The following is a 72089-nucleotide window of genomic DNA, read 5'->3' as shown; positions in this document are numbered from 1 at the left end:
CTCCAAATATACCCTTTTGGCATATTAATTATTTTGCACTTGAAGTTACCAGAGAAACAGATGCAGGAAGGTCCCTCTGACCTCCCTTGCTACCTAAAAGCAGGTCATAAAATTTCCCATGAGAAAGATGCCTTCCCTGTACCAGGAAGAGAAGAATGTTCTTATCACTGGAGACTGGGGGTTGATGCCTAAAAGGACCTGTACAAACAAATGTACTGAAATAACTCTGAAAATAATGAAATAACTCTGATCTTTCATTTGTTTTCCCTCCTATATCTCCTAGTCCCTGTCTCATAATTTACCACCATCTAGACCAAGCCCCTTTGTCTCATCACATTCCCCAATTTTATAGATCCTTGTGCAAGAGGATACATAAGCTTTTTGGCCTAACATCTTCTTCAGGTCTTTATTTTCCTTCTGATGACACTGATGTACACATAAATATTAAATAAAATTATACGCCTGTTAATCCATCTTACGTTGGTTTAATCCTTTGGCCCCACTATAAAACCCAAGAGGGTAGAGGAAACTTTTCTCCCTCTCACCATTGATTCCCTAAAGTCTGTCACTGGAACTGACTATGTAATATTGAACAAGTTTCTCCCCATGAGCTTCAGTTTCCTTAGCTGTAAAAAGACTTCAGATATCTTCTAGCCCTAACATTCTGTAATCCTGTCAATCTCTTTGTAAAATGAAGACCGCTCACATTAAACAATACCCCCTTACAACTCTCTTTTGTATGTATGTGCCGAAGCCTCCATTTCTTTAAAACCCTATTTGTGGGGATCTGCCTTAATTTATAATGCAGCAAGATATGTGGTATATTTTTCATTGAATTGCCAGAACACATTTCTTTTGAATCTAAGCTGTGGCAAATCTGGACTTTGACTAGTGATGGGAAACGGGGGTTTCAAGAATTACAGCTTGAAGTGACTGCTCTGACTTACGACCCAAACTCAAATTTGTTTCTTTAATGTAAATCTAATAGACCTATATCCTCTCTAGAGATGTGTGAATCTTCCATGGTTAAAAACTGAAAACAGACACTTGACTTGACTACAGCTTCTATGGAAGGGGCTAATCCAGAATATAACTAATTACTGACTACATTTTTCTCTTTCCTCTTCCCAGCAGCTTTACCCTAACTCAAACTTTCCCTCATCTCCTACCCAAACAATATGTTTTGTCCTAACTTCAAGAGAGGCTGCCCAGGGAACTTCTTAGGAAGGTAACCCACAGAATCTGATAACCAGAGAGTACTCATTGGGTATTTGGGGGGGGGAGGGGGGAGGGAAACCAGAAACTAGTGGATTTGCCATTTTGTTTTTGTTTTGAATGATAAAGGAATCGGGGAGTCACAGGTATCTTAAGGAGCTAGCCTGGTGCTCCTGCCTTGGAGGAATTGTCTAGTTTAATTTATGAAAAGCATCAGATGTTAGGAAAGCTTCTTTACCACATAATCACTGCAGAATTGACAATTGGGACAATTTCAAGAACGCTGGGAACACTTCTGATCCACATGATTTCCCCTTTAATCTGCCTTGATCTCTGAATAGCTTCATTAGAGAATCTTTCTTTGGAGTTAAGGTTCTGTCCCTTAACAAAATAAAATTCTCATGGGAGAGATAACACGCTGAATAACTGTCAGCCATTAATTATCAGCCATCATTTTTTAAAGTTTATTTTTATTGCAAAACAAAACTAAACTAAACATTACAAATAATGTTAAGCATCCCTTGACCAGGACCACGGTGTTGCACAAATTCACAATGACTTTGCACATAATGGGTTGGGCAGTGTTGGCCTGGAGACCCTCCCTGTGACCACCTGCTCCTCTGTCCACAATTCTGTCCTCCTACCAGAGGGAAAGATTGCTATCAGTTTGTGAATCTTCCAAGAGTTTTTTTGGTGCATTTACATGCGTACATACATATGTACCCACAGAACATAAGGAACTATTTTGTTATGTTCCTTTTTATATAAACGGTATCATATTGAATATATCACTTTGAGATGTATTTTTTTTTAACTTAACAATATTACTTGGAGTTCTTCCCATATCCCCCATATATATTTTTATATGTGAAAACACTCAACCAATTTTATACATGGCTTAAAAAAATCAACACAGACATAGAAGCAGCTACCCCCCTTAATACTTTTTTCTCCTGGCCCCACATCTCAGAGAGAACCACTTTTAAGAACTTCTGTTTTAAAAATCTTCTGACAGTTACCTTTTTTTTTCTTCTGACAGTTTTATATCTATAATATTCCTTGATCTATCAACTTGAACTATTGTCTGTTAAAGCCTCATCATCACAACAGGAAGTTAACTTCCCCTTGCTGCCCTCGGGTATGTGCTGTCCCTCCTGGCACAGCTCGAGCACCACTGGTCACATCTGTACCTTCTACCCGACAGTCCACCTGTGCCCTTGAAATCAGTTTCGAAAGGCAGTGATGGGTACTTTAGCATGTCCCCTCTTCCACAGCTGACCTCCATCAATTTTTTTCTTGCCAAGACTGATATCCTTACATTTTATGTCACCGTGATCCATTTTCCATGATCTATAGGTTGGTTTTAGAACCTGACAAACTACAAACAGTATTGCGTTATAATACCCCAGGTGGAGAGCGCCCCCTGGGGAGCTCAGTGGTGCTGCATTTGTACTTCAGGGGGCATCTGGGGTACGAGCCCCTGTGCCACTCCAAGAGACAGTCCAGAGCTTCAGGTAGGAATGAATTCTCTCCCCTACCCCATCTTGAACACAGATATTAGTATCTTACTGTAACTAGTTGAACCCCTTTTTTGTTTAAGTGTATTATTTTGAGAGAGAGTATGAGTATGCAAGCAGGGAGGGGGGCAGAGAGAGAGGGAGGGGGAGAGAGAGAGAGAGAGAGAGAGAGAGAGAGAGAGAATCCCAAGCAGGCTCTGCATTGTCAGTTCCACTCAGGGCTCCATCCCACAAACTGTGAGATCATGACCTGAGCTGAAATCAAGAGTCGAATGCTTAACATACTGAGCCACCCAGGTGCTCTGATCCCCTTTTCTAAAAAGCATAATCTGAACAAGGATTTTGGATATGGAAAACAATCACTAAGTACAGATAACATTTTCTGAATTCTCTTCATTTTTCTATAACACTTGACACTATGAACACTTCTTTTTCTGGAACTGTCTCCTCAGTGTTTGAGAACCTGCCCTCCTTGTTCTCTTCTCAACTTAAAAACTTGCTCCCCAGCTCTTTTTTTCCCCCTACTTGTCTCTTTAAAGATTCACTTATTCTTCTCTTTTCCCTCTATTGTTTCTAATACCCAGAGGCCAAAGACTCCTCAGACCTTTATCTCCGATGCCAACATCTTTCCCCATCTCCAGAACTTAGCTCAGGCTGCCTACAGGACATTTTTGCCTGGATGTTCATAGGCATTACACACTCTACATGCTGAAAATGGAGTTCAGTATCTTGTTCACATCTGCTTCTCAGAGTGTACATTTTCTTGCTTAACAGAACCACCATCCAGTTCGTCTTTGAAGCTAGAAACCTAGACTCTATTTCTGTATAGCAGACACTGGTCATAAACTTGTTTCCCACTTTTCTGGAGAACTGCTAATCCACACTTCCCAAGTTCCACTGCAGTTAGCTATGGCAGATGGGATGTGGGAAGAAATGTATATTGCTTCCAGGACTGGCTCATCCAAATGATCTTCCTTGAGATCCTCCACTCTCTCCTTCTGTGACTCTTTGCTGGCTAGACATTGTCTAGCGTTGCTTTGTTTTGTTTTGTTTTCCTCTGCATTCTGGAAACGTCAATGTATCAGTCTTGAGTCAGGAAGGGACTTCACAGTTTCTGAAGGGATTATTACCGAGAATGCTCTTACCCAGTGTAATGGATAATTAGATGTCAACTTGGTAAGGCTATGGTGCCTCGTTGTTTAGTCAAATACTAGTCTAGATGTTACTTGAAGATGGTTATTTTTTTTTTTTAGATGTGACTAACATTTACAGTCAGCCCTTAAGTAAAGCAGATTATCCCCCATAATGTGTGTGGGCCTCATTTAATGAGTTGGAAGCCTTAAGAACAAAGACTGAGGTTTACTGAAGAAAATCTGCCTCAAGTCGGCAACATAGAAAGCCTTCTGAGTTTTTAGACTTGGACTTGCCAGACCCCACAGTTACATGAGTCAGTTGCTTAAAAATCTCTCTCTCTCCCTATCTCTCTATTTAGCCTTCCATCCTAGTGGTTTTATTTCTTTGGAGACTACTGAGTAGTCAAAGAAAAAGCCAATTTCTTTCCATATCTTTTTGATATTCCTATCACCATGTGAGTCTGGAGCTGGATTTAATCTGTGTCTATACTCACTCCAAACACTGCCCAATGAGAGAGATAAGCCATAAGACTTTTTTAAAAAAAAATTTTTTTTTCAACGTTTATTTATTTTTGGGACAGAGAGAGACAGAGCATGAACGGGGGAGGGGCAGAGAGAGAGGGAGACACAGAATCGGAAACAGGCTCCAGGCTCTGAGCCGTCAGCCCAGAGCCCGACGCGGGGCTCGAACTCCCGGACCGCGAGATCGTGACCTGGCTGAAGTCGGACATTTAACCGACTGCGCCACCCAGGCGCCCCACCATAAGACTTTTTAAAGAATTAACGTAATGGCCCTTTCTCTATCTCATATCCTGAGGACAGGACTCCAGAAAATATGCATCCAAAAGGTTGGAATATCCTCTTAGAACTATCCCATCTCTCAACCCCTCTCCCATCCTATACTTGTGCAAAAATGCACAGTGATGATTGAGGCCGAGGAATAGCAGCCTGCAGAAAGTCACTTTGATCTTGACTAGGATCTAGGGTTGCAGGTAAGCTACAGTGACCATTCCTGAGGAGTCAGACACTGAACGACAACAAAATAAGAAATACTGAAAATGTAGCTCCTTTTCCTGATGTGGGAATTCACCGAAATTAACATCTCCTCTAATCCTGCAGTCCAGACACCACGCAGGACCCAGGCATAGCTGGAAAGGCTTCCGGTTTGCCAGGGGAATTTGTTCCCTTTCTCTGTCTGGCTCCTGCCATTGCACTTGTGGAATCATTGTCTAGACAGCATCCCTCCTGGGGCTCCAGTATTAGTCTTTGGTCTGCTCATCTCCCTTTCTTCCCAGTCAGCTCACTCGTTCTTAAGACTTCAGTGATCGCAATCACCTCTTCTGCCAACTTCCAGCCCCACTGCTCACTCCAATTCCAGTTCTCTCTGAGCTTGCCTCACTCACAGTATGCAATATGCCAGCTGTTGGACCAGTTCTCAAAGATTTACACAAACCACTGCCTGCTCCCTGCCTCCAAACCACTCATATCTACTCTCACCTTCACTCTCACTGACCCCTACTTTGCTCCAGTCTGTTCCTGCCTCTTCCTACATTTTGGTTGTGTCCCACATTTTAGATCCCATCCCATAGGTTGAATTATGGTAATTTCTCTCCTGGTCCTGTCACCACAGCCCTCATAAGAGACCTTCTCCTCTTGTTCCCTGGACCACCTCTCTACTTGGGGCTATTTCTTACCAGCCTCTCCACATGCAGGGAAGAGGTTCAAATATGTTCAGGTCTCACACCAATGTCCCAAATCAAGGTCATCAGCTCCCTGGGAACCTCTTCTTTCTGGTTCTCTGTTTTTAACTACCAAGGTTTAAAACTTTAAAGACATTTTGAAATCAGCCGTCTCCTTTTATCTCTAATTTCTTTTAGCACCAAACCCCAACACTTCTGTATTTCTTTTTTTTTTTTCAACGTCTATTTATTTATTTTTGGGACAGAGAGAGACAGAGCATGAACGGGGGAGGGGCAGAGAGAGAGGGAGACACAGAATCGGAAACAGGCTCCAGGCTTTGAGCCATCAGCCCAGAGCCTGACGCGGGGCTTGAACTCACAGACCGCAAGATCGTGACCTGGCTGAAGTCGGACCCTTAACTGACTGCGCCACCCAGGCGCCCCAACACTTCTGTATTTCTAAACCACCTCTAGGCCAGGCCCTCATCACCCTCACACGGTGATTTCCACTCAGCCTCCTGACCTCAGTTCTTCCCCTTCCATGCATTCTGTATACCCCTACCACATTAATCTTTTTAAATTCTCTCTGGCAGCACCAGGGTGGCTCAGTCGGTTATGTGTTCAACTTCAGCTCAGGTCATGATCTCACGGCTTGTGACTTCAAGCCCCACGTCGGGCTCTGTGCTGACAGCTCAGAGCCTGGAGCCTGCTTCGGATTCTGTGTCTCCCTCTTTCTCTGCCCCTCCCCTGCTCCTGCACTGGCTGCCTGTCTGTCTCTCTCCCTCTCTCGCAAATATAAATAAACATTAAAATAAAATATCTCTTCATCCTGCTGCCTATCCCCTCTAAAGACTTAGGGCTCATTGTGTCCTAGAGCATCAAGTCTTGATGGCACCCTGTTGCAGAGGAGCGATAATGTGACATGGGTATGGTGAGAGCACCTCCAGAGATTCATATTAGCCCTCGAAGCTGGGCAAGTTAGTAAGCTTCCCTGAATACGCATTTCTTATCCCTACTACAGTGGTAATAGGAAAGCACTTAAATTTTTTTTACTCTAAGACATCATTAAAATATGAGGTATAATTGGGGTTAACATAGTCTTTTTTTCTATGTCTTAGGATGTCCCATAAACTGGTCCCCAGGCAGTTGGAAGTTTTCCCCTAAATCTGGTCTTGAAAGTTCCAAGGCTCCCAGGACATAGCTGAAGTGCATGAATTATTTCCAGATATTGAATTTCCCAAATTGTTATATTCCCTATTGGTCTTATTTTGGGCTAGTAAAGTGACTATAATCTGGAGAGAGGCATTTTAGGAATCAAGGATAGGATTTTTATAATCCTAACATACAAAGATGATGATTAAAGTCACTGAAAAGGATGAGCTTTCCCAGGGGTGCCTGGGTGGCTCAGCTGGTTAAGTGTCCAACTCTTGATTTCAGCACAGGTCATTATCTCACAGTTCATGGGATGGAGCCCCACGTTGGGCTCTGTGCTGACAGCACAGAGCCTGCTTGGGATTCTCTCTCTCCCTCTCTCTTTGGCCCTCCACTGTTTGCTGTCTCGCAAAATAAATAAAATAAACATTAAAAAATTTTTTTAAAAAGAATGAGGTTTCCCAGAGAATAAGAGGATACGAAGAGAGCTAAGGACAGAGCCTAGCACAACACCAGCCCAGGGCTGGATCATTTGTTAAATTTCCCAGAGCCTAGCTCAATGCCTACCATATAGTAAGTATTCAGTCAACATTTCTTGAGTTGCATTTTATTAAATAGTATATACATGTTTCATTTGCTCATTGACCCATTCACTCAACAGATATTTATTAAATGCTTAGAAAGCATTCGTTTATGTGCTGGATATTGAGAATACATTGATCAAAATAAACACTCTCCTGGGAATTTACAGTTAGGGGATGGGAGATTGGAGACAGATGATGATCAAATAATTTCAACAATACAATCACCAACATGATAAACATATTCACTAGTCTAGAGTGTCAGGAAGCATCTTTTCTTTTTTATTTTTTTTAACGTTTTATTTTATTTTTGAGACAGGGAGAGACAGAGCATGAACAGGGGAGGGTCAGAGAGAGGGAGACACAGAATCTGAAACAGGCTCCAGGCTCTGAGCCATCAGCACAGAGCCCGACGCGGGGCTCAAACTCACGGACCGCGAGATAGTGACCTGAGCCGAAGTCGGCCGCTTAACCGACTGAGCCACCCAGGCACCCCAGGAAGCATGTTTTCTAAGAAAGTGACGTGTAAGGTAAGATCTAAAGGCTGACTGAGTCATAGGATGTTCAATAAATTCTTATAAGTAGTGACTGATGGCCTCCACTGGCTCTCTCGGGGAAGAGACTCTGACATGGAATTTCTGGGTGAGAGGAAGCAAGGGCTGTGCCAGATGCCGGGCAACCAAATTTGTTTCTGCTAGTGAAGCACAGTAAGGTTTCTCAAATCATCCTGTGTAAGCTGTTCCCCACTGGGTACAGAACTGCATTATTTAAGAGGGATAATGTTAAAAACCCGAGTGCAAAAATTACCTGGAAAAATATCGCAAGGCTCGTGCAAATCTTAAGCCTCATTTACACAATTTCAAGTTTGTCCTCCTAAGTCATATACTTGGGCATATCTTTGGAGCAATCTCAGCGGAGACCCCTGTGCTTGGAACCTAACTGAGCCTCTGGCTCCGTCCTGACAGAGGACAAGAGTACATATGTTTGGCACCAGACGAGAGACCAGCCTATAGCTAACCTCCCCCCCGCCCCCCGCCCCCACCCCCATGATATCACTTTTCAATCTCTGGGTTTTTACTCCCTCTGTGTTATTAATTCTCTTTGCCTCTTTAAGGGCACAAGGCTAAATTAAGGATTAAAGGGAAGATGTGAGAAAAGCATTTTTTTAATGTCACTTTAGTAATTTTTTTAAATTTTTAAAAAATGTTTGTTTATTTTTGAGACAGAGGGAGACAGAGCGTGAGTGGTGGAGGGGGCAGAGAGAGAGGGAGACACAGAATCTGAAACAGGGTCCTGGCTTTGAGCTGTCACCACAGAGCCCGATGCGGGGCTCAAACTTGTCAACTTCGAGATCATGACCTGAGCTGAAGTTGGATGCTCAACCGACTGAGCCACCCAGGCGCCCCTCACTTTAGTAATTTTTAAGGAAAATAATGCTTACAAAAATGGGATGGAATTTCCCAGCAACACTATAAGATCAGATTTTACCGAGTGTCATGGAAAACAAAGGTGATGTATTTATTATTGATATATTTTAGTGTTCTAATTCTTTTTTTAAATTTAATTTTAATTCTGGAACACTTGGGTGGCTCAGTCGGCTTAGCATCTGACTCTTGGTTTTGGCTCAGGTCATGATCTCATGGTTTGTGGGGTTAAGCCCCACATCAGGCTCTGTATTGGCAGCTCGGAGCCTGCTCAGGATTCTCTCTCTCTTCCCCCCACCCCTTTGTCCCTTCCCTACTCACTCATTCTGTCTCAAAATAAATAAAATAAACATTAAAAACTAAATTTAATTTTAATTCCAATATAGTTAACATAATAGTTTCAGGTGTACGATATAGCCACTCAACAATTCCACATATTATTCAATGCTTGTTACAATAAGTATACTCCTAACCTCCTTCACCAATTTCACCCACCCCTGTCTCACCTCCCCTCTGGTAACCATCAGTTTATCCTTTATCATTAAGAGTCTGTTTCTTGGTTTGTCTCTTTTCTCCTTTGTTTGATTGTTTTGTTTCTTAAATTCTATACATGGGTGAAATCATATGGTATTTCTCTTTGGCTTATCCAGCTTAGCATTGGCTTATCCAGCTTAGCATTAGACTCTCTAGATCCATCCATGTTGTCGCAAATGGCATGATTTCATTCTATAGATATGTATCTCACCCTTTCTTTATCCATTCATCTATTGATGGACACTTGGTCTGCTTCCACCATTTGGCCAATATAAATACTGCTGTAATAAACATGGGGGTGCACGTGTACTTTCGAATTAGTGTTTTCATATTCTTGGGGTAAATATCCAGTAGTGTGATGACTGGATCATAAGGTAGTTTTATGCGTAATTTTTTGAGGAACCTCTGTACTGTTTCCCACAGTGGCTGCAGTTGGCATTTTCACCAGCAGTGCCTGAGAGTCCCATTTCCTCCACATCCTCACCAATGCTTCCTGTTTCCTGGGTTGATTTTAGCCACTCTAACAGGTATGAGGTGATACCTCATCGTGGTTTTGATTTGCATTGCCCTGATAAGTGATGTTGAGCATCTTTTCACATGTCTATTCACCATCTGGAAAATTTCTTTAGAGAAATGTCTTCATTTCTTCTGCCCATTTTTTACAAACATTTTTTAATGTTTATTTTTGAGAGAGAGAGAGAGAGAGAGAGAAAGAGAGTGTAAGCACAGCAGGGGAGGGGCAAAGAGAGGGAGAGAGAATCTGAAGCAGGCTCCACTCTGTCAGCAAAGAGCCCAATGTGGGGTTCGAACCCATGAACCATGAGATTATGACCTGAGCTGAAATCAAGAGTTGGTCACTTAACTGACTGAGCCACCCAGGCATCCCTCTTCTGCCCGTTTTTAATTGGATTGTTTGTTTGGGGGGTGCTGATTTGTATACATTCTTTATATATTTTGGATATTAACTCTTTATTAGATGTATCATTATAAATCTCTTCTCCCATTCAGTAGGTTGTCTTTCAGTTTCGTTGGTTCATTCTTTTGCTGTGCAGAAACCTTTTATTTTGATGTAGTCCCAGCAGTTTATTTTTGTTTTTGTTTCCCTTGCCTCAGGAGATATATCTACCTATATGTTGCTACAACCAATGTCAGAGAAAATACTGTCTGTGCTCTCTTCTAGGATTTGCATGCTTTCAGGTCTCACATTTAGTTCCTTAAGCCATTTTGAGTTTATTTTTATGTTTGGTGTAAGAACGTTGTCCAGTTTCATTCTTTTGCATAGGGCTGTCCAGTTTTCCCAACCCTATTTGTTGAAAAGGTGATGTACTTTAGTGGGTGCTCACTTGTCCAACCATTGAAAGGCTGCTTCTCATGGACGCTGGAACTTTCCAAGGTTTTCTTCAGACTAAGTGTGAGGCTCTGTCATTCAGGTATTTTTTCCCTCTCTTCCTTTAACACCTTGCATAAATGAATGTTCTAATCCTAAAGCAGAATGCACATGCAGGAATTAAAAAATGAATTATGGAAGCAAATATGATACATGTGAGAAAAACAGACCGCACTGCTTACGTTTATCCTGTATTTTCATCTTGCTTTATTATTTTTTAATGTTCTCTTCTATTGTTGAGCACATCACAAACCTTTTGGGAAGCCGTCTCATCATTCATCTTTCATATTATTTCTCAGAGCAATTTAATACCTGTTTTTTTTTACATTTTATAACATTGAGAGGGACAGTTGCATAAAATAGTAACATAATACAGAGCTGTGATGTCTTCTAAATATCTGAGTCACAGCTGGATTATTAAACTAGTTAAATAGTTTAAAAAGGCACTTTTCTTAACATTTGGAATTATTATTGTATTTATTTGCTTTCATTTCCTGCTCTTTTAGTGACTAGATTCTTTCTTTAATTTAGTAAAGATATTTGTTCTCTTTTGTGCTTGCAAGTCTGTGAAATCTCTATAAAGCTGGAAGGCACACAGCTTCAAAACCAGGGCTGGACTCATGCAGGGTCTGGTTTATCCTTGAGCTCCACAATTTATGAGCCCTTATTCCAGGCCCTGTTTTTCTTCAGTCAATAGTTTTTCATGTAGCCCAAAGTCTCATGCCTAAGGAAACAAAAATACAGCACCCCAGTGTGGAGACACCATCATCCCTAAACCAAATGCTTTTGTTTTGTGACTATCCTTGCTTTGAAAACAGCATGTTTTCGAAAATCAAGAGATTGAACAAAGGGCATAAAAGAAGACAGATGGTAAAGAAGATAAAGGTGGCCAGGGTCAGAGAAGAAAGTAAGAAAAGGAAAAAGGTAACTGAGGCTAAAGTTTAGCAGATCTCATGGTCTCTTATTTTTAGAGATGTCAAGTTGTTATCTCTTCCCATTACTTGCTGGATTTAGTATTTAACATTTTTTTTTAATTTTTTTTAACGTTTATTTATTTTTGAGACAGAGACAGAGCATGAACAGGGAAGGATCAGAGAGAGAGGGAGACACAGAATCTGAAACAGGCTCCAGGCTCTGAGTGGTCAGCACAGAGCCGGACGCGGGGCTCGAACTCACGGACCGTGAGATCATGACCCCAGCCGAAGTCGGACACTTAACCGACTGAGCCACCCAGGCACCCCAGTATTTAACATTTTAACATTTTCAAGGTCAGCGTGGATGGAGGGTGCTTGAATGGGAGAGGAACAGGCCACGTAAGGTTTGCCTCCTTTCAGGAGTTAGATATGAACTCTATGACCTTTGTGGGCAACTAACAAAAATGTATTCCATCTACCATTGCCAAAAATGGGACATTCACTTGAATATATCTTAAGATATCTCACAGAAAGCAAGTCAGGAAGTCTGCTGTGTCTACAGGAATGCAAGCAGAAATCAGGGACCATGCGGTTTACTGTCTTAGCCTCCGTTTCTCTTATCAGGCCCATGTGTGGTTTTTTTTTTTCCCCTTTGTACATCTCTGCTTTATTTCTCTCACTCTCCCGTAGACTAGCTTTCTCTCCTTCTCTGCATTGGGCCTCTGATAAACACCTCATCTCAACACCCCAAACTGCAAATATTCAGCATAGAAAAACTTTTAGGTTCATGTCAACCAATGAATGGCCTCCTTCTGGATCAAGTGGCCCCTCTCATCCAATCAGTTGAAGCCAGTGGGCAGGGCCGGATCTTATGGTATAAAAATCGACTTTAGAGCCACATAACTGCATAGAAAGGAGATGTGGTGAGGCAGAATCCCCACAACCTATTCATTGCATTAATCCCTTAATTTTTTGCTTCAGCTCTGAGGAGAAATGGAGAGGGCAGAAGGGAAGTGAGAAGGTCCTGACTTGTCCACTAAAAAATCTGGCACTATATCTACACACTGACAAATATTTTGTGAACAGAATACAATGATGGCAGTGTAGAAGAGGAAAAGCAGGAGGGTGGTAAATATGGATGATAGTATTTGATTTCATAGTCGTTTTCTTGCAATGGTCTTTTAAAATTCTCATTTGGAAAGGATTCCAAAGTGACTGATGTACCCATACACAAATATATCCGTACTCAACACCCTCAGATTTCAGGGCAATGCTCCTGAAAATCACACTGGATGTCATTTTACATCCAGTAGGATGCCTAAAATTAAAAGCACTGATAATTTGAAGTGAGGGTAAAAATGTGGAGAAATTGAGCTCTCGTGCATTGTGGGTAGCAATGTAGAGTTGGCACAACTTTGAGAAACTGTTTGATTACATACAAACCTACCCTACACTCCAGGAATTTCACTCCTAGGTATATAAACCCAAGAGAAATGAGTGCATGTATCCCCCAAAAGACATATACAAGAATGTTTATAGAAGCTTTATTCTTAACCCCAAACTGTAAACAACCCAGCTGTTTGACCATAGTAGAATAAATGGCAGTGTATTCATATAATGGAATATTACACAGCAGTAAAGAGGAATGAACTGCTACCTTCAACATTGATGCTCAGATATAGTCTTGAGTGAAAGAAGCCAAAAACAAGAGTAAATGTTATAAGTATATACTGCATGCTCATTCTATTTATATGAAGTTCAAGAATTAATTATTAAAAAAAGAACTGATTCTAGATGTCAGATTAATAATTACTTTTGAGGGGTTGTTGACTGACAGGACATGAGAGAGCCTTTTGTCTTTTTGGAAGACAAAAATCTTCCAAATATTGATATGAGTGGTTGTTAAATAGGTGTAGACTTCTATAAAAATTAATTGAACTGCACACTTTAAAAATGTATGCTCTTTCTTTAATGTTTGTTTATTTTTGAGAGAGAGAGTGTGAGCAGGGGAGAGACAGTGAGGGGGACACAGAATCTGAAGCAGGCTCCAGGCTCTGAGCTGTTAGCACAGAGCCTGGTGTGGGGCTCGAACTCACAAACCGCAAGATCATGACCTGAGTTGAAGTCAGATGCTTAACCAATTGAGCCACCCAGGTACCCCAAAAACGTGTGCCTTCTGCTACATGTAAGTTACTTAAAAATTTTTTCTAAATCCATTTTCTTCCTTCACACGGAAAGACTGGTAGGATTTCTCCAGGACCATAGAACATCCTATCAGAACCCTTTCTGTTCCTTGCTGATGCTCAAACATATTCATCTGGTACCATGACTTTCTTGTAAATACTGCTTGTAAATGTCTTGGTTTGATGACACCATATGAACAAATAATAGTAGAACTCTCCCTTCAGTGTTGTCTAGAGGGGTGGGCTAGGCACAGACTAGTATTTTGGTGGGTGGTGACATGGCACGCAGATCGGGGGGCGCGGGGAGATGAGCATACAGCATGCCTGCGGCATATTCCATGCTGTGCCTTGGGGACGACTCGTGGACAGAAAAACAGATTTCTACTAGTGTGTTAGTTAGCTCAGAGCCCGTCCTGACTAGAAATACAGCATCCTCCACATTTCCCTTCCTCTGTTTTTTGACAGGAGGCATTGTGCAAGGAGGTCTTCAAGGGGTCCTGGAGGACAGCGGGGCTTTCCCTCACTGTCAATGCCTTTCCCTAATGACATAGGTTTATAGCATCCTTTGTAGTACAAAAACAAACCAGAGGTACATCATCTCCCCTCACTTTCCCTCTCTGCTGGGCCTCCCTCAGTGTCCTGTCCTGGACAGGCACCCAATATGAGCTTCTGGGCCCTGGCAAGGTTGAGCCTTTCTTTGTGAACCCCAGGGTGGGCCCTTTTAATTAATCTCCAAAGCATCTGGATCCTGTTTCTCAACACAGGTTAAATAACTAAGCTCCTTGAGCCCCTCTATCTAAGCTCCATGAGAATGAAAAAGGGAACTACTTTCTGAGGGATTTGCCTCGGTTCCATAATATCTTCCTTATATGAGTTGACAAGGTGCTAAACTCCATTCCCAGGCGTGGATGTCACCCAGAATGGCAGATCATTTTAATTTCTGAAATGAGAGCAGTACATTGTGAGATTGAGCAACGCTTGTGTGAAATCTCTGAGCAGAACTCGGTTTCCTCCTCTCTGTTCTTGATGGTTTGTCTTTGCCACACCCCGCATCCCTTCTTGCCTTCTCTCTCATTTCCTTTGTGTCCTTTCTCTGAGATGCCCAGACAACTTTCTCACTGTGTTTCACTAATTTTTCTCTCCCATCAGTCATATCTCCTAACATCCTTTCCTGTAACATCACTTTTGTCCTGGGAGTTGGACTGGACCACCCCATGCTATGTACTCGGCTATGATTTCCCTCTTCCTCTAACATGCCTCCATTTTACCATTTGACTTAACAAATAAGTACAATTTTGAGAGCCATTTATGTTGACATTTTCATTTATTAAAACATGTGTTATTAGAAATATCAATCTGTTTTTCATTTTAACCAAATACACAAAAGAGGATTAGATGACCTTCTTTGTGTCTTCCAGCGTAAGGAGAAATTTAACGTCAATTCTTATCACTAGAAAGTTTTCATGCCTGACTGGTTTTATGTTTGCTCGTTTGTTTTGGGGGGTTTTGGGGTTTTTTTTTAGAAATTTCAAACAAATATAAAGGTATGATGAAGTCCCATGCACCTGTCACCCAACTTAAACAATTTGTTAATCTTGTTTCATTTTATCCACTACACATATTTTCCCTTTTTAAAGTTAAAGCAAATCCCAAATGCCCTTTTATCTTATTGTCCCTACTTCAATGTATTCACTGATCTTCAAGATTCACAAAGAAATACAAAGACAGAAGGTGTAAGAAAATCATATAAAAATGTTTATAAAACTGTCCATTTTCACTGGTAAATTTGTTTGGAAATGTAAAGAACCAATTTATTTACAGGATAAGAACATTCAATTGTGTTTCCTATTATTCCAGAACCTCAAGGGTAGGAATTCATAATAAAAAGTCTTTTATTTTTCAAATAGCATTTATTCTTAGTGTTTCCCAGATATATCCACTTACCACACGGTTCCTACCCTTCTTGAGACCTGTGGACTGGAACCAAAACATGACGCTTCAAATAATTAGTGAGAGGGAAGATGGCCATCGCACAATGTGCTCTGTGGTTTACAACCAGTAGGGCAACTTATTTAGAAGTCTAAAATGTCTTCATTTCTAAAACTTCAAGTTCACCCAGTGCCAAATGGTTATTTGATGTTAAAACTTTCAAATAAACCAGAGACCGTGGGAGGTACCATGCATCAGTAGGTCAGAACCAAAGGATAATGATGGTAGCTTTTCTGTCAGGCGTGTTCTTGTTCCTAAGCCCTTCTGTGCTTTTTTTTTCCCCCCAAAGGAGGCGAACCGTTTATTAAGCAGGTCTGTGGTTCCAGAATTGGAAAACCTCATTAAACTTAGATTCTGCTGAGTTTTGCAAAGATAGCTAGAGAGGTCCCAATGGTTCCTACTGTAGAAATATTTTATTCTGTGTAAATTGCTTCTTGTTGGAATGAGTTTGGAAGCTGGGATATTGGCCTTTGGCTTGCCTCATATTAACAGCTTTACCTTTGAGGGTAGGAGTGATTGAGAATGGCTCGTCTTCATTATAAGTCTCAGGCCAGTGGTGGAGGGTTGAGGGTTCAGCCTGAAATTTGTGATAGTGGCAGCTCCCACTATTTCTATTGGGAGTGCTTAAAAGACAGTAATCTGAGGCTCTGTCTCAAAATTGTATTTGTCTAGTACTTTATGTAAAATCAAAGACTGGGTGTCCTGATAGATTACTGGGGAGATAAAGGGAGAGAAGGCGCAAAAGCTCTGGTGTTGCCTCATGTCTACACATGGGTAGATTTCCATAGTCTCTTCCATCCGCATAGGTTTCTATAGCAAACTTTCTCTTGGCTAATTCTCTCACAGAGCTCTTCAATGAACTTTACTTATGGATGAACCCATACAGAGTACATAGCATTGTTATCATTATTATTAATTTACTTACATCCTGCTTATTTCTGATAACCTGAGGCAGCATAGAATGTCCAGTTGTCCTTAGTCGATGGTCTTGACATTGAATTGTAATCTGTGTGCATAGGGATCATTGACAGACCTAATTCAGGATCAGCAGCAGTCACAAGATAGATTTTCTTTGACCAGGGAACTTTAAAGTTGTCAGAAAGGTCTGTCTTATTTGTCATTCTGCCTTCTAGATTATCTACCCTGAAGTTTATCATCTAAAAGCAGATTTTGGGGGTACCTGGATGGCTCAGTCAGTTAAGCATCTGACTTCGGCTCAGGTCATGATCTCGTGGTTTATGAGTTTGAGCCCCATGTTGGGCTCTCTGTGCTGACAGCTCAGAGCCTGGAGCCTGCTTTGAATTCTGTCTCCCTCTCTCTCTGCCCCTACCCTGTTCACACATTCATTCTCTCTCTCTCTCTCTCTCTCTCTCTCTCTCTCTCTCTCTCTCTCTCAAAAATAAATAACCATTAAAATTTTTTTTCTTTAATTAAAGCGGAGGATCTTAACCTCAGGATGGGCAGTAGGAGGATCTGTGAATGCCCTGAAATTATAGGTACAATTCATTGGGTAAGGCCTTTTTCTGGAGAGTCTACTTTTTCCATTAGATTTTCAAATGATTCCATCACCTCAAAAGGTTAAGACTCATTGTTTACTAACAGGGTTTCTAGGTGGAATATAGGAAAAAATTAGAGAAGGCAGAAGTTCTTCTTCCATATGGGTCTTCACTACTCAATCATTTTGTCCTATGACAACATGAGAAGTGAGTCCTCGGAGTTTGAACCCAGCTTCTCCATTTCTTGAAGCTCTCTATTGGTTGTTATAGCAATAAGAATTCTTAAAGGGCCTTCTTGTTAACAATGTCAAAACCACATAACAGCTGTGAAGCTGAGTTGGATTCTCTCCCAAGGGCTTGTCAAAAAACTCCAAAAGTGGTAAGGCCACTTTCAGAGGCATTACACACGCACTTAATGACAGAATGTCTACTTGATGTAGGTGAACTGCAAAAAAGTTGTTCACTTCATCCCTTTTTAGATCCTTAGATGTCTAACATGTTTAGATATTTATAGCAATATGGTCAAGTGGACTCATACCAACTGTCATTTTCTATAAACTTTGAATCCTCTTTTACCAAATACAGACATAGTAAGTATACCAGCAATGTCCCTGACCTACTTGGGCAGATGAAAAGCATTTAAAAAATTATCCACAGTGTTCACCTCCATGGATAAGAATAAGTGAGAAGTGTAAGTATCATTAGGAATAACAGGCTCTTAATTGTAGGAAAAAATCTTTCATCTGAAAAGCTGAAATACAGGCATGCACTCTTACTGCTATTACAAAGCTGCATAGTTTGTCTTCAAACTATAAAGCCTAGGCTTTATAAAGCCTAGGCTTTCAGATTTCTAGTTCTGCCTTGATGTGGCATTTTTTTTTAATTTTCAGTTTCACATTTCTTGAGTTTTTATTGTTGTTAAGCTCTGAATATAAAAAGGACACTTGAGAGGCACCTGGCTGGCTCAGTTGGGAAAGCATGCAACTCTTGATATTGGGGTTGTGAGTTCGAGCCACACATAGGGTGTAGAGATTACTACAAAAAAAAAAAAGACACTTGGTCACCATCCTTGAAAACATCTCTTTTTTTTAATTTATTTATTTATTTTTAATTTTTTTTTTCAATGTTCATTTATTTTTGGGACAGAGAGAGACAGAGCATGAACGGGGGAGGGGCAGAGAGAGAGGGAGACACAGAATCAGAAACAGGCTCCAGGCTCTGAGCCATCAGCCCAGAGCCCGACGCGGGGCTCGAACTCACGGACCGCGAGATCGTGACCTGGCTGAAGTCGGACGCTTAACCGACTGCGCCACCCAGGCGCCCCGAAAACATCTCTTTTAAAAAAAATAACTTCAGCACATGCACTTGGAGCCCTCTAAAGCAGAGTTTCCCAAATTGTAGTTCATGAACTTTGGTGGGTGGTGGTGAAATCAATTTAGAGTGTGGTGATGTGGACTTTTTTTTAAATGAAATACAATATAAAATATCAGAAGGCATCAGATATAGTAAGAATAAGTAATTTTGTGAAATTTTTGTTATTTATGTGTATATGTGTTTTGACAGTGATGTGCTGGTAAATATTTAACAACTGGCTCTCTGGAAAAGAGGTGTATGTGTATATTTTCATAAATTGATTAGAAATTCTGATATAAAGTAGCTCATAATTTACAAATAATAATAAATATACAGTATTCTTCATGGTAAATTTCATATAGCCAATTAATGTTCACAGAATGCTTCCACTGATTTTGCCAAGCTTTTGTATCCTTAACCAACCTATGGTTGCAATTCAACCCCAGTTTGATAAAATCAGACTATGCATAAATGCTTGATTTCTATCTGCTTTAGCAAAGTCCCTCACATGCTGAGGAATAAGTGTATTCCAACATGAACATTAGTTGATATTTTCATTTATGTTGATAAGTAAGATGAAGGCAAAACAATGGAGACCTGTCCAAGCTTCACTAATTCATCAATAATGTGAGTGAATCTTTGTTGAATCAGATCCGATCAGATTTTCAAATGCTGGAAGAATATCTCCTTAATTTTTTAAAAGTAATCTCAGGGGCGCCTGGGTGGCTCAGTCGGTTAAACGTCTGACTTCAGCTCAGGTCATGATCTCACGGTCCTTGAGTTCGAGCCCCACATCGGGCTCTGTGCTGATGGCTCAGAGCCTGGAGCCTGCTTCCGATTCTGTGTCTCCCTCTCTCTCTGCCCCTCCCCCGTTCATGCTCTGTCTCTCTCTGTCTCAAAAATAAATAAACGTTAAAAAAAATTTAAAAAAAAAAAGTAATCTCAACACCCAACAGGGGGCTTGAACCCATGACCTCGAGATCAAGAGTTGCATGCTCTACCAACTGTGCCAGCAGGCACCCCAATATTTCCCTAATTTTTGTGCTATTCACAAGGTAACAGCTATGGACACTTTTAAATTCAACCTGCATTAATATTTTCTCTATCACTTTCATGAGGAGACTATCAACAAAACAATAAATCAAGCCCTGATTTACTGTGTTCGCCAATTTCTGTTGTAAATTTTCCCACCTTGACAATTTCAAGGAACCACAGGGACATCACAGAATCTGGAATTGGGAAGAGGTCCATAGTAGCACATCATTCTATGGTACTCTTAGCACATAAATGCAGAAGACATAACTTCATGAGCAAAGATAATAGTAAAATGGTAGTAAATTAATTAGGAAGTTATGAGTTTTGAGTATAACCTTTGTTTTTTTTAATTGAGGTATTGACATATAATATTAGTTTCAGGTATACAGCATAATGATTCAATATTTGTATGTATCATGAAATGATTGCCACACTATGTCTAGTTAACATCCTTCACTATATTTACAGAAAAAATTGTTTGTAATGAGAGCTTTTAAGATTTACTCTGAGCAACTTTCAAATATGCAATATAGCATGATTAACTATAATCACCATGCTGTATGTTATGTCTCTATTACTTATTTTATAACTGGAAATTTGTACCTTTTGACTCCCTCAGCCACCCCACAACCCTCCACTTCTGCAATCAATAATTTGTTCTCTGTATCTCTAATCTTGGGTTTTTGGGGATTTGTTTTGTTTTGTTTTGTTTTTAGATTTCTCATTTAAGTGACGTTACATAGTATTTTTCTTTGACTTATTTCACTTAGCATAATGCTCTCAAGGTCCAACCATGTTGTAGCAAATGGCAAGATATCATTCTTTCTCCTGGCTGAGTAATGTTCCATTCCATTCCATATAAAATTGTGTGTGTGTGTGTATATATATATATATATATATATATATATACATATACATGTATATGTATATATACATATACATATACATATACATATACATATACATATACATATGCATATACATATACATATACGAGTTTCTTGATCCATTCACCCATCAGTGGACACTTAGGCTGTTTCCATGTCTTGGCTGCTGTAAATAATGCCACAATGAACATGGGGGTGCGTATATCTTTTTGCAGTAGTGTTTTCATTTTCTTTGGGTAAATGCCCATAAGTGGAATTGCTGAGTTATATAATAGTTCTATTTCCAGCTTTTTTTGGAACCTCAAACCTAAGGCCCTGAACTCTTTTGGCTCTCAAGGTCCCACATGATTTTTCTTGTGTTCACTGGCCACACCTTCTCACTTTCGCTGACAAATGTTGTAGCATCCCAGGTCTTGGTCCTAGGCCATCTTCCCTAACTATGTATAGTCTCTCCCTAGGTGACTTTATATACCTTCTATTTGCTGGGGCCTCCCAAAATTCTATCTCCAGATGAGAACATTCTTTCTCATCATCAGATTGGCTACAGCCCGCCATGTCAGCATTTCCACTCGGACACCTCGCAGGCATCTATCTCAAAGTGTTTGGATCCTCACTCACCCTCACTCCTCCAGCTCTTCTTTTCCCAATCTTCCTAATGTCAGTAAGTGGAATCCCCAAATGGCCCCTCACAATCCTTCTGGAAGACAAAAATCGCATCAGCTGTTTGAATAGAGAATTGTTAACTACGTATAAAGTCGTTAGCTTGAAACGAGGTATAAAGTTGCTAACTGAAAGGGTGGAAAGAGGACTTTAAAGTATGGTGGAGACAGCGACTGCAGAAAGCAGCTATTTAGCCCTTATGGCTGAGATCATAATGATTAGCATTTAGAAACGTAAAGGAAGGGTACGCTGCTGAGCTGAAACTCTGAGCTCTGAGGAGGACTCTGTTTGGTGGGTGCTGCTATCTCTGCAGAGGGCATGATGAAGTTAGTCCTGCAGGTGTTGGGAAAACTGCAAGCTGGATTCATCTGCTGCTCCCAGAGGGGTTAGGTGCTGTCGGGGGGAAGAAGCTTGGCCAGGATGAGGTGCTCAGAAACAGGAAGCAGATGCCAGAAGCAAATCCCTTCTTCCCCCTCAGCCTTGTGGTTCCCTATAACACTGGGACTGGCAGGACCTAACAAGGAGCCAGCTGGCAAAGTAGAAGGGTAGTTTACAGAGGTCCAGTCCTGGTGTCACAAAGCACAATGCAGAAAGGAGTGTTTGGAGCTGAGGACAGTAAATCCTAATAACTGTCAAAGCCAATTAACTGGCCAGCTGATCAAACCAGAAGCCTACAAGTGATCATTGTTTACTTTAAAAAAAAATTTTTTTTTCTCAGAGGTGCCTGGGTAGCTCAGTCGGTTAAGCGTTGGACTCTTGACTTTGGCTCTGGTCGTGATCTCATGGTTCATGAGATCCAACCCCCCCCCCCCCACTTAAGGCTCTGCACTGACAATGTGGAGCCTGTTTGGGATTCTCTCTATCCCTCTCTGCCTACCCCTCCCCTGTTCATGCTCTCTCTCTCTCTCTCAAATAAATAAATAAACATTAATTTTTTTTTCTCATATCTAACCTATCACCACATCCTGAAACTTCTGCCTCCAAAATATATTCTGTCTGTCCACTTCTCTCCATCCTGGACACTGCCACCTCCTGGATCAAACCATTGTCAATGGTGGATGACTGCAGTGGTCTTCTACTGGTATTTCCCCTTGCTTCCTGAAATGTATCTTCTCACAGTAATCTAAATGGTCTTTAAAAACATAAACACTCTGTGGGGCGCCTGGGTGGCTAGTCAGTTAAGCATCCGACTTCGCTCAGGTCACGATCTCGCGGTCCGTGAGTTCGAGCCCCGAGTCAGGCTCTGGGCTGATGGCTCAGAGCCTGGAGCCTGTTTCTGATTCTGTGTTTCCCTCTCTCTCTGCCCCTCCCCCGTTCATGCTCTGTCTCTCTCTGTCCCAAAAAATAAATAAACGTTGAAAAAAACAAAAACATAAACACTCTAGTAGCTTCCCATTGTATATAGAATAAACCCAAATTCCTCACCGTGGTCTGGATTGCCTCTCTCACTCAGTCTTCTATAACTTTAGCCATTGCCTCTCTCATTCAGTTTTCTATGGGTTTGTTCTTTGAGCATGGCATGCTGGCACCAGCCTCAGGGCTTTATCTTGCTCCTCCCTCTGCCTGAACCCTTCTTCTCCCTGCACAGAACTTGTTCCTTATCATTCACACCTCAGCTCCGATGTCACCTGCTTAGACATTTATCACCCACTTTCCAGACTACCCATTCTAAAATGCCTCTTTAGAGGCGATTATAATAATTTTGTTCATTTCCTTGTTCCTGTGGGTCATTTTCCCCAGTAGAATGTAAGCCTGAGAGGACAGGAACATGGCTTTATTTATCGCTCACACCTAGGATAAATGTCTGGTGAGTAGAAGGAATTTAATAAATGATAAATTATGAATCTCTTTAGTTCTCAGAAGAGTTTTCCCCTATTCTAAAAATGATGAAAAAGAATATAGAAAGGGTAAAATCTAGTGGTGCAAAAAAAAAAAAAGAATCATGTAGCATAACTATAACCTAAACTCTTTCTTAATTTTAATCCTACATTTTAGCCTTTAATTTGTACATGTAACACCTAGATTGGATGCATCTCCAAAAAAACCTATAATTTAAATACATTTTCCTCTCCATTACCTAAGGAAAGATGTGCATTACCTTGTCACAGTCACCTGCTCTACTGTGGGAGCTGCCTTTTCATTGCAACTTCCAAAAATCATGGAGGAAATTGACAGCCATCTTTTTTGAATGAGCAGAGCGGATTATTTTAAGAAGATATAATTTTTCTAAGCGCTGCCATCCACAAATAGGTTTGGGGGGGGAAGCACCATAGGTGGCCTATGTCTTCCTTTCCTTAAAGAAAAACCAAGTGTTGGATTCCGATTAGCAAATAGAACACACTTGGTTCATCTGAGTTTCCATGTCAAATATTTCCACTGATCTGAGTTGGCTGCTCAGAGTCTAACTGATCTTTCTCTGTGACAACTCTAGTTCACATGAGGAAGCAAGAAACATATTCTCAGATCTTATATTACTTAAAAAAAATTGAAGTTATTACTCTGGAGAACTTTCACAGACATAGAATCGGCATTATCTCAAATTTCCCATGAGTATGCCAGCCATAATGAAAGGTTGCTAAGAAATATTTTATTTCCATCAAAGAACTACTTTGGGGAAATGGAGCCATGGGTGTTTCCCACTGCCCCAGGCTCTAAAGTCCTTCTTAACATGTTCATTTTAGTTTCTTGGGTATTAGCTAGAGTCATCCTGGAAAATCTCTACAAGGTGAAATAGTAATATGTTCCTAAATTATGGGATTATTTTCTGTGCTTCAAGCATTTAAAATATCTACAGGAGTTAGCCGTGAGCAAATACTTCAAGATATGGTCTGTATTCATTACATTACATTGCCTCTTGTTAAGTTGATGATCCCTCAGATTGCTAAGATTTCCCACCAAGAGATACCTAATTTACACAACTCCTCACTTTCCAGTAATTTCTGCCATCAGAAATTGGCTTGAGACAAAGAAGTTCCAGTAGTGAACCTGGGATACATTTAATAGGACACATGAGAAAATAAATTCTGTTTATGTTAGGAAGAATATATAACACACTGCAAACATGCTGAACATGTTCTGATTTCCAAATCCTATTGAAAAGTTTCCTGGCCTGATGCCTAGCAGTAGCTAGAAGGTACAAGATGGTAAAACTGTCTTCTCTTCTCGTATAGCTTTGCTTATCTTAAAAATCACTCACTGCTTTGGTCTTAGTGCCAATTTTCCCATCACGACACGAAAAGCCAGTAACTGGTGTTCTCCTCTTACCCCAGTGCCAGGATTTATAACAGAGTAGCCATTTTTTTTACCTTGTTCTTATGTCTTTAGCTTCCTAGGAAATACTACACCGCATCATTTCACCTTATCAGATTGGCAAAGAATAAAAGCCTATAGTACCGAGTGTTGACAAGGATGTAGAACAATGAGAACATTCATACAGTGCCGATGGGAATATAAATTGGTCAATCCCCTTGGAAATCAACTTGTCGATATTTAGAATCCTTTGAGATCTGAATAACCCCTAGCATTACTACTTCAATAATACTTCTAGGAATACACTCTAAACATTTGCATAAGAAAACACTTGTAAGAATATTCATTAAGGTCTTGTTGTTAATTGTAAAAATTTGAAAGAGGACACATTTCCATCAAAAGTAGAATTGTTGAATTGGGGTATATTGAACACAATAGAGTGCTTCTTAGCAATTAAAATGAACTAATTAGAGCTGCATGTTTCCTAAAACAAATACAAGACCTGAATTAGATACAGAAAATGTTAAAATTATACAATGTTGGGCTATGGATACATTGATATTTTCTATACTTTCCTGTTTTTCTAATGTTAGAGGGAACAAACCCACTACCTCTGCAGGTAGTTTATTTTCTTTCAATAAATTGGGTTAAGCATTTTCTAGGGGTCAGGCATTATGCTAAGTGCTTAGGAGTCAAAGAGTACCTGTCCTCAGAGGGCTTAGAATCTAGCGGGGGTTGGTCCTGAAACCACCTCCTTTAGCCCCATGGCAATTAATTTGCACCTGTTACCTTCTGCTTCATATTATGGTTTCATATTTCATGACTTCTTTCCTTCTATAGTAGTGCTATCCCATAGAACTTTCCATAATGATCAAAATATTCTATATCTATGCAATCTAATACTGTAGCCACTAGCCACCATATAGCTATTAAATACATGAAATAAAGCTAGTGTTATTGGATAACTGAATTTTTTTAAGTTTATTTATTTTTGAGAGAAGGAGTGTGTGTGGGAGAGGGGCAGAGAGAGGGGGGGACACAGAATTCTGTCACCACAGAGTCTGATGTGGGGCTCGAACTCATGAATTGTAAGATCATGACCTGAGCTGGTCGAATGTTTAACGGACTGAGCTACACAGGTGCCCCCATGTAACTGAATTTTTTTTAATGTTTTTTTTTTTTTTTTGAGAAAGAGGGAGAGAGAGAGTGTGAGCAGGGGGAGGGGCAGAGAGAGAGAGGGAAACAGGGAATCCCAAGCAGGATCTGTGCTGTCTGTGTGAAGCCCAACCTAGGGCTCTATCCCACATACCATGAGATCATAACCTGAGCCTAAACCAAGAGCCAGAGGCTCAACCGATTGAGCCACCCAGGTGCCCCTGGGTAACTGAATTTTTATTTAACTTTTAAAATTGAAGTATAATTAACATGCAGCGTTATGTTAGTTTCAGGTGTATAATATAATGACTCAATTCTCTGCACTTCTCAGTGCTCATCATGATAAGTATACTCTTAATCCCCTTTATTTTACCCATCCCCCAAACCCACCTCCTCTTTGGCAATCACCAATTGTCTGTATTTAGAAGTCTGCTTTTTTTGTCTGTTTCTTAAATTCCGCATATAAGTAAAATCATATATTTGTCTTTCTCTAATTTATTTTTGCTTAGCATTATATCTTCTAGGTCCGTACATGATGTCTCAAATGGCAAGATTTAATTCTTTTTTATGGCTGAGTAATATTTCATTATAGATTCATAATGCATCTTCTTTATTGATTCATCTATTGATGGACACTTGGGTTGCTTCCATATCTTGGCTATTGCGAATACTGCAATAAACCTAGGGGTGCATATGTCTTTTTGAATTAATGTTTTCATTTTCTTTGGGTAGGTACCCAGTAGTAGAATTACTGGATCATATATATAGTAATCCAATTTTTAATTTTTTTGAGAAACCTCCATACTATTTCTCATAGTGGCTGTACCAATTTGCATTCCCACTGACAGTGCACAAGGGTCCTTTTTTCTCCATATCCTCGCTAACACTTGTTATTTCTTTTTCATTTTAGCTGTTCTGACACGTATAAGGTGGTGTCTCATTGTGTGTTTTTTTTGTTTTTTAAGTTTATTTGAGAAAGAGACAGTGCAAGTGGGAAAGAAGCAGAAAGAGAGGGAGAGAGGGAGAACCCCAGCCAGGCTCTCCACCATCAGTATGGAGCCTGATGCAGGGCTCAAACCCATGAACCGTGAGATCATGACCTGAGATGAAGTCAGATGCTTAACCAATTGAGCCACCCAGGCACCCCTCATTGTGGTTTTGATTTGCATTTCCTTGATGACTAGTGATGCTGAGCATCTTTTTGTGTGTCTGTTGGTCATCTGTATGTCATGTTTGGAAAAATGTCTATTCAGGTCCTCTGCCCATTTTTAAATGAGATTATTCGGGTTTTTCTTTTCTTTTTTTTCTTTTTGGTGTTGTATAAGTTCTTTATGTATTTTGGATATTAACCCCTTATCAGATATATCATTTGCAAATATCTTCTTCCATTCAGAAGGTACCCTTTTAGTTTTGTCGATGGTTTCCTTCACCGTGCAAAAGTTTTGTATTTTGATATAGCCCCAATGGTTTTGAATTTTAATTTTCAATTTAACTACATATGGCTAGCAGCTACAAGATTGGACAGCATGGATACAGAGTGTATGCTTTTTGAGGGCAGGGACTATGTCTTTCTCATCTTAATAGTCCTGCCTCAAATCCCTCCTTCACCCCTGAAGCACCTAGCTGGATATTGTGTCTCATCAAAGACATTTGATAAGTGTCCGTTGAATTGACTCCTGGAATGGAGTCCTTGCAGTGCCATTAACTAGCAGGTACTCCAGGGAAATTCACTTAATCTCTGTATATTCATTAATCAATTTATCAAACACATACTGTGCAGCAGTTCTGTTCTAAGTTGAGGGGATGCAAAAATATTCTTGAGGAATTCATGGGCTTGTCTGGGCAATAGTTCTTCCAGAAATAAAATGACAGAGTTAATCCTGAAGATTTCTCACATCACTTCCAGCCCCAACATTCTACAAATACATTACGCTGATTATTCATTTGTGCCTGTGATCACTTTGAGAGTTTGTGCCAATGGACAGTAAATAAGATGGAGACACTGAAGCTTGTTGAGAGCCCCTTGGTCTCAATCATTCATTCACTTAACAAATATTTACTGAACACCCCCTATGGATATTTTGAATGTGTCTTTTTACCCTAATGGTGAGGGAGGGATTCTCACCGTAGGATTATGGGGAGGGGAGCAAACACACAAAATTCCACACTGGACAGATGAGGTTGAGAGCAGTTTATTAGTCACATAGAGTCACAGTCCCAGGTGGAGGACACCACATACCTGATGAGCAGAAACAGAAGAGGGTGAGGGCCCTCTGGTTCTGGTGGGAGGATGGGATTGACTCATGTAAATAATTCCATGGGCTATCAAAGAACCTGCTGCTTAAGGAGAAGCAGAAACTGTGTCTGGTCCATTTGATAAGGAGGGTCATTTGACTGAGAGATCTTATCCTTGAGAGCAGAATAGGGCGAGGAACTTGCAGTTAGGCCATTTGCAGTCATCCCGATTTTACCAGATGTTAAGGCAGTATATAATATTGAACCTTATTTTTGGGCCTTTACACCACAGTGGCCCAGGCACTATCGACTAAGCACCCTCATGGGCTACACAAGAATAAGTGATTCCTGCCCTTATGGGTCTTATGCTTTAAGTTTCAGGGCATATTGGACCAATTAGTGGACTATAATGCGGTTTATAATAGAGATTCATCTTCCTATCTCTAATTCTGCCATGGGTCCCAGGGCCAACAGAATGGAGGATGGCTTCTTTTGGCCACTAGAGGGCATTTCCTGCTTTCTGCATAGCCCCATTTCCTTAGGTCTTAAGTGCAATTGTTGGGGTGTTTGTTTGTTTGTTTTAAGTAGGTGCCATCCAATGTGGAGCTTGAACTCAGGATCCTGAGTTCAAGAGTCACGTGCTCTACGGACTGAGCCAGGCTGGCGTGCCCCAATTGTGGGTTTAGGGTACTGATTAATTCTTAACTTTGGTATGCGTCAGAATCACTTGGGAAAAATTTTAAACCCAGCTCTATCCCCCCAAAATTCTGATTGAGTAGGAATAAGCTCGAACCTCTGTAATTTGAACATATTTCCAAGTGATTTTGATAGGCAGAGCAGAGATGAACAGCCAAGCAATTTAATGAGATAACTTACATTCTGATTTTCAGGGGTCCCCATTTAATTGTTTTTCCTGCTTTACTGAACTATAAGTGACCTATATAACATTGTGTAAGTTTAAACTGTACATGTGTTGATTTGATACACTTAGGTATTACAAAACATTTACCACCATACAGTTACTTAACACCTCTATCCACTCACGTAATTACCATTTCTTTTTTGTGGTAGCAACATTTAAGATCTACTCTCTTCGCAACTTTCAAGTATATAATACAGTGTCACTAACAATAATCACCGTGCTGCACAGTAGATCCCTAGAACATATCCATCTTATAATTGGAAGTTCACACACTCTGACCAGTATCTCCCCAAATCCCCCACCCCTCTGGCCTCTGGTAACTAACACTCAACTCACCATTTCTAGGAGTTCAGCTATTTTAGATTCCACGTGTAGGTGAAATCATCCAGTATTTATCTTTCTCTGTCTGACTTACTTCACTTAACATAATGCCTTTTTAATGCATATACTTCATAAGCATAATGCACTTAGCATAAGGCTGCCCTGAGCCTGAATGAGAAAGCTGTGTGGACTTTTGCAGCAAAGTAGAAGTGGGAAGGCAGATTGACCCTGTGCTGTGCTTGTCATCTGGACTCCTAAAGCCCCCATGCTTGCAAACCACATCCTTGGGTTTCTGGCTCTAGACCAGCCTTTCTGGCCAATGGAACCTGTGTGAGTACTGGGTGAGGAGGGGGGGAACCAAAAGAGCCAGAAGGATATTATGACTTCCCCCTCTCTTTTCCTCATTTTTCTCCTCCATTTCTCTCCCAAGCAGACACATTTTTTTTTTCAAAACCAAGTTCTTTTTTTTAAATTTTTTTTTTCAACGTTTTTTTTATTTATTTTTGGGACAGAGAGAGACAGAGCATGAACGGGGGAGGGGCAGAGAGAGAGGGAGACACAGAATCGGAAACAGGCTCCAGGCTCTGAGCCATCAGCCCAGAGCCCGACGCGGGGCTCGAACTCACGGACCGTGAGATCGTGACCTGGCTGAAGTCGGACGCTTAACCGACTGCGCCACCCAGGCGCCCCAAAACCAAGTTCTTTTAAGCATTCACTTCTGCAAAATGAAGAATTTGGCAGCCTGCAACAGCTAAGTCTGAAGAGTGTCTCAGCCCAGGTAGGGCATCCCTCCATAAACACATACATACAGGCTCTCCTCTTCCTCCCCTGACCGGTTCCCAGCTCATTCAGTGCTGAGAAACAGGAAGTAAGGGGCCATAATAACTGGAAACAACCTGATTTCCCATCATTCTGACACTGAGTCACCAGGTCTTTAGTTGCCTTCTTTCTGTTAAGGTTTCATTGTGATTTTTGTTGTTAGTGTTGCTTTGTTTTGTGAATGAAGTAGGCTCCTCCCAAAATCTTAAATGAGTTCCTGAGTGATATTTTCACAGTTGCTTGTTTGAAAACTCAGTGTAATTATTTGATCATAAATATTCCTTGAAAAAAGCTGAAGACTCCAGGCAAAGAGAGCCACAGAGTTATTTGAGGGTGATAGACTTCTTTTCAAAGCAGTTACGCTAAACTTATGAAAAATGTACTCCCTGGAAGATAAGTGCGAGTTCATCTAGAAAAGAAAATGTTTCACTTTCAGGTAAGCTAAGAATTCATCCTTGTCCTCCAATGACTGTAAACACATACACAACACAACACAACACTATTCTATTTTACTAATTGTCAGGAATTTTTTTAAAGGTTCCCAGGTCTAAATTATAAATGTCCTCTTCCTGCCAAATGATTACATAAAGGAAGCCAGTATATCTGGTCCTAGAGAGTGGACATCAGAGCTTCTGACTGAGCATGCTGGGACTTTACCTGGCCTAAGAACTACTCAAGGGCTCATATTTTCTCTCTCTCTCTCTCTCTCTCTCTCTCTCTCTCTCTCTCTCTCTCTCTCTTTTTCCTTTTTAAACCCAGCCTAGACGGCTCATTTCTGTGCCTATGCAAATTAGACATTCCTCAGTGCTTACTCCGGAATTACTCACTTACATCACTCACTCTACCACACAACAGTAGAACAAGAATTCTCTGACTAATAACTTGAATGAGGTTGACTGCCCCAATGGCCAAGACATCCAATAAAATTGGAAGTATTCTCCAGAGGCATAGGTGTGTCAGGGTGTGGGCTATAAATGAATCCTCTCTTGAACTCAACGTGTAATTACAGACTCCATATCAGATATGCCTGTTTCAGATGGTGCAACCAGAAACAATGATAACAATAACATTTATATTAAAATAACAAATCCATAAGGAATCTCACCTCCCTTTTTCATAATTGTCCTCCATTTATAAAATACATTGCTAGGCAAATCAGGCTTCTCAGGAGAGGATGGTAAAAGGCTTTTCTCATCTTCTGAAGCCGTGTTACAACTTAAACAGCTAATAATAAGAGCTACCGTGTTATTGAATGCCTGTGTACTAGGGGACAGGGACCATGTGAGGTGGGTTTACAAGCCATTTCTCATTTAACCTAAGAAGCTTTAAGGAAGGTGCTAGTATTTTGCCTGTTTTATAGATGGGGAAAGCAAGGCTCAGGCTAAGCAACTTGCTCACATCACCCAACAGCAAAGGATGGATGTGACACCCACATACAGCTGGGTAAGTCCATCACTGTACACAAAGGCACCCAGCCAAGGGGATGAACAGAGGCTGAAATTCAGCCTGTGATCTACCGGCCAAGCCACAAACCAGCAGGACAGCACACACCAAGAGGAGGCACCCTTTCCTCAGAGGACCCAAGGCACCAGTTGGGCTAGCCACAGCCCTGAGAATAACCTGGAGTCAAACCCACTGAGCTGATTCCAGATCCTCTATTCCCTACCATAGTATGCTACCTGGCCAAGCATACTTTCCTTTGGCAAAAGGTTCCATAAAGGTCACAAATTATTCTGTGCTTTTCAGTGGCTGGGCTTGGGGGTGGGCATAATGGGGAAGGATAGGTCTACCTCTGAAAGGAAGTAGACAGATGTCTTCTCACTTTCGGAGTAGCCTGGTGTTCTGCTTTGGCAGGGGAAAGGTAGTGATGGACAGCAGCAACAAAGTACTGTCCTGGAAACTGCCAGTGGCCTGACCCCTTGGAAGTTTCCTTGGCCTGCTTTAAGGAGGTTACCCAACTGTGGGAGTCGAGATGCCTCCAGATGAATGGCTGTAAATGTCCTCATGAGTGACATCACTTCAGTGCAATGAGCCAATAGATGGGAATTCTTGGGCCGATTCCACCACAGGCTGGCATTTTGGTCTTTGGTCAGACCCTTAACATCAGTGACTTCTACTTCTCCAGCAGAAAATGCAGACAATGATACTAGGTACCCCTAGAGTTCTGGAAAGTAATATAGAAAAGGAAATGGTTAAGGTTGTGGGATAATGAGTGATTTTTAAATTTTTAGTGAATATTATTACAACAGTGTGAAGTACATTTAGCAATACTAAAAAAGAGCAAATGTCATTTAAAAATAAGTATAGAAAATTGACAACACAGGTCATTGGATTCCCTGTTGTCATTATTTCAGGCTGGTAATTTCTTTTACTTGTTATGAGATGTTTTTAAGACTTACCATTTCTGGGGGCACCTGGGTGGCTCAGTCAGTTGAGCATCTGACTCTTGATTTCAGGTCAGGTCATGATCCCAGCGCCGTGGGATTGAGCCCTGAATGGGGCTCTACACTGAGCATGAAGCCTGCTTAAGATTCTCCCCCCCCCCCCACCCCCCACACTGAGTGGCTCTCTCTAAATAAAAAAAAATGATTTAACTTTCTGGAAAGACTTAAAGATTGTTTTTGCTAATATAGACATACTGTATTGGCAGCCAAATAGTTGAGAAATCTTTATGTAAAGATGTTCTGTGTCTACAAGACTTTGAGAGAGCCATTTTATTTTTATTTATTTTTTATTTTTTTTTTAATGTTTATTTTTGAAAGAGAGAGAACAAACCAGGGGAGGGACAGAGAGAGAGAGGGAGGAGACACCGAATCTGAAGCAGGCTCCAGGCTCTGAGCTGTCAGCACAGAGTCCAACACAGGGCTCGAACCCATGAGCTGTGAGATCATGACCCGAGCTGAAGTCGGACGCTTAACTGACTGAGCCCCCCAGGTTCCCTGAGAGAGCCATTTTAATTTTTTTTAATGTTTATTTATTTTTGAGACAGAGACAGAGCATGAATGGGGGAGGGTCAGAGAGAGAGGGAGACACAGAATCTGAAACAGGCTCCAGGCTCTGAGCCGTCAGCACAGAGCCCGATGCGGGGCTGGAACTCACGAACCTCGAGATCATGACCTGAGCCGAAGTCGGACGCTTAACCGACTGAGCCACCCAGGTGCCCTTTGAGAGAGCCATTTTAAAGAGGAGAACCTGATTAGGTGGTCGGTAATGACACTGTGCAACTCTGAGGAAAGGGAACAATCTGGGGCACCTTTCATTCACACCTTAGAACTTGTACTTAGAACAAACCAGAGGTAAGTCCTTCATAACCACACTTATCCAGTAGATGAGCATGTCCTCTGGCAGCAGCGTTCAGGTGAATTTACAATCTCCTTTATTTACTCACCACCTTTCCAGGGGGCTTCTGAATGAATGCCACACACACACACACACACACACACACACACACACACACACACCTGCTCGATGGAGAACGCATACTTCTAAGTCCTTCCTGTGTCACAAATAAGAGAAAAGGATTTTTTAGAAATGTAACGTGTGCTCAAAGCCAAAGGAAAAATTACAACAGAAATTTCAGACACTGCAACTAGCTTTTAGTTTGATTTGATTTAAAAATCTTTTCCATGTACGCACTGGGGAGCTTCTGATCGTCTCAAGGTCTTCCAAAGCCACCCTCCTGCTCTTTGCTCTATAAAAAAACTAAAAACTTGTTGGATCAAGACCGCCAAAGGTGGAAGGAACTTTATGAGTCATTTGTTTCCATTGGATCATTTTACCAACAAGGAAATACTGGCTCAGAAGGTGAGGTAAATGACTTGCCCAGAGTCACATGATAGGTTAGAAGCAAAATCAGGACCCTTTCTTTTCTTGGGGCAATTATTATGTTTTAAGATGATCCAGCCCATGGCATAGATTTAAATTAATAGGTTACCTCTGCCCCCGATTACAAAAACAATATATGTTTGCTATATGAAATATAACAAATGCTTAAAGAATAATATAAAAATTTCTCATAATCCCACCACCCAGAGAGAAACACCATTAACATGTTGTGAATATATATTTTTGGTCCTGTAGGTACTACGTTTTTTTAATGTTTTATTTATTTTTGAGAGCACGCAAGCAGGGTAAGGGCAGAGAGAGGGGGACAGAGGATCTGAAGCCTGCTCTGTGCTGACAGCAATGAGCCCAATGTGGGGCTTGAACTCACGAACTGTGAGATCATAACCCAAGATGAAATCGGATGCTCAACCCACTGAGCCACCCAGGTGCCCCCCTATAGGCACTACTTAACATGGACAGGAGTATGGGCAGCACATGTGCAGAGAGGTCAGCGACACTGCATGGCTGAGCTCTGGCCAAGGGTAGGATCGCTGTGCTGGAAAATTCTGCTTCCTTCATGGCAGTGTGGAGCCCAAGGTAGTCTATGGGAGGTGGTGGTGTTTATATCATGTCCCTTTCCAGTCATGCCCATCCTGGGAGAGGGTGCCTGAAATAAGAGATCACCCAGTCTGGGATTAGAGCTGTCCTTTTCTGTCCACTCCACTCCACCTAATCCTTTGCAGCATTAAAAGGACTCTTTTCTACAGGCTAAAATGCATGCATCAGGGGCGCCTGGGTGGCTCAGTCGGTTGAGCGTCCGACTTCGGCTCAGGTCACGATCTCACGGTCCGTGAGTTCGAGCCCCGCGTTGGGCTCTGGGCTGATGGCTCAGAGCCTGGAGCCTGTTTCCGATTCTGTGTCTCCCTCTCTCTCTGACCCTCCCCCGTTCATGCTCTGTCTCTCTCTGTCTCAAAAATAAACTTAAAAAAAAAAAAAAAATTTAAAATGCATGCATCAATGAGGGGTTAGTTAGCTTTGATTCCTCTAGCTATCCCTGAGACTTTCTGCGGAATTTACTTGCCAGTAAATTGTGAACGTTTTCCTGTATCAGTAAACATTCTTCTATATCTTGATTTTTACTCTCTCCATAAGAGCCCATAAAACACATACATCCTAATTTATTTAAAACCCATTTGGGGACATATAAATTGTTGCCAAGTTTTTTATGATGAAAACAATACCACAATGAACATCCTTGAGTACTATTTAAGTATGTGCATATCTACTCATTCTTCAGGATCCATTCTTACAGAACTGCTAGGTGAGAGAGTATAACTACTTTAAAGGAATTTGATACTCCTTGCCTAAATTAACTCCAGAAAGTTCATGTTCAGTTCTCCCTATCAGAGTTGGCCCTGTTTCAGGTTTGCCAAAATTTAGAACTCTCCCCCGTGCTTTGACCTAGGCCTCACCTAGAGTACTCACGATGAGACAGAAGTCTCAGATAATGGGAGATGGAAGTTTCAGAGCCCAGGCGAGGGAGGTTTTTCTGTCCCTCTATTTCCTACTTAAGATGGAGCTAAACAACATTCAGACGTTCCTTGTGCTCTCTGCCAAGGGGATATTGCTTTGAACACCTGAGCAGTCCAGGACTTGTGAGCTGATTTAGTTTCCTTGGACAAAGAGAAAGACAAATCGAATTTTGCTCACAGAGCAGAGCCGTGCCTGGGAGGGGGTGGGGGTGGGGGTGGTGATTTGCTGAGCCCTTTCAAAATGACCTGGCCTGGGTCAGAAGTGGTAGACCCCAGGGTTGTCCCCGCATACCCCTTTCCTCTTCTAAGGTAGGTGCAATACCGATTGTCTTTCCTCGTTTGAGACATTATCCTGTAATAAAAAACACTACATAACAAAAAAGCAAACTTTCTGGACAGGGAGAGATGACTTAGAGCCATTTTGCAAGCATCACATGTTTTTTTCTTTTTTTTTTTTTCCTTCTCCTTTTGTTCCAAATATTGAAATATTTTATCTACCTTCAGGGAAAAGGATTCAGAGATCCTAGTGGACAGTGCTTGCTTCTCTCTTCTGAAAACAAGGGAATAATAATGGCTAACCCTTATTATAGCGCTTACTAAGGGCTAGCAGTGTAGCAAATGCTTTCTGCCTGTTTATTTACTTTATCTTCATAACAGCTTGCTGTTGTAGATAATATCATCGTTATGATCTCCATTACACGGGTGAAGAAACTGAGGTACAGGGAAGTTAAGTAATTTTCTGAGTAGAACACGGCAGAGCTGAAAGCACAGATCTGCTTTAGAGACCACATCCTGAACCATTGCATTATAGCTTCCTGCCTCCTCCCGTCGCCCTGGCTGAAAGCTCTGGTAATAGGTTCTTTATTTTTCATTAGCATCAAAGAAAGCTTAGTGGAAAGGGTCATCCTCAATTATTACAGTGGCTCCCGGGTTGCCTTCATATCTTTGCCCAGATCTTTCCTTCTTACTCCCTATTCCCTTATTTATCCAGTTTCACTCTTGAAAACTCGTTCATCTTATGCCCTTGTCTGGATGTGGTTTTAGTTTCTCTCGCCCTGTGAACTCAGGCGGCTCAGAATGGCTCTCCCCACCTCTCAGCCCAGTTTTCAGGCTGACCGCGGTTAGTCTACATTTTAAATGCGGTTATATTTAATTATGACTGTGACAGCGGTAGGTGTGACATTCAGGAGAAAATAAATAGAATTGACTTCACAAACACATCTACACCCATAAAAGGTATTTCCATTACTCAAGAAGACACACACACACACACACACACACACACACACACACACACACACACGACTTTAGCTCAGGAAGCTGATGGGAAGCTGGGGGACAGAATTAGTATGTCGTGTCACTGGCATGCTTATATCAAGGTTCTTGATGAGCACTTCTCAGCTGGTTGCGTGCCCTTCCTCCAAGGCACAGAGAATGTGTTCTCTTTTGCAAGAGGGACTGAGATTTGAGAAGTTGGGTGATCGGGTTGAGGCCTGTAGTGGGGGAAGGCAGGCCGTGCACTGTCCTTCCCAGCGGCAGGCCTCCCTGCCCCCCGGCCTGTGCTGCCTGCTTCCTTCACTCGTGATGTCACAGGACATCAGGAACCAGACAAGCTACCCCTGAAGATTATCCTTTTCCTATGGAAAGGAAACCTTTCTTCCTGCTAATAACCATGCCAGGATATGGGGCATAAATTTCTCCAGAAATATCAATCAGCTTGAAAAGAAAAATCACCCACCCCGCCTATAGTTATAGAGGTATCTGAGAGAGGGGTGTCAGGTACCAAACAAGTAGGAAGAGGAGTCTCCACTGCATCCTATGTTGTAACTCTTTGTAATCCCCCAAATATGCTGGTGGTTTCACACAAGGTACCCGCTCCGTCTGGGACACCCCTCAGTTTGCACTTCTGTTTTCTTATAAAACATTCTGTGTCTGTATCTCTCTCTCTCTGTAGATGTCATAAGACAAATAGTGATCTGTGAATTGTCATAAGATTAATTTATATAAAATATATAAGCACATTGTGTAGATCACATATATTGTACATACACATGTGTATATGCACAAATGTAATGTCATTTTTACTCCGTTTTTCCCTTTTTTGCTTTCTTTTTTCCTAATGTTTATTTCTTCCTGAGACAGAAAGACAGAGCGTGACTGGGGGAAGGGCAGAAAGAGAGGGAGACACAGAATCCGAAGCAGGCTCCTGGCTCCGAGCTGTCAGCACAGAGCCCGACGCAGGGCTTGACCTCACAGACCACAAGATCATGACCTGGGCCGAAGTAGGTCGCTCAACCGACTGAGGCACCCAGGCACCCCTTTCCCTTTTTTCTTGACCTACCCTTTCCCCCCCTTTTCCTGTCTTTTCACATGAGCCACCCAATAAAAGAAACTATGCTGTTTCATGTCAGCATTGTTTTGTAGTTTTATCAATGCTCATATAACCCCATTTAAATAAATACATATACATGTTTATGCACATGCATTTTATACAGGTTCATGTCATTTTTTTGAAGATGGGATCGTATTGCATGTATTTTTCTGTATCATGCTTACCTCACCTAGCATTTTCTGGTAGAAATCCCTTGAAGTCAACTTGTACAGCTGCAATTCAGTCTTTTTAGTAGCTTTCTAATATTCTACGGTGTGAGCAGTGCCATAATTTACTTGACTGTTCCTTTGTGGATGGACATTCACATTGTTTCCAGATTTATTTTATTTTAATTTATTTTTTTCCTACTAGGTTTTTTTTGTTTTGGTTTGTTTTTGTTTTTGTTTTGTTTTGTTTGCTACTGAGAACAATACTATAATATTGTATTATCCTATGCACTTTTTATTTCTTATGGCTAGATTTCAGGGAGTAAAGATTATGGATCAAAGCATACAGGCATTTTTAGTGGATGTTACCTGATGACTCTCTAAAGTTTCTTCTAGTCATTTTAAAATGAATCTTTGTATAAATACTGCTGACATTATTTTTTATATGATTTGCATTAAAATAGTCTAGTTATAGAAGTTACCTATTCTGGGGTGCCTGGATGGCTCAGTCATTAAGCATCCAATTTTGGCTCAGGTCATGATCTCACGGTTTGTGAGTTCGAGTCGCACTTCGGGTGAGCTTGAGCCCTGCTTCAGGTGAGCCCCACTTCTCTCTCTCTCTCTCTCTCTCTGTCTCTGTCTCTCACTCACTTGTGCCCTCTCTTTCTCAAAAAAATAAATAACAAAAGAAGTTACCTATTCTGTTTACTTCTCTTATGATATGAGTTTTATATAAATGCATGTTTCCATTTTCTGTTAAGCTTCTTGATTTTCCTTTTTACCTCCCTCTCTCACCTTCTCTTTCCGACTGACCTTTACCCAGCTTCCCAGAATTAGCTCAGACTCAGAAGTCACCTACTGTATGTCAACCAACCTTCCTTCCACTTACCCCAGGCACATAGAATTCTCTCTCCCCTGCAGCAACTTACTTGGTGCCTTGTATTGTACTTGGCTCACTTTGTCAGCCCCATTGGACTGCAAGCTTCTAGAAGGCAGACTCCGTGTCCTATTCACTGATATTAAATCCAGCACCAAACACGGTGCTTTAATACGCGGCTACTCAATATTTAGTGGGAAAAAAAAATCATACTTACATGTTTTTACATAAATGTTTATTTCACCTCTAGTTTAAATGACTTAATTCATGCTTCTAAAAAACTAGCTGAAAAACAAAAGATTGGGTTAATTCTGTATTCCCAAGTGAGAAACAATGCATATTTGTGATGCTTAATAGATATTGTAGAAAAAGAGTGCTTATTCATTTCACCACAGACTCTGAACACATACAAGGGAATAAGAAACAATGTGCATTTTTAGAGACATCAAGCCCTTATTCAAAATGAAATGCCTGCTGGTGCATACTTCTGAGAATATAAAATGAGATATTGATACAGTTCTCACACGGCACCCACGGTTAAGCGTATCCTGCTGCTTTACAGGATTTTCATTTGCTCTTTTCCTGTCAGCATCCTACTGGGTACACCTTCCTGCAAAATGTGTGTATGAAGCAGACTCAGGCATGTTATTAGGTCATCGTATGTGCTTATTTTCATCTTTTGTCTACTTCAATGATTACTGATGAGTTTAAGAATATAACTATGAACGAAAGGCTTGGCTTTGCATACTTCTTTATCAAAAGCTTCTTGGGGCACCTGGGTGGCTCCATTGGTTAAGCATCCAACCTCTTGATTTCGGCTCCGGTCATGACCTCACAGTTCCATGAGTTTGAGCCCCGGATCAGGCTCTGTGCTCACAGTGCTGAACCTGTTTGGGATTCTCTCTCTCTCCCTCTCTTTCTGCCCCTCCCTCTTTCTCAAAATAAATAAGTAAACTTAATAAAAAATGAAAGACTTTTTTTAAAAAAAAACGCTTCTTTTTTTGTTTTTTTTGGTCTTAAGAGAACCAGTTGACTTAAAAACTATTAGAATGAAAACATTAAGAGATGATTATCTTGAAAGCACATGTTTGTTTATGCTTCTGTAGTATTTACTGCTTGGAAAACAACAGTAAATTCAAATTTATCTTAGAGTTAAATTTGTCTTAAAGCAGCATGTAGTTCCTGGCAGATAAGAAGTGCTCAGTAAATAGTTATTGGATCAAGGAGTGAATTGTGGTAACTGACAACCTCATTTATAACTTTGTTATTTTTAGAGTTTTAAAATACTCACACCCAACATTCTCTAGCTGATGGCTTAAAAAAAAGTTAATTCCAAAAATGTGCATTTGGCAGAAAGTAATATTGCTCAAGGACCTCAACAGGAAACCTATGTTTGGCGTCTTTTCCCCTTGGCAATTTAGAGCCAAAAGTCGCTTCTAGTGACAAGCTTATGGCAGTGTTTTTGGAGCATTGGCTCGTGTAAATTTTTTGTGGTTTTGGTGCCAAATCTAAACAGACTAAAAAACTAAAGCTAAATCTAAAAACAGATTTGTCTCCAAAATTTGAGTTAGGAATATGGACCTTAGTCTATATGTTACTGGGCAAATATGATAAGCATATTAAAGAAGGTCTGACGTTTAATGTGGGCAGTGGTTCTAAAAGCACAAAATTATTTAAATACTGTGGTGCCATTCAAGGCATTTGGAAGAGCTATCAGAGAGCAGAATTCACTTTTAGAACCAGTTCAACAATGTATCAATTCTTTAGCAATAAATTAAAATATAAAATATTGCTCAATCTTCCCTTCAGCTAACATTCCAGTCTCCCAATATTGAGAACCTGGGCAGGAGAGGAAGCAGACTGCTTCTAATTACCCTGTGTCAGCCAAGGATTGCTTAAACTTTCAAGGTAGGAAATGGAGCAAGGGAGAATATTAAAAATGATAATTTTCACTAACCTTTCACAGGTCTTTAGCGTGATGAATAAATGAACACAAACAGCTCTAGTTTTCTTCTTTTGCCCCTTAGCATCATTTTCCAAATACTTAACCTTGATGGAAAATTATTTCTTTTTTGACAACCCCCATCAGGATTCTGTGAATCTTCCTTGGGTTCTGGAGGAAGAAGCAAGTCCTACCGGTCTATCCCACCAGAAAGTGGCTGAATCACAAACATGGACTTGGGGATGGAGAGAAGACAGTCTGGCTCTCAGAGGCATCTAACTCAGTGACATTTGATACAATTTATTTACAGGTACTTGGGAGTGCAAAGATCAATCAAAGGCAAAAACAGCCTTCTAGAATTCTTCTCCTGGACCACTGGCTAATCTCTATTAGAATAAGACTGCTAGGTTAGCTTACCATTCAAAGTCTTGTAGTTTTCAGAACAGTGAATTCAGATCATACCAATTTCTTTCTTTTTTAAGCTGGGGAACTCTAAGGCTATCTCAATGAGCCTTCCCCAAGACTTTATATGTCTGAGGAAATTGTGCCTCCCTCAGGTTCTCCGTGAGGCTTCTTACCAAACTTAGCTGGAAGAACAGGTAAAAACAAGGTAACAGTGAACTGGAACAGCCAGTTCTCTGGTATGTGACCACTGTGCCTGAAGCTGGGACAGCCTAAACTCCAAAATCTTTTAACCTATATTTAGTGCTGAGATGTCCTAAATGTAGTATGACCAACCTCTAGAGACCTAGCTTCATAGTCACAGGGCTCCCATGTATAGTCACTACATATTTATTGAGCACTTACTTAGTGCCAGACATCGTGCCAGGCTCTAGAATACAACCATGAACAAAACATACACAATTTTGCCCTCAGAGTTCTCACAGTCTGAGGAGGGAAACAAGTACTTACAACAGCAATTGTGTAAAAGGATTATGTGGCCAAGGGGCCACATAAGTGGAAAGAACATACACCGTTGAGTGTGATTGACCCCATCCCCTTTCCCTGTTTCTTTGTAACTGAGGGTTATTAGTAACCCAGCCTGGGAGAACACAGGAAACTGGCAAGTAGGAAATGATGGCTAATTATCTCCAATATCTGCCACATCCATTTTGCTCCTCAAACACTGCCTTTGCTGCTACTTTGGGAAAGTAGATGGAATCAAACGTTAACTCAAACCAATGATAAGCACTCCATGGGGACAGGCATTTTCCAATGACTTTCTGAGGATTTGGACAGCCAATAAGCCAGACACTGAGGAAATGTGATATTACATTAATGTCAGACTCACTAAGGCCTTAGTCCTCACATGTACAGTCACATAAACCATGCATTTTGAGCTCTGGATGCTTTTTTTTTTCTAATTTATTTTATTTTTTTAATATTTATTTTTTTAAATGTATATCCAAGTTAGCATGTAGTGCAATAATGATTTCAGGAATATTTATTTTGTGTGTATATATACATATACACACGCACATACATATATATGTGTATATATGTATATGTATATATATATATTTTTTTTTTTTTTAATTTACATCCAAGTTAGTTAGCATATAGTGCAATAATGATTTCAGGAGTAGAATCCAGTAATTCATCCCCTACATATAACACCCAGTGCTCATCCTAACAAGTGTCTTCCTGAATGCCCCTTGCCCATTTAGCCCATCCCCCCACCCACAGCTCCCCAGCAACCCTCAGTTCTGTATATTTAAGAGTTTCTTATGTTTTGTCCCCCTCCATATTTTTATGTTATTTTTGCTTCCCTTCCCTTATGTTCACCTGTCTCATATCTTAAATTCCACACATGAGTGAAGTCATTTGCTATTTGTCTTTCTCTGACTAATTTTGCTTACCATAATACACTCTAGTTCATCCACATTGTTGCATATGGCAAGATTTCATTCTTTTGAACTCTGGTTGCTTCTGATTACAAGCCAAAAAGAGCCTCCCAGGAAAACAAATCGTCCATATATAAGACTTTCTACTTTGGTCATTGTGACCAAAGATTAATTTTTGCTTACTCTTCTATTTTCTTCCGCATAGCACAGTCTTAGTTCAGGTTCCTCAGAAGCAGATTCTGTGATGAGGATTCATGTGCAGGTGACATAGTAAGAAAATGCTCCCACGAGAAGGCTAGATACGCAGGTAAGAAACACGATAGGGAGGAGAAGAATCCAAGCAAAGGCACAATTTCAGGTAAAGCCCCAGCTTCTATCTGGTCCTTCAGAAGGGCAGCTCAGGAATGTGAATTATGCCTCAGAGTTTGTCCCAGCTGGTGTCCAAGGAATTGGCCTTTCATAAACCTGTATCAGTCACTCATTGGCCACCCATAGAGATGTAAACTCCTAGGCACTTAGACAGTTTTTTGTGTGTGGGTAAACAGTCCTAGTATCCAAGGGCAGGTATCCTAGTATCCACCATCAATTCACAAAGGAAGGCAGAAAGAGAACAGGAACAAGGGATCTACAAAACAGCCAGAAAACAATAAGATGTCGTTAATAAGTTCTTACCTATCAATAATTGTCCTAAATGTAAGTCAACTAAATTCTCCCACCAAAGGACATTGAATGGATAAATGGATAGAAAATAAGACCCAACTATATGCTACCTACAAGAGACTCACTTCAACTTTGCAGACACAAATAGGCTCAAAGTGAAGGGATGGAAAAAGATATTCCATGCAAGCAGAAACCAAAAGAGAACAGGAGTGGCTATACTTACATCAGACAAAATGGATGTTAATTCAAAATCTAACAAAAGATGGGGTCATTAAATAATGGTAAATCAAGAGGATATAACAATCATAAATCTATATGAACCCCAAAGTAGGACACCTGTATTAAGTAAATACTAACAGATCTGAAGGGAGAAATAACAACACAATAGTAGTGGGACTTTAATAATCCACTTTCAACAGTAGATAAGTCAAACAGAAAATCACTTTAAAAAGTTGGACTTGATGATACTTTAGACCAAATGGACTGAACAGACATATATAGAACATTCCATCCAACTATAGTAGAATACAAATTTTTCTCCAGTGCACACAAAACATTCTTCAGAATTAGTCATACAACTGGCCACAAAATAAGTCTTAGCAAATTTAAGAGGACTGAAATCATTCCCAGTATCTTTTTTGACCACAATGGTTTGAAATGAGAAACCAATAACAGGAAGAAAACTAGAAAATTCACAGCTACATGGAAATTAACACACTCCTGAATGGGTCAAAGAAGAAATCAAAAGAGAAAAAAAAAACATACCTTCAAACAAATGAAAATGAAAACATACCCAAATTTATGTGGTGTGGCAAAAGCAGTTTTAAGAGGGAAGTTTATAGCAATAAATGGTTACTTAAAAAAAAAAAAGTAAACAACCTAACAATTATACCTCAAGGAACTAGAAAAAAAAAAAAAGAAGCCCAAATGTTAGCAGAAGGAAGTAATAAAGAGCAGAAATATAACAGAAAAACAATGGAAAAGACAAATGAAACTAAGAACTGGGTTTTTGAAAAGATGAACAAAATTGACAAGCCTTTAGCTAGATTAAAAGAAGTCTGAGCCTTGAGAAGACTCAAAATCAGGAATGAGAGAGGAGACATTACAATGATACTACATAAATACAAATGATCATAGGAGACTGCTATGAATAACTATAAACCAGCAAGTTGGATAACCTAGAAGAAATGAATAAATTTTGAAAAGCATACAACCTACCAAGACCGAACCATGAAGAAATAGAAAATCTGAACAGACCAATTACTGGTAAGGAAATTGAAGCAGTAATCCAAAACCTCCCAACAAAGAAAAGCTCAGGACCGGATGATTTTCCTGGTAAATTCTATGAAACATTCAAGGAAGAACTTTGCCAGTCTTTCTCAAGCTCTCCCAAAAAATTGAAGAGGAAGAAACCCTCTCAAACTTATTTTACAAGGCAGCATTACCCTGATACCAAAGCCAGATAAGAACACCACAAGAAAATACAGACCAATATCTCTGATAAATGTAAATGTAGAAATTCTCAAATATATTAGCAAGCCAAATTCAGCAGCATATGAAAAGGATCATGCACCATGATCAAGTGGGTTTTATCTCTGTGATGCAAGAATAGTAAAACATATGCAAATCAATAAATGTAATTCACTACATTAATAGAATAACAGATAAAAATATTATCCCAATAGATGCAGAAAATTGTATGACAAAATGTGACATACTTTCATGATAAAAACTCTCAACCAATTGGGTAGAGAAGGAAACTACCTTAATAAACGACTTTATGACAAGCCAACAGCTAAGATCGTACTCAACAGTGAAAGGTTTGAAAACTTTCCTTAAAGATCAGGAACAAGACAAGGGTGCCCACTATTACCACTCCTATTCAATATAGTAGTGGAAGTCCTAGCCAAAGCAATTAGCCAAGAAAAAGAAGTAAAAGACATACAAATTAGGAAGAAGTAAAATTGTCTCTGTTTGCAGAGGATATGATTTTACATATAGACAATCCTAAACACTACACAAAAAAACTATTAGAACTAATTGTAATTTAAAAATTCAGTAAAGTTCCAGGATACAAAATCAATATACAGAAATCAGTCATGTTTCTATACACTAACAATGAAATATCTGAAAAAGAAATACACTGAAAACTGTAAGGCATTGATGAAGGACATTAATAAGTGAAGTAGAGAAGACACAAATGGAAAGATCTACATGTTTATGGTTTGAAAAATTATTAAAATGTCCATAATACCCAAAGCCATCCATGGGTTCAATGCAATCCTTATCAAAATTCCAATGGCATTTGTCACAGAAATGGAGAAAACGATCCTAAAATTTGTATTGAACTGCAGAATACCTTAAATAGCCAAAGCAATCTTAGGAAAGAAGAACAAAGCTGGAGGCACCACACCTCCTGATTTCAAACTATACTACAAAGCTATAATAATTAAAACAGGAAAGTACTGGCATAAGAGTAGACACAAAGGAACAGAATGAAGAGCCCAGAAATAAACTCTCCCCTATGTAATCAACTAATATTTTACAAGGGAACCAAGAATTAATCTTTCCAACAAGTGGTATTGGGAAAACTGGGTGACCACATCCAGAAAAATTAAATTGGACCTCTTACACCACTCAGAAAAAATTTTTTTAATTTTATTTTTAATTTTTTAAAATTTACATCCAAATTAGTTAGCATATAGTGAAACAATGATTTGCCCATCTCCCCTCCCACAACCCCTCCAGCAACCCTCAGTTTGTTCTCCATATTTATGCCACTCAGAAAATTTTAAGTAGATTAAAGACTTAAACATAAGACCTTATGTCTAAGAAGTTCCTTAGAACTCCTGAAAGGAAACATGGAGGGAAAATCTCCTTGACATTGTTCTTGGCAACATTTTTTTGGATACGACCCCAAAATCACAAGCAACCAATACAAATGTAGGGCAGACTACCTAAAACTAAAAGGCTTTTGAACAACTAAAGAAACAATCAATAAAATGAAAGGGCAACATACAGAATGAGAGACGATATTTGCAAACTATATCTGATAAGTTAATATCCAAAATACATAAAGAATTCATGAAACTCAATAGTAAAAAAGCAAACTTGACTAAAAAATGGGCAGAGGAACCCAAAGGATATTTTTCTGAAGAAGACACATAAGTGGCTAAATGGTACATAAAAGATGCTCAACATCTCTAATCATCAGGAAAATGCAAATTAAAATCACTATGAGAGGGGCACCTGGGTGGTTCAGTCGGTTAAGCGTCCGACTTTTGGTTTCAGCTCAGATCAGGATTTCAGGGTTCATGGGACCGATTCCCATGTCAGGCTCTGAGCTATTAGTGCAGAGTCTCAGTCTCTCTCTCTCTCTCTCTCTCTCTCTCTCTCTCTCTCTCAAAATAAATAAACTAAAAAAAACAAAAAACAACTATGAGATATCACCTCATACCTGTTAGAATAGCTTTTATCAAAAAGATGAGATAACAAGTGTTGACAAGGATGTGGAGAAAAGGAAACTCTCATGTACTGTTGGAATATAAGTTGGTATGACCACCACGGAAAACAGTATGGAGGTTCCTCAAAAAAATTGAAAATAGAACTACCATATGATCAAACAATCCCACTTCTGGCTATATATCCAAAGGAAATGAAAACAAGATCTCAAAGAGATATCTGGACTCTCATGGTCATTGCAACATTACTCATAATAGCCCAGATATGGAAACAACCTAAGTGTTTGTCATGAGATGAATGGATAAGGATATGGAATGTGTGTGTATATATATAAAGAAATATTATTCAGCCATGAGAAAGTAGGAAATCCTGCCACTTGTGACAACATGGATGGATCTTGAGGGCATTATGCTAAGTGAACTAAGTTCAATATTAGTAAGACAAATACTCTATATTGTCACTTATGTGTAAAATCTAAAAAAATGAACTAGGAAGAGTAGAATGGGGATTGTCAAGGGCTGGGTGGTGGGGGAAATGGAAAGGTAACAATCAAAGGTGCAAACTTCCAGTTATGAGTAAGTTCTGAGGGTTTAATGTGCAGCACGGTATCTATGGTTAACAATACTGGATTATATAATTAAAAATTGCTAAGAGAGTAGGTATTAAATGTTCTCACCACAAAAAAGAAATAATTATGGGAGGTGGTGGAGATATTAACTAACCCTACTATGGTAATCATGTCACAATACATAGGTGTATCAAATTATCATGTTGTACCATCTTAAACTTACACAATATGTTAATTGTATCTCAAAGCTGGAAAAAAAAATCCAGAAAAGACTTTTACAGCCATATTTTTGGTTCTTGAATATCCAGTTGGGATGTATAATTTTTTTTAATTTTTTTTTAAAGTTTATTTATTTTTGACAGAGACAGAGTGCAAGCATGAGCTGGGGAGGGGCAGAGAGAGAGGGAGACACAGAATCCGAAGCAGGCTCCAGGCTCTGAGCTGTCAGCACAGAGCCCGACCTGGGGCTCAAACTCACTAACTGTGAGATCATGACCTGGGCCGAAGTCGGACGCTTCACTGACTGAGCCACCCAGGTGCCCCAATGGGATGTATAGTTTTTAAGATATTGGATCATCATTGAAATTTTTTGAGAAGGGCAATGATATAGGCATAGCCACTGAATCCTAGGACATAACAAAAGTGCCTGACATATGCAAGGCCCTCTACAAATGTTTGTTGTAAAGAATTGGACATCTTATATTCCATGTATATTCTTATACATGTAATTTACTTACATGTAAGAAAAGGAAGATAGTTCACTAGGAATGGTCTCAAATTAGAATTTTGTAAATTATTATCCTGGGAGGATTTGAAGGATCTTTTCAATAAGAAAGATTCATAACTGTTCTGAATCTAAATATGTCAAATTCTATCTGAATCGATAGATACCAGAGTAAATGCAAAGAGCTAAAACTAAAGGAAATATTTTAATAATTCAAAAGAACTCAACCATCAAACAATAAAATATAAAATTGGAGTCTAAGGGTGACTATTGACAATTGGAACAAAATTCTAGCCCTCCTATCAAAAACTTTACACAACAAGTCAAAGATGAAGGCTAATAAAGAGTTCTACAGCAGAAAATGTCCAGGAAATGTTGCAGAAAGGAAATAGAATCACACTTGAGGCCTGAATGCATCAGAGCAAAAGATTTTTGGAGTTGTGTGACTAGGAAAATTGAAAGCACCTACTGTTACAATTTTGACTGCAGGATCTTATAAAAAGAAAAGAGGAGAAAATAAAAAACAATCTCAAAAAAATTCTAGGGTAATAATGACTTATACAAAGTTGATGTTTGGGGCATATGAGTGGCTCGGTCAGCCAAGCATCTGACTTTGGCTCAGGTCATGATCTCAGAGTTCGTGGGTTTGAGCCCCGTGTCGGGTTCTGTGCTGACAGCTCAGAGCCTGGAGCCTGCCTCAGATTCTGCGTCTCCCTCTCTCTGCCCCTCCTCCACTCGTGCTCTGTCTCTCTCTCTCTCTCAAAAAAAAAAAAAAAGAAACATTAAAAAAAAAAAAACCAAAGTTGATGTTTAATAAGTATTTGGTAAATCTACATATTCAATGCAATACCTATCAAAATAACACCAGCATTCTTCACAGAGCTAGAACAAATAATCCTAAAATTTGTATGGAACAGAAAAGACCCCAAAAAGCCAAAGCAATCTTGAAAAAGAAAACCAAACCAGGAGGTATCACAATCCCAGACTTCAAGCTTTATTACAAAGCTGTAATCATCAAGACAGTATGGTAGTGGTACAAAAACAGACACTCAGATCAATGGAACAGAATAGAGAACCCAGAAATGGACCCACAACTGTATGGCCAACTAATCTTTGACAAAGCAGGAAAGAATATCCAATGGAATAAAGACAGTCTTTTCAGCAAGTGGTGCTGGGAAAACTGGACAGTGACATGCAGAAGAATGAACCTGGACCACTTTCTTACACCATACACAAAAATAAACTCAAAATGGATGAAAGACCTCAATGTAAGACAGGAAGCCATCTAAGTCCTCGAGGAGAAAACAGGCAAAAACTTCTTTGATCTTGGCCGCAGCAACTTCTTACTTAACACGTCTCTGGAGGCAAGGGAAACAAAAGCAAAAATGAACTACTGGGACCTTATCAAAATAAAAAACTTCTGCACAGCGAATGAAACAATCAGCAAAACTAAAAGGCAACTGATGGAATGGGAGAAGATGTTTGCAAACGACATATCAGATAAAGGCTTAGTATCCAAAATCTATGAAGAACTTATCAAACTCAACACCCAGCAAACAAGTAATCCAGTGAAGAAATGGGCAAAAGACATGAATAGACACTTCTCCAAGAAAGACATCCACATGGCCAACCGACACATGAAAACATGCTCAACATCACTCATCATCAGGGAGATACAAATCAAAACCACAATGAGATACCACCTTACACCTGTCAAAATGGCTAACATTAACAACTCAAGCAACAACAGATGTTGGCAAGGATGCGGAGAAGGAGGATCTCTTTTGCATTGTTAGTGGGAATGCAAGCTGCTGCAGCCACTCTGGAAAACAGTATGGAGGTTCCTCAAAAAACTAAAAATAGAACTACCCTACAGCCCAGCAATTGCACGACTAGGCATTTATCCATGGGATACAGGTATGCTGTTTCGAAGGGACACATGCACCCCCATATTTATAGCAGCACTATCAACAAATAGCCAGAGTATGGAAAGAGCCCAAATGTCCATAGATGGATGAATGGATAAAGAAGATGTGGTATATATATACAATGGAATATTACTTGGCAATCAAAAAGAATGAACTCTTGCCATTTGCAATCATGTGGATGGAACTGGAGGGTATTATGCTAAGTGAAATTAGTCAGAGAAAGACAAAAATCATATGACTTCACTCATATGAGGACTTTAAGAGACAAAACAGATGAACATAAGGGAAGGGAAACAAAAATAATATAAAAACAGGGAGGGGGACAAACAGAAGAGACTCATAAATATGGAGAACAAACTGAGGGTTGCTGGAGGGGGTTGTGGGAGGGGGGATGGGCTAAATGGGTAAGGGGCATTAAGGAATCTACTTCTGAAATCATTTTTGCACTATATGCTAAATAATTTTGATGTAAATTTTAAAAAGTAAAAAATAAAATGAAAAAAATAAGTATTTGGTAGAAGTTTGGGCATATAAACACTGACATATACAATAACATAAAAAAAAAAAACCAAGACGCAATGTACCAAAAAGAATAACTGATTCACCATCCAACTATTGTTTTGGAAATGTGGTGAAGGAGAGATGGTGTTTGGTGGAAAACTCCATCAGACCTTGATACTTGCTATGCCCACAGACCTCATCTCATGATGTGAGTACAAGCAGTTCTGTCTGCATATATCTGCCATGTCTGGGCCACAGAATTCCCTACTCCAGCCCCAAATGATTAGTTCTTGAGCAAGGGGAAGTCCAGTCAGGTGCATAGGAAATGGTGTGGTGTGAAACTGCTCAATGGGGTGCTCCATATTGAATGGTGACAAGCTGAGCCTATCAAATGTAAGATGCCCACAGAGAAGAGACGGGTAGCAAGATGGTCCATTCTAGAGTAAGACAAGATGCCTGGGACAACAGGAGTTACCATTGTGTCTCAAGCAGTTGGAAATGTCCAGGTTTCAGTTCCTTGAGGCTGTTGTGCATTCTAATGTTGGAGATCTAAAGGACTGTATGCCTGTTCAGATAGTTCCATGAACCATCTTCCTGAATTCCATGTGTATTGTTAGAGTAAGTCCATAATGCCTAAGGAGATCTCGGCACACCTCCTCTTTGCAACCTGAAAGAAACAGACTATTACAGACTTTAGCTGTAAATGGGTATTATACGTGTAACTGTTGGGTAAAAAGGAGGAGACTTATCCATGCTAATGAACCAACTTTTAAAATTATTAATATTGCCCCTGCAAACCTGCTTTATGGGTTATCTCTTCTCTATACCTTGGATAAAATCTAGGACAGGATACATAATTTTTCTGATCAATCTTCAGAAGTCTTCCATCATTTCTGTCAAAAACAGTGTCTGTTTGGTAATTTACTACCACTAATTCAGTATATTTAAAACAAGTCGACAGACAAAACCCTTCACGCATAAATTAAGGTTAAAGGCCCTCCTCTCCCCCAGCAAGGGTCTACAGCAGGCAGCAAGCATACCATGGAAAGGGGGCAGGTCAGTGTCTTCTACCTGCAAACTCCACTCTGCCCTTAAGTCAACAGCAGCCTCTGACCCATCCAGTGTGGGAGTAGGAGATGGGGTCGGGACCGATTTTATTTGAATGGCGCCCATCTGATGCTGGTTTTTTCCAGCTTTGAATAGCACTTAAAGCTGGCTCTGTTGTGGGTTCTTTTATGGGCTCTTCAGAGATTCACCTCCACCCCCAATCATCATGGATCTTTGCCTATGCTTTTTATTTTTTTTTTTTTTTTTTTTTTTTTTTTTTTTTTAATTTTTTTTTTCAACGTTTATTTATTTTTGGGACAGAGAGAGACAGAGCATGAATGGGGGAGGGGCAGAGAGAGAGGGAGACACAGAATCGGAAACAGGCTCCAGGCTCTGAGCCATCAGCCCAGAGCCCGACGCGGGGCTCGAACTCCCGGACCGCGAGATCGTGACCTGGCTGAAGTCGGACGCTTAACCGACTGCGCCACCCAGGCGCCCCGTGCCTATGCTTTTTAGATATGGGCTCTACACCTGCCAGCTGGCCACATGGGATTCCTCAGTGGCCATGGGGCTGTATACCTCCAGCATCTCTCTGTTAAGGTCTTTTCTCTTCAGCAATTCATGTGGCTATGTAAGGCAGAATCTAAGATAACAGCTCCCAGGCTTTCCCTCCCCCATCCCCTAGGACCCTCTTTCCTGGGAATATAGCCACTTCTTACACCATAGCCCCTACCTACTTCCAGGTACTACTTGGGTGAGGTCATTGCCCTCAATGTTCATCATGTGTGAATCAGACTATGGTCCATTATGCACCCCAAACATCAGTCTCCCATAGAAACCTCTCTTGCCTTGAAGTAACAAAAAATCACTCTCAATACCTCTCTGTGAGGGACATGGAGGAGATGGGGGACACTGACATCCTCTCAAAGAATCCTTTTAACGTCCAGGTTTCTGGCCACTTCCACATTTTTATGTGCAGTTATTGGGCAGTTCCTTTGCAAGTCCTACATAAGTAGTCTGGAGTTTCACTTCAAAATGGAGGAGTATTTGGAACCTATTGTTTGGGCCCTTAGCCAAAAGTGAATCTGAAATAATTCCATTTTGGGGCACCTGGCTGTCTCAGTCGGTTGAATGTCTGACTCTTGATTTTGGCTCAGGTCATGATTTTCCAGTTCATGAGATTGAACCCCTTATCAGGCTCCATGCTGACAGCTCAGAGCCTGCATGGGATATTCTCTCTCTCTCTCTCTCTCTCTCTCTCTCTCTCTCTCTCACACACACACACATACACACACACACACACACACACACACACACACACACACACACTAAATTTAAAAAATGAAATAGGGGCGCCTGGGTGGCGCAGTCGGTTAAGCGTCCCACTTCAGCCAGGTCACGATCTCGCGGTCCGTGAGTTCGAGCCCCGCGTCGGGCTCTGGGCTGATGGCTCAGAGCCTGGAGCCTGTTTCCGATTCTGTGTCTCCCTCTCTCTCTGACCCTCCCCCGTTCATGCTCTGTCTCTCTCTGTCCCAAAAATAAATAAACGTTGAAAAAAAAAATTTTAAAAAAAATGAAATAGTTGCATTTTAACAACCTGTTGCAGATGTAGAGATCTTTCTATAATTCTAGAGACATGTAGATTTTTTGTCATCATTTCACTTTTTAAAAATATTGGCAACAATCCATTAGGAGCCTTTTAAAATCTACAAAATAGAGCCTAACATAGTACTAAATGAGATAGTCATTGAAAAGTCCTTAGCATAGTGCTTGGCACATAGTAAGTGCTAAACAAACACTAGTGCTGGACACCTGAGTGGCACAGTTGGTTGAGCGTCCAACTCTTGATATTGGCTCAGGTGGCGATCTCACTGTTGTGAGATCGAGCCCTGTGCCAGGCTCCATGCTGAATGTGCAGCCTGATGGGGATTCTCTCTCCCTCTCTCTTTCTGCCCCTGCCCAGTTAGCACACATGTGCGCTCTCTCTCGCTCTCTCTCTCTCTCTCTCTCTCTCTCTCTCTTAAAATAAGTAAATAAATGGGGCACCTGGGTGGCTTAGTTGGTTAAGTGTCCGACTTCGGCTGAGGTCATGATCTTGAGGTTTGTGAGTTTGAGCCCCACGTTGGGCTCTCTGCTGACAGCTAGGAGCCTGGAGCCTGGTTCAGATTCTGTGTCTCCCCCTCTCTTGGCCCTTCCCCTGCTCTCTCTGTCTCTCTCAATAACAAATAAACATTTAAAAAACTTTTAAACAAAAAAATAAGTAAATTTGAAAAAAACACTAATGCTTACTATTATTAGATATTCTTTCACTTACATGGAGACAGAGAAGTGGATCTGAGCATCTCAGTTAGAATTAAGATTTGAAAAAGAGGGGCGCCTGCGTGGCTCAGTCGGTTGAGCGTCCAACTTCGGCTCAGGTCATGATCTCGCGGTCTGTGGGTTTGAGCCCCGCGTCGGGCCCTGTGCTGACAGCTCAGAGCCTGGAGCCTGTTTCAGATTCTGTGTCTCCCTCTTTCTCTGACCCTCCCCTGTTCATGCTCTCTCTCTGTCTCAAAAATAAATGTTAAAAAAAAATTAAAAAAAAAAGATTTGAAAAATAAATGAGATCCAGTTAGCCCCTTTGATCTCCATGAATGTGATGAGTATGTATGAGGTAACCATCCTAGTACTCATTCTTCTCACCAATTACCAGTTCAGTCCTCTTGGCCCACCAATGGGGGAAATCCACTGATTAGTCTGAGGTGAAGGATAATGGATAAAAATCGACATCCCTTAGAGGACAGAACCATCAGCACAACTGCCTGAATCAAAGAATTCAACATTTTAGGAAGGATCCACTCTTGCCCCCTGTTCAAGTTCCCACCCTCAAGAACATGGAATTTCATAATCTGGGCTCCAATCTTATTTCTTTTCATTTGAATCCTATAATGTTTGTCATGGTTTGTTTTCAAGTATGTTAGGTTTTTACTATAACCAATGCATCTTGCTGTCTCCATCAGAGTGTAAAAGAGTATACTCTTCGACTATTTAAATTAATAACTCAAAGCCTCACCTATTACAAGAATCATTTTTATCACTGCAGAGTTGTTCCTTCACAAGCCAAAAGCCCCAGGATGTTATTTAACCTATATTTGTCCTGTTGCCTCACAGAAAATCTGCTTGGCACACTAGAGTGCCACGTTTTCTGTGGCTATTGCTAAGGTTCCTGCAAAAAAAAAAAAAAAAAAAAAGGTGATCTAGTGTGATGGACATTCTGTAATGCATGTGGAGAAATGTTTAAGAATACAAGTAATAAGGATGTTTATAAGAGTGCTGCTAAACAATCCCCCTCCCCAAATAAAGAGGCAGCCCGGCACTCCACTCAGAGCCACTGCTTTGATGACCCGAGATAAACCCAGGCATGGTTTCTTTGAGGGGAGCAGGGAGATAAATGCATGAAGTAGGATGGGCTCTTTCAGTTTACATGAACTTGGTCATTTCCTCACCAACTGTGACAGAGCAGCTAGGCTCAGCCACAGATTGAACCATCTCACAGGACAATTCAGGCCCTTGTGGGGAACAACCCTAGACCAAACTGCTCTCTCCAGTGGGAAGCTTCCCAGAGTCAAGTGCTCTGCTGCTTGGCGGCCTCGAGCTGGGGCCAGTTTAATCTATTAGAGATGTTTTATTAACGTTAAGGAGGGGGGTTGGTGCCCCTATTCCTCTCCTTCAAATCCCCTTGGCCCTTGTGCCAGTTTGCCCACTTCTTCCCTTACTAAAAGGGGCCAAGCAGGTAGAGCTTCCCCAAACAAAGAAGATCTATGCAGGGCAACTGGGGATAGCCCCAGCTAGAAAGAGAAACAATATTCATGAAAATAGTGTCCATTGTTTGCATGGCAGTTTCACTTAAAGGGGATGAGGAAAAGAAAATTAAACTCTCCCATTAAGCATCTTGCCACACGTGTGGTTGAACCACTTAAGAATTTCAAAATGTGCAGTGATTCAGCTCAACGTTGAGAAGATCTAAACTCCAAGATAGAATCATCACTACTAACTAGAAGACCTCTAAGCTAGCAGGACAAATCCTCAAGGCCATCCATGCTGAATGAGTTAAAAAAAAACAACCTGCATCATATTAAGGGTTGACTAACCTCAAAAAGGATCTATAATTGCCTCATACAGCACGCACCACATGCAATGATTTGCTGGTAGTTCACGGGCAGCAACTGTTATGGGGGCAACGCGTCTGCCATCAGTGGAGAGAAATTTCTACCCCAGATGCTGGATGCACTGAGTCACCTGGAATCAACTGCCTCCTACACTGCCCACCGCTGGCCACACAAACATGTACATGGTTTCAGAGAGTGATTTAAATAACTGGCCTCCGGAGATGGTTTGTACCACATGTAAGAAAAAAATCCATCAACACATGTAAAGCTGACCATTTGATTCTTTTGCCTAGAACAAAAAGAATTTTGCTTGTTTTGTTTAGCCATTCTTTATTTGATAGTAAAGGATATGACAGGGAACCTGGCTAAAGTATATACTGTTTGCCTTTCAGATTATTTTTGGTAGGTAATCTTAACTGGATGGAACATGGCAGCAATGCAAAATTTTAAACTTTTCAAAAACACAAGGTTAGAAATACAGGAGAAAGTCTAAAATTTCCAGTTGAAGTCTGGCTCCAATAGAGGTTCGCAAAATATCACAGATGACAAAACTCTGAGTCGGGGGACAAATTTTGGCTTCCCAGATTAAAAACAGCTAATAGAGCATTCATGTCTTGCCACATTTTCTACCCTTTTGTATCCTTCACTTTTTCCTATGGGAAAATTAAAAACTCCTTAGTCTGAAATACAAAGACCTTGACAAGCCAGCCCAAATCCTCTTTTTAGCTTTACGTCTGACCCTACCCTCTGTAAAACCTACAATCTCATAGGACTACCCTCTTTCCATGTGTATAACATACAGTATAATATCATCTATACTGTTCATAGATATTTCTTCTATCCAAGAGGTTCTTTCTACTTTCTCAACCTGAAAAAACTTAGCTCAAGAAAGGCTTTAAAACTGGCCTCCTCTGTGCCCCGATAACATTTATTTAATTACACTATTTTATTTAATTCTTTGCCTACTCCTCTTTTTGCTCCTCAAGGCAAAGACAATATCTCATTCTCTACATGTGCCCTGGGCCCAACAATGCCTGGCACAAAGTATCTACTTCACAAATATATGTTCAGTGGTGTTGACAATTAAGGATCAACAACTTGCCGAATGACCCCCTTTTTTCTGACCCAGAAGCAGAGCACCCAGCACCAGGCTTAGCCTGGCTGGGCTCTAAAACCAACCACAGAGTGGGGCGCCTGGGTGGCTCAGTTGGTTGAGCAACCGACTTCGGCTCAGGTCGTGATCTCACAGTCCGTGAGTTCCAGCCCCGCGTCAGGCTCTGTGCTGACAGCTCAGAGACTGGAGCCTGTTTCAGATTCTGTGTCTCCTTCTCTCTCTGTCCCTCCCCCAATCATGCTCTGTCTCTCTCTGTCTCAGAAATAAACATTTAAAATTTTAAAAATAATCAATAAACAAATAAAACCACAGAGTTACCCAGGAGGACATGAAGCTGATCTTTCTCAGGAGGCTGATGCTCCATAGAGAATCTGGGTTTTGGTCTTAGGAACATTTACTTTCAACTCATCACTGGATCCACACTTGACTTTGTGTGTCCGAGTTTCTGTGTTGACAACGTGCTGTCCCAAGGACTACCAAAAAATGAGGTTTCTCCCTCTCTCAGTGTAATGGACGTTGCAAGACATCACAAAGCTAGCCAAAAAATGTACCCTTCATTCCCTGTTAAGCACAATGCTGGGACCACCCATTCCTGCTTCAAGTCCTTGACTTCAAGGTGAGATTCTTCAAGTGTCTAAACCATTCTAGTCACGGTTCACTCAGCAACAGGGGCTTTTCCTAGAGACACAGACACAGGTAAAGGGGAGTGAGTTAGGGGGTGTGTGATGGTTCTAAATCATTGCTGCAATTTTTTTCAAGAGAGCACAAGTGGTAGAGGAAGAGAGAATCTTAAGCAGGCTCCATGCCCAGTGCTGAACCTGACACAGGGCTTGATCTCACAACCATGAGATCATGACCTGAGCCCAAATCAAGAGTTGGAGGCTTAACCGACTGAGCCACCCAGGCACCCCATTGCTGCAATTTTTTTGAGGCTCATTCCATCTGGAAGTTGCATCCAGGTCCCCACTTCTTGAATCTAGGTGGGTATGTGACTACTTTGACCAACAGAGTATGGCAAAAGCTTTGTGGGTGACTTCTGAGGCTAGAACACGAAAGGCCTTGCAGCTTCCTCCTTATTCACTAGAAGACCGCTCTTGGAGCTGTAAGCCGCTGTGTAAGAATCATGACTATTCTGAGGCCACCATGTTGCAGATGCCTAGTATAGGTGCTCCATTAGTACAGCCTTCTAGCCATCCTCACCAGGTGCCATTTTGGACCTTCTAGACCAATCATTTCACCAACTAAATATTACCAGGTGACCTCCATCAATGTCATTTGAAATAGAAAAATCACCGAGCTGAAGCTGGTCCAAATTTATGACCAGTATAATCATGATATGTAGATGTATGTAAAATAATTGTTATTTTTTTTTTAATAACTGTTATTTTAGGTCACTAAGTTTGGGGATAATTTGTCCATGTGGCAATAGATAACAGCAACCAAGATGGAAAATAAAATGTCCTCATCCCTTTTCTTTTTCTCAGGGAAAACTTTGGATTTCTATAGTATTATTAAGGATGCTGATAAACACAATTTTCCTTAAAATTTTTTTTAAGGTTTATTTACTTTTTAGAGATAGAGAGAGGGGAAACACAGAATCAGAAGTAGGCTCCAGGCTCTGAGCTGTCAGCACAGAGCCCGATGTGGGGCTTGAACCCACGGATTGTAAGATCATGACCTGAGCCAAAGTCGGATGCTTAACCGACTGAGTCATCCATGTGCCCCTTTAATTTTTGAATAAAAACTTAAACAGCAAGCAAGTATGATTTCTGGAGTTAAAAGAGACTATTGCCAGGGAATTTGCAAATGTAGTATTTTTCTTTCCTCATTGCAGACTTGCAGCCCATCTCTGGGAATGGATACACAGACTTGTGCGCTTACTTAAATACAACAGACAATAGTCACAGTGTCTGTTAGTCCCATCTGCCTCCGTGGAAAAGGAAAACTCATTACATGAAACTGTCAAGAGGTCTCAGAATCCACGAAGGGGATTTTTCCCAAATCTTCCGTAATATAAACCCAACCTCTAGTTCCTCCAAGATTTGCAGGGTACCTAATCTATATGTCTAGTAGCACTTACTCCTTTCTACTTTGCATTTTGAGATATTCAGGTTTATTTCTGTAGTACTCAAAGCTTAATTGCAAAGACAGAATGTAGTTCAAACAGGAAGAAATTTTTGGCAGGATATTAGATGACTTGCCAAATTGTTGGGAAGATTAAAGAAACAGAATCTAGATTGAACCTTCCAGCCCCAGCCAAGCCACGAAGTGTGCTGCTGTAGCCGCCTCTGTGATCAAAAAGCCACTGGCTCTTGAATCGTTTCACCATTGCCACAGCTGGGAAACCACCGCCATCAGGAAGTCCCTATGATCTGGTGACTGTCTCAGCCCCAGAACCAAATCATCTTGGCCACAATGTGCATCCACAGAACAGGGGCCCTGGACCTTGTCTCTGAACACCCCCTACCAGCACCTCAGTGGCCATCGTCGAGAGCAGAAGGAGAAGATGTTATGACTTGTAGTTTGCTTCTGCTTTCTTAATTTCCCTCAAGTGTATATAAGTGGTTGAACCTAAATCATATCCAGAACCTCATGGCAACAGAATCTGGGAAATGCAGTTTTTGCGCTTTTTTTCCCCCAGCTTTCTAGGCTCTGTACTACGAAAAGCACACTTAAAGGAAAATGAGATGGATGTTGAATGCCAGTCTACAGTATTATCACAACGTGTCATTTCTTCTCTTGGACTATAAGCAACTTGGATCGACCTTTGTGTTCCATCCCCAAAAGCATCTGGCGATTTCTGGCTAGGCAATTGTTTGAGATAAGGAAGGGGGATAAGGAGATAAGAAAGGAGGAAAACCAGGAGAATCCTGACATCCTGCATGCTTCTTTCAATTCCCCACCAGGAAATGCAGTCCTCGAGGGCAGGATAATATGATCTTTGTATTAAAACTGGCCACTGTCCTATATATTCCCCCTTTTCCCTTCCTGTTCCCAGGTCCATATTTCACTCACCCCCACCTTGCTTTGTGCCCTGGGAGGCTGACTTCTAGAGATGACTTCACCTGACTTCCCGTGCCCTCTGGTTGGGCTTAGCCAATGAGCAGCACCAGCAAAAGATCAGATGGCAAGGAGAGAGCGGTCAGGTTACTCATTCCTTCTATTTCTTCTGCACCAAGCTGTGGTTCACCTATAGCTACTTTTCTCTACCTAACGCCAGTACCCAAGTCAGAGCACCTGTCAGGAGGCCCTAATCCCCAGCCACAGCTCTCCCTGGGGTCTGATAACTGCTCCCTCTCTGGCTTCCCACTGATGCCGGTCATGGAACACGTGTCCATCCTCAACCTGTGCGAAGGTGCTGGTGGAGGAGTGTACCAGGACATAGCTGCCAGGACACAGGCTTCAGTGTGATAGAGTTCCCAGAGACCATCCGGCCACCCTACTGTCTCTTCACTGTACTTTCCACATCCCATGTTTACCCACGTGGTCAGACGTTTCTTTTGGCTGCAGCTGGTTTGGCTTCCTCAGGAACAGCGCCCTTGGTACATGAGGGTACTGGTCTAAGGGGACGGTGACTGCCCTTGGCTGGATTTAACTGCTCAACTTCAGTTCCTCACCAGTAGAGAGAACAGCCACTACCTCTCGGGACTGGTGCAAGCATTAAATACGGTTATGTATGTAAAACGACTGAGTACACTGGATGATTTTTACAAATATGAGATATTGCATAAGCATGTTCGAAGCTTGGCATGCTTTCCATCTGTCTTTACAATTACATTTTCCCTTCTGCTAATGAAGTTCCGTATCGGTAGCAAATTGTTATCTTAACTAGTACTGCAGTCCTGGTGGTCTCAATTTTCATTCCAGGCAGAGAACAATTGGGGGGGGTGGGGGGGTAAGAGGGGGAGCAAAGCAGAGGTGGCGTTTAAAAAGTCATTTTCACTCTTAAATAGAGAACATACCCCAGGGGTCTTAAAATTTCTCACTTATTAACTTGGAGTGGAGAATTGGCAGAAAAAGCCATTACTGTGGTTTGCGTCTGTGGACAGTCAACAGAAACATTGGCTTTGAGCTGAAACAGCCAGTGCAGAGTAATTGTGACGGAATGAAACCAGAGTAAAGTGTGGCCAATCTGCCGATTACCACGGCACTTTGCACCCCAGTTGTTCCAGACCTCCTCCAGATCTCAGCTTTGAGGATTTCAGCTAAAAGAGTGGCCGAGACAGCTGGGCAGCCTGGCAGAGGTTTGATGGCTTTGAGTCCTGACTTTCCATTTTACCAGACAAAGAAGCTTTTAAAATATTTAGGGGACTCTAGTTACAAGCAATAATGAAAGGCCTCTTAAAGAAAACAAGCTTCATATAATTATGAAAGATTAAAGTTTTCAAAGAATTTACAGGTTTAGAGACAATGGTTTGTGTTGGAAAGATTAAAGTTTGGTTACAAGGACCCGAAAAAAATCATTAAAATTTTCTAGGAGACTATTTGAAAAAAGAAAGACTACTTGATGAACTATTCTAATATAATCCAATATCCCGAATCTAAATTGAGTCGTATTTAAGTCCCAAAGCAAGTCCTATCTGAGCTAAAAGTTATGACATTCTGTTATGGGTAAGAATTGAGGGGCATCTGGGTGGCTCAGTCGGTTAAGTATCCGACTTCGGCTCAGGTCATGATCTCACGGTTCGTGGGCTCGAGCCCCGTATCGGGCTCTGTGCCGACAGCTCAGATCCTGGAGCCTGCTTCGGATTTTGTGTCTCCCTCTCTCTCTGCCCCTCCCCCGCTCACACTCTTGTCTCTCTCTTTCTCTCAAAAATAAATAAACATTAAAAGTAAAAAAAAAAAAAAAAAAAAGAATTTGTACCTCCGTGCCTAAACATTAACAGTTTTAAGAGAACAATGAAAAAGGTCTCTGTCCCCCGACACAGTTATTTAGGGTACACACACACTCTTCCCTGCAGGGAAGATGGTCAAAACACCTAATAGCTGATATAACACAGGCACCAACCAAACAGAACAGACCCCACCACCATCTGCCACGCGGCTCCACCAGTAGGTCCCACCTGAGTACCACGTCCACCTCCGCCCCACGCACCAGCTCTCGCTCATCACTTTGAGTGAAACTGTTCACCATCCAGAGCATTCCACGTTTTCCAAAACGAAACCCACACTTGCTGGGATTGTTTTACTCTTTGCTGTCTACCTTCCACATTCCGCTACCAAAGGCGACTTGGGACTTCTTGACAACTCGCAAGAAGGTGGTCCCCCGAAGCTGGCAGGGCACAGCTCCACAGAAGAGGTGTTGTCTTGAAGGAGGCAGCTGGCCTCAATGAGCCATCGCCGATGGCCCATGTGATGTGTGTGGTTGTCCCCATCTTCGAGAGGGTGACGGGACTGCGGGCAGCTGAGCAGGATCAAGCCTATTGAGATGTCACTCACTGCCACAAGCCTGGTCACACTGGCTTCCATCCTGATCAGCTCAGTAAAAATCCAAAAACAAAGAGTTACAGTTACCAAAGAGTCGGTCAGCTCGGTAGCAAGTTAAGTTTTCGTTTTGTTTTTGGTTTTTGTTTCAAAGATTTTATTTTTATTTTTTTTAAGTTTATTTATTTTGAGAGAGAGAAAAAGAGGGCACATGCTAGCAAGAACGCATGGAGGAGGGGCCGAGAAAGACGAAGAAAGAGAAGCCCAAGCAGTTTCCATGCTAGTAGTGTGGAGCCTGACACAGGGCTCAACCTGGGGCTTGACCTCACGAACCATGAGATCATGACCTAAGCTGATATCAGGAGTCAGATGCTTAACTGACTGAGCCACCCAGGTGCTCCTAAAGATTTTAGTTTTTTAAACCTCTGCACCCAACATGAGGCTCAAACTCATGACCCCAAAATCAAGAGTCGCACACTCCACTGACTAGGCCAGCCAGGTTCCCCTGGTTTTTATCTTTTGTTTTAAATTGAGTAGCTCATTCTTCAAGCTTCTTGACTGAGCTATCCTAGCCCTTTGCAGCTAGCTTTTTTTTTTCTTTTTTTAATTTATTTTATTTATTTTTATTGAAGTATAGTTGATATACAATGTTGTATTAGTTTCAGGTGTACAACATAGTGATTTGACATTCCATACATTATGCTATGGTCACCATGACAAGTGTAGTCACCATCTGTCACCATACAACATTATTACAATATTACTGACCATATTCCTTGCACAGGTAGCTTTATTTGCAGTTACCATACAGGACTGAAATCCTCTCAGTGGCTGTCTCAACTGCTATGTCTCTTTAAGGGCAGGGACTTGTCTTATTCTCTTGTGTATATCCAGCACCTAACCCAGGGCCAGGCATACCTGCCGTGTGCTCAGAGAGGGTTTGTTGAGCTGTACAGATTTGATCTTAGTGTGAAGTGAAGAAAAAAGTGACATACCATTCTCTCCGGATCCACTTTGTGGTTAATCCAATGTAAGAAAATGATTATTAATTCAGTAGATTAGATTTAGTGTTTTACAATGATGTATTTCCGGTCTGAGAATTTTGGTAGCTGATAAGGATGAATTCGACATACATGGATCGAAGCTCTCAAAGCATATCTTTAGTATTACATACAAGCATGAGTCAAGATCTAACTAGTATAGAGTACCTGGCTGGCTCAGTCTGAAGAGCATGTAACTGTTCTTGGAGCTAGGAGTTCGAGCCCCATGTTGGGTCTAGAGATTACTAAAAAAAATAAATAAATAAACTTTAAAAAAGATTTTAGAAAAAGGTGAAACTAGTATAGAGGAAATACCATTTAAATTGCTTAGCATGCTCTTTTTAGAAATCATCCATAAGATCATTTTCTTAAAAGCAGCAAAATAATCAAAATGAGTCTTTTTTAAATGATGCTGGATTAAAGTTTTCCATAAATGAAAGCTGTAACCATTCTTATAGTTTTAAGCAGAGATGTGAATTATAGAAAACAAGTAATACTCCCTTTATTAAAAATAATAATAACTTTTAGGGACACCTGGGTGGCTCAGTCAGTTGAGCATCGGACTCTTGATTTTGGCTCAGGTCATGATCCCAGGCTTGTGGGATCCAGCCCTGCATATAGCTCCACACTGAGTGTGGAGCCTACTTAAAGATTTCTCTCTCTTTCTCCCCCTTCCCCTCCCCTGCTCGAACTCTTTTTTTCTCTAAAAACAAACGAACAAACAGGGGCGCCTGGGTGGCTCAGTCAGATAAACATCTGACTTCAGCTCAGGTCATGATCCTCAGGCTCTGTGCTGACAGCTCAGAGCCTGGAGCCTGCTTGGGATTCTATGCCTCCCTCTCTCTCTGTCCCTCCCCTGCTTGCACTCGATCTCTCTCTGCCTCTCAAATATAAATAAACATTAAAAAATTTTTAAAAATAAAACAAACAAAACGGAAAAAAAACAAAAAACAAAAAACTTTTATGGGTTTCATTTTTATTTTAAAAGGAATACATATTGGGACACCTGGGTGGCTCAGTAGGTTGAGCGTCCGACTCTTGATCTCAGCTCAAGTCATGATCTCATGGTTTGTGAGATTGAGCCCCACGTCGGGCTCTGCGCTGGTGATGTGGAGCCTGCTTGGGATTCTCTCTCTCTCTCCCTTTCCCTCTGTCCCTCCCCAGCTCACACTCTCTCTCTCTCAAAAATAACTTAAAAAAAAATAATAATCTTTAAGAAGGAATGAATACACATTCATTGATGAAATGTGGAAAAAACACAGAAAATGCTTAAGAGAAAAATCATAATCTATAGTCTATAAATAATCATTATAAATAGTTTGGGGTTTTTTTAGTCTTATTTCCATGCATATACATATTTTTTACATGGTTGGGATTGTATTGTTGATATGACTTCATATCTGGCTCTTGTCTACTTCACATCACAGCTTAAATGTCATTAAAAAACCAAAATGGTGAATCTGCTGTGCTCTTGGTCAGGAACCCCTCTACTCTTGCCTTTTTTCCTGCTGGTGAGTGACAAGCTAAGAGTTTTGTCCTTGTCAGCAGTGTGCTCCCCGGGGTAGAGACTGGCTGGGTTAGCCATCTCCAGCTTTACACACACCTGGGCCGCTTTGTTTTTTGTAAGCTGGTTTTCTTTCAAAACTCCTAACCAAATTTTAGACTTTATAAGGGCAGAGGTGAACCCAGAGAAAAGCAACAAACGTGACTAAAGGAAGGAAAGAACTCAGGATGCTTTCCCTCAGTCCGACAGGGGTGACTGTCAGGGGAACCAGGGCATTACATTTAGTTTGCCCTTCAGTATTATTCTAGTATCTTCTGTGGTCCCCTCGATCCCTTTCACCCTTGTCCACCTGCCCTATTTCCCAAGAGGCCGGCCCCGTGCACTGCTCCCCTGTCTCTCTTACTCTCAGATTGCCAGTTGGGTTTGGCCAGTGGGGGCCCTGATGGGAAAAGTGAGGAAAGAAGGAGAGTGACATTGGCATCTTCACACCCTTGCTCCCTCCTTGTAGGGTCACTGCAGGCTGGCTGTATCCCTGCACAGAAAGCCAAGAAGCTGTAAAGCCACAGCTCCTGCCTAGCACCCTTCTCCACGCGGCTCTCCCTGTCTCTGGCTTCTGCTAATCAACCATTCTCCTCATCCCTTCAAGCCTGGGTCTTGTTCTGGGGCACTACAGTACTCCTGTGGTTTCCCTACACACTGCCCATCTTTTAAATATTCCTCTCCGGGGGCGCCTGGGTGGCTCATTCGGTTAAGGGTCCGACTTCGGCTCCAGTCACGGTCTCGCAGTTGACGAGTTCAAGCCCCGCATTGGGCTCTGTGCTGACAGGTCAGAGCCCGGAGCCGGCTTCAGATTCTTTGTCTCCCTCTCCCTCTGCTCCTCCCCCACTTGTGTTCTGTCTGTCTCTCCCTCAAAAAATAAATAAAAACATTTTTAAAAAACTTTTTTTTAATATTCCTCTCTGTAAACTCTCCTCCAGTTACCCCATTTGAGGGTGCCTGTGTTTCCTGCCAAGACTGACTGCTAGAGATATTTAAACCATATGTCCCTCTTCCAAGGCTAGCGCATTTCATTCAGTCTTCAGAATTAAATGATTACCTGCATTTTCTTAGCAGGTCATTTAGGGATAATAGATGTGTAAATAAAGGATCTCCAGTTCCAGCAAGCAGCTGTTTATAATGGCAGGGCTCTTGCTGCTGCTGCTGCAGTGTGGGTGCTGGTGATGAACGCAGTAATAATAGCTCTGGTCGCTCATGGTCCTGTGTGTGCCTGGGCCAGACCCTTCACAACTGGGGCCAGGCCTTCAGAACACGCCAGCAACATGGCTTTTGTTCCCATTTCAGAGTTGACTAAATTAAGGTGGAGAAACGGAGGTGACTTTTACCAGACATCACACGACTAATGCATACACATCCATTCCCTCGCCTCCTTCCGGTCTTGACGCAAATGACACTCCCTCAGCTCGGTCTTTGCTGGCTAGCTGCTTTGACCCTTTCTACCCCCCCGTCCCTCCTCTATTTGTCCTCAGCACTTCTCACCAGCTGACATACTATTTGTCCCCCTCATCTATCTTATTGAATGTTTATCTCATTCCACTTGAGTGTAAGCTCTGTGAGGGCAGGACTCTTTGTTTTCTTCACAGCTTTATTCCAGCTCTTAAATCCTGGCACACAGCAGAGGATTAACGGATGTTTTTGAATGAGTAAATGATAAAACTGGAATTCAGAGCCAGATCTGCCTGACTTGGAGGTCATTGTTTTTCTACAACACCCTCCCCAACAAGCTACAGTCAAGGGACATAGATAATAGCCTCAAAGAGAAAAAAAACAACAGCCTTATTTTTTAACTAGATGCAACCATTGTACAACTTGCTATGACTGGGTAATGAAAGAGCTAATGAAAGAGAACACAAGGATGTTCATATATTTGTTTGCAAAAATCCATTTACTATCAAGGCACCCAGATGCATGTTAAGGCCACATGGGCTTTGACAGTGAGGTGCCACCGAGAATGTCAAGGAGAAGAATTTGGGTGCAGACAGCAGCCTCCCACTATCGCTTCAGTGCCAGTGCTCACCGAGTGAATGGAGGCTTTCTTCAGGGTCAGGGAAGCAAGGTGACACAGGCATGCAAGCTGAGCAAGTGTGGCCAACTGTAGGAAACATGGGTCTAAAGGGGGCAGACGTTCTAGGACTGAATCCTGAGTATTGCCTTGTTCTTACTCTTCAGAGCTGTATGCTCCGTTTCCCATGACTCTTGAAGCTGGAGTCCATTTTGTCAGTTCAGATGAAAGAATGAACATTAGAGGTTGTATCACCTCCAGGCAGGGCTGGACCAGCCAAGGAAGATGGAGGCCTACGCTCAAGAGAAGGGAATGCTTGCTTATCATTCAAAGGAACAGGTAGCGGTATAACCCCACTGGCTTATAAGTAGTTAATCAGCACTACCCTAAAGACTTAATGAAATCTCTAACATAAAAAATGAAGATATTTTTTCATATTCTGAATCTCTTGAGATAGAAGAGACCTCTGGGGCAGGACCAGGCTAAGTGGCACTAGAAGTTTTTAAGTAATATCTGCTAACATGGCCTCATAATCTCCAATCAGTGGTGTCCATCTTCTCAGGAAACCCCAGCCCCCAGTTTTGCCCTTAAAGACCCTCACTTGCAAGCCATCGGAGACTTCAGGACTTTGGAGCATAAGCTCCCTGTTCTCCTGGGTGGAGCCACACCAATAAATTGCCTGTCTCTCTGCGCTGCAAAATTTGGTGTCCATTTTTATTGGCCAGTTGCATATTGAGTGTATGGGTTCACATTTGGTTCAATTACCCTCTTAGGAAGAAAGGAAGGAAATAATCGTTCGTGAACAGATTGATGGCAAGCAGTAAGTAGAACAGAGAGCCATGTTCTCCAGCTGCATATATACCAAGAAGATGGTGTTTAGCAGGTGATTTGAGCATGGGTTCAGGCTCACATCGTTAATCTGCATGCTCTGCCACTCACTTTGACCTTGGGTAAGTTAGTTAACCTTTCTAGTCTTCAGTTTCCTTGGTTACAGAACTAGGTAACAATGGTACTTATTTTGCTGTTGTAAGGATTATTCAAGGTAATTCTTATGCCCAGTGCATAAGACATACCCAGTAAATTAGTGCTCAAAATCACAGTCCTGCTATACTAATAACTGGACTCTAATGTAGTGGTCTACTGGCCAGAGAAAATTATCATTTTCTCCAGCACCAGGTACCTATCACTACAAGGAAGGGAGCTTTTGATAAAGGACCTCAGGAAATTCCCTCATATAGGTTCTGGGACATCTGACATCACCAGGTGACAATTTTCCTTCTCATTGGAAGCAGGTAGAATTAAGAGACTGGACTATTGGTCCTGGTCCTTAAGAAAAGCATTGTGTCCCCTGGAGGCTCCTTCCCAGAGACAGGCTCCTATTGTTCAAAGTCTTCTTAGTTAGAGATTCTTCCTGCTTGCTGTTTTACAATTCTATTAGAAATATGTTGAAACTTGCCCTTCAGTGTCTCAAATGAGATAGGAAAATTACCAGTGACTGTCACCAAAGGTCTATAATTTACTCCCTGCAAGAAAATAATGAAATGGGTCAAACTCCCTCCCCCTTGAGAACTGTAGCCCAGCAGGCCCACTAGGCTCATCTGCAATGTGTGAGTACTCCCCATCTTGTCTACTGCCAATACTCTAGATATTAGCCACTAGCCACATGAGGCCATTCACATTTAAATTGGTTAAACAAAATAAAAAATTCAGCTTCTCGGTTGTGTTAGTCACTGGTGGCTACCATATTGGATAGTGCAAATACGGAAAATTTCCATCATTACAGAAAGTTCTTTGGAGTTTGCTGCTCTAGAAGGTAGTGCCAGCTTGAGGCCCAGATCTATTCAGACAAGTGAGAAGTCCATTTTCAGGCCAGGCCAGCAAACAGTAGGGCTAAAACCTGAATATTGCTTAGCCTTGAATCTCAAGGGGGAGAATATGAGACTGTAAAATCCTTTTAGCTGAACTCTTAGTGTTTCTGGACTGCCATGTCATTGTGACTTTTCAAAAAGGAAGTATGATCTAGCTCAGAGAGGGAAATCATGCCTACATCTTGCTAAATCTTAAGATAATGGTTCAAATCTCTCCCAAAATACCATTTTACTGTTAATCAGTAACTCAAGCACACACTTGGAATCCTGAAGAATGTTCACTCTGTTGCTTGCCAAAACTTATGTTCCAATTAGGGAGGAGGAGATTCTGGGGATTCTTAGCCACAAGAACAGGGCTATGGTCCTAGAGGCCTGGATACATTGCATGATTTAGATTGCCACATGGTGCCCTATGACCCTCTCCCTTATGTCTTATAACCCCCAAGCACATTCCCTTCATCAAGTTTAACCCTTTCTGTTCCACTCCTTGCCTTGCCTCCCTTTATATCCAACTTCTGGCTTGAGCCATTGGTCATTCATATCCATTTCAGGCTTCACACATGGTAGTCTTGATGGCAGGGCCACAGAATAAAGCATCTAAAAACTCATCAGAACTTTTGTACTATAGATAAACATAAGTAAATACAAACCCTCCTGCTAGCATTTTGCCAGGGTCTTATTATGCTACAAGTTTGCCTCCTTTCCAGTCTTAAGTTAAATTTTAAAAATCTCCCTTGTGTTCCTTTAACCTCAGGGGTAGTAGAGCTCTAGGAAAGAAAGCATAAAAAGACCTGTTCTGCCACATCTGTGGCCTTGACTAACCCACAGATTCACAGTGGTAGACTGCATCCTCAGTGCCAAAAAAAATGAGAGAGTTTTCTGAATAGAAGCATGGAAGCGTCTTAAATCACGCAAGCAAACAGGAATGATCCTATTTCCAAATAAAGGAATTCAAAAGCAAGGTGGTTGCCCCACAGTTTCGTTCAAGGGCTAGTAAACTAGTTGGTGTTTGTGAAGCTCTTTACATTTTAGAAAAACAGAACACTAACGGTCCCTCAACCATCTCATCGTGCAATTAATAGTTTTCCCGCTGGGCCTTGCCATCTTTAGGATAATGTGTACTCACAGAGCATGCTGCCACTGCTTCTGGAAAAAGCACTCTGTGGCCCAGTGGTCTTCACAACCTGCAAAGCTATGGAAGCTGCTCTCTCAATCCAACTAGAAGCCCAGTGAAGAAAAGACATTAGGAGCGAAGCTGCTCGGGCTGAATGGGGGGAGCCCTAGACTGTCCCCGTGTTGTCTCTAAGGAAACACGAGAGCTTGCAGAGCACTATTTGGGCTTCGCGGTCCAGATGGACTGACTGGGAACGTTCTATCAGGCATTTTGATGTCAAGGATGCTCAAATTAGGAAGACTGTCATCTGTCACCTCCAAAAGAAGTTTATAGACCATTATTTCAAAGACAAAGCAAGCTCACAGATCCCAAGGTTAAAAAGAATCATGTATCCACCCGTGTATTATTCTTCTGCCCCACCCATGCTGAAGAGTGAATTCTGTGCAGCTTTACTATGGGTCCTTACTACCGCCTTTACCTTTTTGGTATGAGAGGGTGGCTTCTGAATGTGTATAGACAAATGTCCATAATACCAGTAAATGACCACATGAAAGATTTTTAAATTTTCAATTTACAAAACATTTTACAACTTACTGCTTAAAGATGATCACCTTTGCATTTTATTTAAAAATTCATAGTATTTTGGGGCTGGAACCTGTGAACTGTGAGATCATGAACTGAGCTGAAGTTGGACGCTTAACCAACTGGACCACCCAGGTGCCCCTGAGGTTCCTCAAAAACTCAAAAATAGAACTACCTCATGATCCAGCAATTGCACTACTGGGTATTTACCCAAAGAATACAACAACAGTAATTCAAAGGGATACATATGCCCCTATGTTTCTAGCAGCATTATTTACAATTAGGCAAGATATGGAAGCAGCCCAAGTGACCATTAATTGATGAATGGATAAAGAGATGTGGTGTATTCCATATACAATGAAATATTATTCAGCTACAAAATGAAAGAAATCTTGCCACCTGCAACAACATGGATGGAGCTACAGAGTATAATGCTAAACAAAGTAAGTCGGTCAGAGAAAGACAAATGCCATGATCTCACTCATATTCGGAATTTAAGAAACGAAACAAATGAGCAAAGGGGAAAAGAGAGAGAAAGAGAATCAAGAAACAGATTCTTAACTATAGAGAACAAACTGAAGAGGGGAGGTGGGTGGGGGAGCGGGTTAGTAAATAGGTGATGGGGATTAAGGGGTACACTTGTCACGATAAGCACCAGGTGATGTACAGAATTATTGAATCACTGTATTGTACATTTGAAAATAATATAACGCTGTGTGTTGACTAACCAGCATGAAAATAAAAAAGGGGAAAAATGCATAGTATTTTTTTAAGATTCAGAATATTTAATACTAGGGGAAGAAAAAGATGATATTGGTGCCAAGGGTATCTTCAGCGCAATAGAAAAAAAGAAAAATAATAATCATGGGATTTTTGTGGTGTTCTCAAAGGTGATTTTCATGCCCTAAAAAGATTGTTCAAGGTCTTTTCTTTTTTTTATTTCCATTTTAAATTATAATTTAAAAAGATTTGTACCCAAGATTTCAACTTACAAATCTTATTATTGCACTTACAAATCTAGAAGAGAGTGTAATAGAATCACTTGTAATACAGGTTTACAACTTAATAATCTTAAAATTGCACTTATAATGTTAATCTGTTTAATTTTTGTGCTTTAATTGGTTATCAAATAAACATTATTAGACACATAATTTTTACATTTCCTAAATTAAATTTCTAAAAATAGTTAAAATTAGCTTCTTTTAATTATCCAATTACTGCTTATAATCCAAGAAAAATTATCTTTTTTTCTCTGAGGTCTAAGTCAACTAACCCAATTAACTTTTTCTAAATTGGAATCACAACTCGCCAGACACCTTAATTTACCAAATTCTTAAGTATTCCCAGTATCCAAAATACCAAATATACATGGATTATCCTAAATTTAGCAAAAAGTATGAATAATCTGGAGTTTACTTCATCATTTCTATATTGAATTATAAATCTTTCCAGTGAAGAAATACTGTGTCAGCCTGAGTCATAGTTGATGCTTTGCCCTACGGCATTAAGGTGTCCTATTGCCCTGAGAAAGCTTCCATCCAGGTCACAGGACTTGATGACTTTATTTAATCCTAATCCGTCACAGGGAGACTTAATAGTGGTCATAACAGGGTTCCATAACTTTCAAAAGATCGAGTGTCATATCATTATCTAATTCTTCCCTCTATTATTGGAAATCTGTAACTCAACTAAAATTATAATGCATTTCTTTGGCTCTCCTAGGACATAGATGTGATTTTATTTAATTGTGCATGTGTTGAGAGTTGGTCTAGTTGCTCACAAATAAAATCATGCTGGGGCGCCTGGGTGGCTCGGTCGGTTAAGCGTCCGACTTCGGCTCAGGTCATGATCTCATGGTCCGTGAGTTGAAGCCCCGCATCGGGCTCTGTGCTGACAGCTCAGAGCCTGGAGCCTGTTTCAGATTCTGTGTCTCCCTCTCTCTCTGCCC

This window comes from Prionailurus viverrinus, chromosome B4 (assembly GCF_022837055.1).
Source record: "Prionailurus viverrinus isolate Anna chromosome B4, UM_Priviv_1.0, whole genome shotgun sequence".
Classification (NCBI taxonomy): Eukaryota; Metazoa; Chordata; class Mammalia; order Carnivora; family Felidae; genus Prionailurus; species Prionailurus viverrinus.
The sequence above is the reverse complement of the archived record's forward strand: the minus strand, read 5'-3'. Positions refer to the sequence as shown.